The sequence below is a fragment of the Cupressus sempervirens genome, chromosome 11, assembly GCF_028749045.1.
Source record: "Cupressus sempervirens isolate cs-2001-9-10 chromosome 11, ASM2874904v1, whole genome shotgun sequence".
Lineage (NCBI taxonomy): Eukaryota > Viridiplantae > Streptophyta > Pinopsida > Cupressales > Cupressaceae > Cupressus > Cupressus sempervirens.
Genome location: NC_143128.1, coordinates 362591414 through 362663502, shown reverse-complemented (window position 1 = coordinate 362663502; position 72089 = coordinate 362591414). Strand labels below are relative to the sequence as shown.

General features: G+C 36.6%; 1 protein-coding gene across 1 annotated transcript; it reads left to right on the top strand.

The window, feature by feature from the left end:
- The first annotated feature begins 35501 nt into the window (after positions 1–35501).
- LOC149529573 (disease resistance protein Roq1-like) lies at positions 35502–53677 on the top strand. Its single transcript, XM_089808161.1, has 9 exons — positions 35502–35935; positions 37214–37600; positions 39687–39773; positions 39894–40968; positions 41097–41417; positions 41524–42408; positions 42499–42690; positions 42732–42850; positions 53557–53677. The coding sequence occupies exons 1-9, from the start codon at positions 35502–35504 to the stop codon at positions 53675–53677; spliced, it is 3621 nt and encodes a 1206-aa protein (XP_089664287.1).
- The last annotated feature ends 18412 nt before the right edge of the window (positions 53678–72089 follow it).

Sequence of the window (72089 nt, the reverse complement as noted above, 5' to 3'; positions counted from 1 at the left end):
ATCCTTGAATCTTACCAAACTTATCTTTGCATTAATTGCACAAGTATGCAATTCGTCGAAAGTTTTTACCAATTACTAGTGAATTGATTTTCTTCTAAACATATGCATACGATCTCCAAATGACATGCATACTTAACCATAGCTTGGAATCATCATTGACTACCTCATACTAACATCGCAAATGTTAACTTGATCTCTAACTTTAGTTTTATCTCTCTTGTACTCAATCTTCAAATAGAAAGGTGCTTAGTTCAAATAGGATGATTCACATACAATAGCTGACCTCAATCTTTGATCAAGTGCATCAAATTATTGTTCTTCCAATACTATATGTGAAAATGATGGATCTTTTGCTTTGACAAACACCTCCTTGAATTCTTCCACATGTTCTCTCAACTCATCTTTCTGACTATTATTGCTTCTATCATTCTTCCTGACATTTATGTTGTTGTTCCTTTTGAAATTTGGATTCCTATTGATGTTCCTCATGTGCATTTTACAACATCTTTCTATATGACCTAAGTTGTTGCATAACTAACATACTGGTGCACTACTTCTTTGATTAGGTCCAGACTAGTAAACTAGTGCTCTACAATTTCTTGCAATATGTCCAAAGTTGTTACATTTATAACATACAATATTTCTCCTTTCTCTATTAGCTCCTTCATGTTATCTCCTTATTTCATTACTTGTAAGGTTAGTATCTCTAAACATTCTACTATTTCTATTATTACCATCAAATTTAGGTTTCTTACAATTATATTCTTTGTGACCAAAACCATGAGAATTATAAAAATTAAAATTAGTAATAGGTTTGAATGACTTACCTAGACAATATTTTATATGACCAACTTTATTACATATAAAAAATCTACCTCTAAATTCATACCTTACTTCTGTAGGTGATTCATCTTTCTCAGTTTCCTTAGGTTCATCAATTTTATTAGGTTGACTTGCTTGCTCAACTTCTATTGGTACATCTTTAGATTGACTTGATTCAATTTTATTCTAGTCATCCTTCTTATGTTTAGGATGTTCAACTAGATCTGGTTCCTTTCTTGTTTTAGATTTCTTTGTTGACTTTTCTATAATAAAATATCTAGAAACAATCTTATCATAAGAAGGTCTCTAAAAATATAGTTGCTCATCAATTTTCTCACTAATGAAATATAACTTTTCTAACTGTCTCTTAGTCTAGGTTAACTCCCCTTTCACAATAGTATTATACTTCTCAAGTTCTGCATGTTCTAACTTAATGGCTTTAAGTTCAGATGTTAATTTTGTAAAATGGGATCTTAGATCTGCATTCTCAAATTTCAAATCTGACTCAATTTTTATATCATGTTTCTTCAAACTTAACTTTAGTTCAATGATCTTCAACTCATGTTTCATAATTTCATTTTAATTCTTCAATATTGATACTTCATTACTATCTTTTGTCTAATCTTTAGATTCCTTTCTTTATTTGAGATGATCGATCTTATCCTTCAATTTCTTAATGTAGTCCTTTGCATCTTCACATTTATCTTTCAGATACCTCTTTCTTTAGTATTAATATCAATATACTCAAGAGCTTCTTTGAGGTTCTTCTGTAATTATTCCATATCCATAGGGATCTTACTCAAGTTGTTAAGCCTCTTTTGAGTAATTGGTATCTGATACCAATTGAAATAGGGAATACTGAGAGGGGGAGGGCTGAATCAGTATTCTATAAACTTTAGCCCAAAATTAGATATTATTAATTTTCTTATAACTTTCATATGAAAGAAAACTAATTATACTAAAAAATAAATATAACCATACAATAAGAGAACTCTTAATGCCATATTTTGTTAACTAGAGAAACCTTGGCCAAGGGAAAACCCCGATAAGGATGGTACCCACAAAATGATCCACTAATCAAAAGTATCTAGTTAAAGACATTGTCCCTATTAGGATTCTATACATTCATATAGTGTCTAAGCCCTTGTTAGAGGACCTAGGCCTTGTTAGATACAAAAACCTCTTGCTTGTTGCTCATATCTTTAATATCTGATATGCCACTTCTACTCATCACATAATTCACAATCCTGTGATTATACATCATAATTTGCATCAAATAAATTTCTCATAGTATTTACAAGAAACACACTAAAATTTTCATATATCATACAACTTACACATTACTCCAAAAATTGCAATCTTTCCTTTATACCTTTACAATTTACAAATTATTGTTCAGTTGACCTTCAAGCATTCACACACTTGGCTAAATGCAAAATTAATTCTTCCTCTCTTTGGTCTAACATATAGGATGTCACCCCTAATTAGTCAAGTAATTATTTTGTAAAAATAATAATTCCTTAGCATATAATTACCCATTTATTGTTATGTTATGTTCTATTTGTATGCAACCACAATTGGTAAAACTATCATATCTTCTTCCATACTCACACACACACACTTACATATGTCATATTGACACTCTGTATTATCTATATCTAACTATATACATGCCAATAAGGCTTTTGTCATCTATACATATCAAATGTGTCTCTATTCTATCAAATAAACTATCTTGTACTTCAACAAATTTCAAGTCTAATTGTGAAATCTTCAACTATACATAATGCCTTCTTCATACAAGACATATGTTGCCATAAATGACAACTCTAAATCTTGTACAACTTATCCTACTCAGCCAAATTGTCAACATACTCCCACTATTCTAATTGAGACAATGATCTGACTTGAAACACAAAGAATAATCATCCAAGGCTAACACTCACACCAAGAAGAACAAGGGACAAAAACCAAGATCATGAGACAATGTAGTACAATATTCCTTGGTTAGATACTCTATGAGATAACTATTTAGGGACTCAACTAGGGTACAATTCTCTTATTATCTAAAAACCCCAGGTATTTGTGGTATGAAAATCAACTCCCTCGAGAGGTCCTTTGCACCCCATCCTCACACCAGCTCCCTCAAGATGCTCATAAAATGTACATGTGTTCACTTATCTTATAACATCTTATTACCCATTATTTATTTTAGTTATCACTTATTAGAACCTCTTCACACCATCTTGTCAACCCTTATGGTCCAAGGTACATGAGAGGAGCCACTCCACCACATACCCTACATACCCATTCTCATCACACAATGACTGTCCAAAGGAAATGTAAGTTCCCAACATAGCCCCTAAATGAACAATCCCTCAACCAACCTATATTTGGGAGTGTGGGTCTTGCAAGATCCTATCATACACACACTCAAGTACTCATATGTGGGCACAACCATCTACACTAAAACAAAGCTAACTAAGGGTTAGATGAAAAAATAAGAAACACCAAGTGTAAAAACACACTCAACCGAGCATAGTTATAGGAGTACAGATTTGACATGAATCTTAATGAAGACAAAATGAAAACATGCTTAAATTGGAAACCTAGCATATATTTTGAATCTACAACCCAAATTGGTGTCAAGAATTACCTAAGAAAATGGGATGGCATTCAAAACGAGGTGATGCAAAAATTGCACAAAAATGAAGGTTGTAAAAATTTGACAAATTTAAAAACCTATTATCAAAATGGGGGCCAAACTCCAAAAAATTAAATAAAAATTGAGTTCTAATATTGTATGCAAAAATGGCCAACATAACGGCATAAACATTACAAATTCCAAAGATAAAACCCCCAAATGCTCACATCTTCCGAACTAGGCCAAATAAGCATGTGAAAATGGAGAGGAATGTTCACCAGTTCTCAACCATCAACCCTAAATCAATAAAAAAATAGAAGCTTAAATAGGCCAAAACTAATAAAATGGAAAAGCCCTACCTTATAGCCAAAAGGACATAAATGGAAAGAGATGCCAAAAAATAATGGACGTGCTCAGGTTGATGAAAAATCTCAACAAAGGAGGATTTTCTCACTCTAAATCTAATGAGCCTATTCTCACAATGATCCCATGAGCACAACTCACCCAATGAAAAAAAGACTAAAAAGCTCACAGTGATTTTTTGGAGGATTTGCTTCAAAATTCACAATTTCAAAAGTGAGAAGTGAGAATAAACTCACTTTTAGCAAATTTATTACTTTTACAAAGTGACATATAAATTAGATTTTTAAGATTAAATAATCTAACTATCTCCCTTAACCCATATAAATTTGGCAATCCCAATTGCTTGGGATTTAACTATGACAAATTAGTCAATAATAGTAATTAAATTTAAATCAAATATAAAATTCCATTCAAATAATGTAATCACATCATTTAAATAACTTGTGCGATCACTGCAGATTCCTAAATTCATAGAAATATTCGTGGGTCTAATCACAAACTCATAATGAATCTAAATTTTATCAAATAATCGAAGGGTTTATTATTTTAACTAACACAAATACATCACACAGACATGGATGATATTGGCTTAGTATCTATGGTCGAATCACTAACTCCATGTGTTACTATCAGGATATAAGTCCTACATTGTAAACAACCCGAGCAAGTGTAGATATATGATAATAATATAGTTGAAGTAATAGTACATGAATTACATAAAAAATTATTTAATTAATCTTTTTTAAATCATTTATTTAAATCATTCATTTTCACCATAATAAAAGTTTGTTGCAAGAATGATATAAATATCCATAGCTCAAATACATCAACTATATAATCCACTAAAGGCCATTATATATCCATAAACAAGGTTAAAAATTGAATACAAAATAACCAAATATCATCATAAAGTATCATGTCACACCACAAGCATCATCATGTAGATATTATAAAATTGAACATTGCAACGTATAACATCTACCAACTATGATACTAGTAATCAAAATAATGTTGAAATATTAAAGCATCTCAAATGCACATAAAAATAAATATTATAAAGTATCTCTAAATTAAAATAGGCCATGGTACAGTTTGCAAACAAAGGAGACACTAAAAAATGTACCTTCTGATAAAGGGTAGAAGTAATAACATGCATACAATGCAGTCATGATCTTACTAAAAGAATTATATAATTCAATGGGTAGGCATATCATGCATACACATATCCAAGATGGCTTGAAAAACTTCAACAAGTAATGTAATAATGCCCAAAGTGTGTTTAGAAATGTTATCAAATCCATGAATAGAATTGCAATCAAGTTGAATAGTTAAAACATTGACTTGTATAGCTTTTAACATTTCCATCCTACAAACATTCAAGCTCAAACAATTATCAATTAGAGCATGTCATATGATGTTTCTATTAATAGACACAACTACCATAAGAGCATTACACCTATTTTGAACTTCAAGAGGAGGAAGATCATCTTCAATGAAGCTAACAAGAGGAAGGGATGGTACAATATATACACAATCCAAAAAGGAATTAATAGTATTTGTATTAGGTGGAGAAACAAGGAGAGTATATAAAGCCTTTTTCAAATCTTCATGGTAAGTAGTCAAAGTTTGAAGTAATTCCCAAAGAGAAATCTTTGTAGGAGAAGCTCTCAATTTATTCACTAAATCATACTCCTTGAAAGAAGTAATTGGCCGTCAAGGTTCTTGAAAAAGCATAGGTTGAGAAGGTGCTAAAGGGATTAGAACAATATGTTGAGGGTTATTCCAAGTATGATAAGCATGAGTGACAAAATTTGGATCAACAAAGTAGTTCAAAAAGTCTATAAGTTTACCCGTAATAATAAGCTTTGGATAACCCTTAATGGTCATGAATGTTTTTTCATAGAGTACAAAAGGTGCATCAATAGAATAAATAGTTGTGGAAAGAGGAAACTATGCATATTACTTATTGTAAAGATTGATTAAAAAATACATGGAAGAGAATAAAAGTGGATAATGAGAAACCTCATCCAACTCATCCTCCTTACAAGGAAGGTCCCCATCTAGAGTACCATCCTTAATAAATCTATCATCAAAGTATTCATAAAATAAATCAAACATCTTGAACTAAATGAAAGATAATGATCTTTTGTATTTTTATACTAGGGTATGTGAACAAAGATGGGAGACCAAAAAGTTGCCACTTTTTTCCCCCAATCTAAGACATTGTGCATACACAATATTTTCCATATGCACTACAGTGCGTACAAACTATGCTTTGTATTTCCCCATCCATAGGCTCAAACAAGGATAAACATAACACATATGTGCTATTTTGAAATAGAAAAAAAGTCTAGATTTTCATATTTAAATAGTGTGTACACGCTATAGTGCATATACACTATTTCAAAATTGAAACAAAATACCATTTTTTCAAATTTAAATAGTGCGTACACGCTATGGTCTTCATTAAATATTGCCAATCCTAAGGGTTGGATTCGTCTTGGATATCCAATCCAAATGCTTGGACATCTAAAACATGGTGTAGACATGATTTCCAACAAGTTTACACAAAAAATAAATAAATTTGGTTATCTGGCATTTATCAGGATTTCTCGTGGTTATATAAAAAGAGAATCAGGTTACACAAGATTATTTATCTCCTTATTAGATATATAACCATATAATTTTTTTTGAATTTGGATCATTTTAGGCCTTTCATCACTAATTTGCTTTCAATGTATGTCCATTCTTTGTCAAAAAAAAACTTGTAGTATTTTGGGCTAGATTCTCGTTCTTTCATCATTTCTTGCAACAAATTATATTTTAGAAACTAGACTCAATTCTACACGCTATAAAAAAAGTTTTTTCTTATTGGTCTTCAATGATTTCTAGGGGTGCCACAACAATATTTCATGTTTTTGAGATGATTCCATTTAAAAAATAATAATAAATCAAATATTTAGTAAAAAAGAACCCAAAAAATATGGGATAAACTATATAGTGTTAGCTATCTCCTCACTAGAGTGACTAAAAAAATTCAAAAAAAATTAAGATTAAATAGGGGAAGCACACTTGACACTATGTTATAAATTTACTCAAAAAACAATACCACTTTGTTTGATACCCTTTTTGAGGGTCTTAAACTTGACCATTTAACAAAAAAATTGGTAGTTTAGAAACTAGTTTCAAAGTGCTAAATTTTTTTTTTATCATGTCTTTAAATATTGAGTCCAAAGATCTTCAATTTCTTGCCAAAGTTCAGATTTGTCTGATTTCATAAGAAAGTGGCAACTTTTTGGTCCCCCATCTTTGTGTACTTACTCACTATATGATTTCTTTGTATTTTCAAAATAAGAAAGATGAAATAATATGCATGGAATATGTAATTAAAATAGGAAATGCAAGATTAAATCTAACACCATAAAAGAAAGAGTTGCCACATGAGGTGCATTCACCAAAAATGTGTAGGGGGATATGTGATTCGAGGAAATAAACAAAAAGTCAATCACATAGCCACACACCTTGAGAGGATGAGTTCAAGGAAAAGGACACTTTCAAAAAAATCCTCAAAGGTGTCAAACCTACTATCCAAATGATAATGAAGCACTAACTAAATCCAAGAGCTAATGGTTATGAAGATAGGTAAAAGAATGTGCTTTTCCTTTGGGATCCTAAATAATTTCTTTTAGATCCATGCAAAATATATAATGTAAAATAAAAGGCATAAAGTGTTGGATTGAAAAATATAGATAAAGAACTTATCTCATATATTTGAATCTAAATTTCTCCTTGTTTTTTTGCTCATATAGATGAATAGAGCCAAATCTGGGCTTAAAATACCAAATCTACAAAACCTAGAAATCATTCAATAATCTAGACGGGGTGAATTTCTCATGAAGATGACCTCTGTGACCATTTATGTGCATGACTGACCTCTGCAACCCTGCTTAACTATGTCTAGCCCTGATTTTGATTTCACAGTTCCAAAAAATGACAAAAAAGGTATTGAGATCTGTAACTGGTTCTATCTTTAGAGATTTTTTGATATCTGAAATATGGTTTTTTGGGTGGATATGTAGAGGTTTTCTTTAGTCAACCCCTATTTTGGTGATTTCTACCTCCATGGATAGTCTTTATGTCAATTATAATATGTGTGATTCTTGTGTGTGAGTTTTGAATGTGCAATGCCAAGATCTAAATCCCTAGATCCAAACCTTAGCATGAAGTTTTGTGCTTGAATGAGGATGAAATGACAATGTATAGATTTGAGGATAACCTAGAAAGAATAATAATCCCCCAAGGCTAAAGTACACTAATTCATACTCATAATCCATATTTTCTACTCCATGATTGAATTTTGAATGCTTGAATGATAGAATGGAAGGAGAAGAATAAAGAACTCTCTTAGTTCAAAGGATGTTTCAAAGCCTCCTTGCTTTCACCTTGCACATGTACTAAGACAAATTGGGATGTCCACAATGGATTGTCTACATGAAGTATCCTTATGCTTTCTTTCTAGATCTTTCTTGATTTCTTTGGTGTGCTTACACCTTGCATTATCATATGCCAAATGAAGGAATTAAGGGTTCTTATAAAGGATTCCAAATTAACTTTCTCTTGTAGGTTGACTGGGCTCAAAAACCAAGTTCTAGATCAAACCTTGAGGAAGGGACCAATGAACATGACGTAAAATAGGACCCATGTAGGGAAACACTATGTCCCTAATTGATCAAGAAGGGATGCATTGTATAACTGCCAACCATGTGTAGCAGTCCCCGCTTTGGGATCTCAGCATAGGTCTCATAACTAAGAAATTAGGTACATATTATGAGAAAAACCCATTTGATGTGGAAAAAAAGTTAAATTGATTGAAAAAAGGGGAAGGGGAGGACATAAGTAAATAGATCCTGCCTCAAGTTTTTTGTTATAAGATAGGAATGTCAAGGAGGACTTATTAGGTCCTACCTAGATCCCATTTAAGAAGAGGATAAGAGAGACATACAAATGCATCTTAGATGAAATTTTAAAATTAAATTATGTTTTTTATTAACTTTCATTTGATTCATATACCATAGCAACAAAAAATGGGAAGTGGGAGCGGAGGGATCAGAGGGAGCGGAGGGAGTGGGAGCTTTCAAATTTCAAATTCCTGCAAGGGCGAGATCTCCTCGGATGGCCATATTCGGATCCCTGGGCAGGAACATGAACAAGAAGATGGAGGCAAATTGGCTAATTTTGGCACAAGAGATCAGTCAAAAAGTGTGGAGGGGGGCCCAACTATCCATCCTAAGGAAGTAGCTAAGGTTCTATTGGTTCCCATACCAAACAAGCTATGAACTACAAAATGGTCTTCGTTATTCGGGGTAAAACCCTTAGGTAATTCCTCTTTCCCACCTGTTAAAACAATCCAGGACTTTGAGAAAGGTTCTTGTGCGATAGCCATTCTAGATGAGATAGTGGATCACAACATTTGGGCCATGGCTTCAACTTTGGTTGGGAGATTCTTGGGTCCTAGATCGAACATTGACGACGTTAGGTTGTTCATCAAACAAAAATGGGCTCTCAAAGGTTAGGTCACAGTAATAGCAATGGCGAAAGGCTTCATGTCTTTTGACTTTTCATGCTTGGAAGACCTTGAAAGCATCCTATGTGAAGGGCAATGGGCCTTTGGACACTCTACCCTTGTGCTTTAGAAGTGGTCATCTAGAATGAGCTTGAATGATTCTTTCTTTGTCCAAGCCCTTGTGTGGGTCAGACTGCCTGAACTACCGTTAGAATATTGGAATGAGGACATCTTTTTGGGGATTGCGAGGACCTTCAGGGAACTCCTCTCAATAGATCCGATCTCTACCTGTAAACATCGTCTCAATTATGCTCGCATATGCATTGGGGTGAGTGAAGGAACAGACATGCTTGAGTTCGTTGTTCTTCACCCTAAACTTGGGGTGCACAACCAAAAAATCATTTACGAAACTATCCTCTTTGCTTGCTTCCTTTGCCTAAAGGCTAGTCCTAAGGCTGACCAGTGCCCCTATGTAGCAAAGAAGTTTCCCATAGAACCAGTCAACTCTAATCAAGTCAAGAAGTAATCATCCCACCCTTCAAGTAAGGGTAAGATGAAGTTGCTATGGAGATGCAAACTTTTTGCGATGCAGGGGAGGAAGGCCGTCAGCCATAAGGACAAAGTCTTGAAGGATACTCCTAAGAAGGACACCCCTAAGGAGCAGGCTAGTGCTACCCCCCCCCCCCCCCCCCCCCCCCCCCATGAAGGGAGACTTAGCGACGATGGAGGCTCCTAAGAAGTAGGCTAATAAAAAATCCAAAGCCTTGGGATATGCAAAAGAGAAAGCTCCTCCTTTGGATGCCACAGAGTAGCTTATATCTATAGAGGAGCAAGCTCCACTTTTGGAAGCAAAAGAGCAGCTTAGTTTGGGGTAGGAAGCCCCAGCCCGAATTTCTCCAAAAGCTAAGGAGAGCCAAGATAAGCTTCTTTCCCATAACCTCACTGATGCCCAGACCCCTTTAGGGTCGAAGGGGGAAGTACCTTCTACTCCCAAAGGGCTGGAGGCCAAGTTCCATTTTCTCATTAAAAACACGGATCTAGACCAGATTGCCTAGTGGGAAGATCAGTTAGAAAGCAGTGCGAGGGTAAGCCTTGATGACTGGTGCATGGTCAAAAAGAAAAATAAGAACTAGAAGAACCAATACAATGTCCTCCCTCCTTCATCTCCAGCGTCTACCAGAAGCAGGGTCAAAGCTGATGTCGGGATAACCCCAAGGGAGCAGGAAGAAAGAACTCAAATTAGCTTCTTCAAGAAGAAACAAAAAGGAACCTAGCAGATGGGAGCCAAAGAACTATCAAGGATTTCTCAAGAAGTAAGAAATGAAAGTAATCTCATGGAAAATAAGTGGCCTAAATGGGGCTTATAAACAAGATCTAGTCAGCAATATGATTAGAGACCATAAACTCGACATTCTAATGATACAGGAGACTAAAATGAAAAGGGACCTAGTTAAGAGGATATCCTTCAATAAAGATTTTAGTTGTGAAGCCTCAAATTTAGAAGGTGCTTTTGGAGGAGTACTAATCCTATACAATTCCAGGGCCTTCAAGTTATCTACTCTTTTCAGCTCTTACAATGCTCTTCTGTGTGAGGTATCTCACATCCATAGCAATGATTCCTGGCTTATCCTTAACCTGTACGCCCCCAACACCAAGAAGGAAAGGAATTATTTTTGGGTCAAGCTCCTTGAAATCCTCTCTAATTACAATTTTAACAAAGAGATTATCATGGGGGACTTCAACTCGCCTTTCTCTGATGTTGACAAATGGGGGGGTCTTGCCTCGGATTAGGACAGTAAACGTGACCTTGCTTTGTTCATTTAGAATTTACCTTTTTGGATATGGACCTTCAAGGGGGAAGTTTCACTTGGTCTAACAGGAGAGTTGGGGGAGATAGCATTTAGGTTTGCCTCAATAGAGCCCTCATATCTCCAGAATGGCTTCTTTCCCATTCTTGTAGATTATCCCTCCTCCCTAGGGTGGGTTTCAACCACTCCCCGATCTCTCTCTCTGTCACCCCCCTATCTAGTAAAAGGGTCTTCCCTTTTCACTTTGAGAAAATGTGGCTTTCCCATCCAGCACTGGAAGGAAAAATCTCTTCTTGGTGGAACTTTGAGGTTGATGGTACTGCTATGTTTAGAGTAGCCCAGAAGCTGAAAAGCGTGAAAAGGAACATCAAATCTTGGAACAATACTAACTTTGGCCACATTTTCTAGGAGAAAGATGAGAAAAATTATCAGCTCAATTCTATCTAGAAAGAAATCCAGCTCTCCGGATATGATGATCACAATAGGCAGGAGGAAAAGGCTATCCTCTCGGATCTGCATAACATCATATCTAAGGAAGAGCTTTATTGGAAACAAAGATCTAGAGTCAGTTGGTTGAAAGAAGGAGATCGTAACACCAGATTTTTTCACCTAACCACCCTTAAACATCGGGCTAACAATAGGATATCTATTATCAAAAAGGGCTAGGTTTTGGTTTCTAAGGAAGAAGAGATAGTGAAGGAAGTTGTTTGCTTCTTCTCCTCTCTTCTCATAGATTATCCTTCCCTCTCTGTGTCTGATCAAGGGGATATTTTGGTAACTATCCCCCCCCTATTGCAAGATCATCATAACTCCTTTCTGAAAGCTATCCCCTCCTTGGAGGAAATTCACCAGGCCCTCTTTTCCCTCTTGGGGGATAAAGCTCTGGGCCCAAATGGCTTCCCTACTTTCTTCTTTCAGACTTATTGGAATGTGGTTAAGAAGGATGTGGTAAAGATGGTCCAAGAATTCTTTGGGGCTAGGAATCTGCTCAAAGAACTTAATGCTTCTTTTCTTGTCCTCATCCCCAAGATTTCGAGAGCTGACTCTTTGGACAAATTCATGCCCATTAGCCTTTGCAATTCTTACTACAAGATTATTTCCAAGGTTCTCACTTCTAGACTCCTCAGCATTCTCCCCCTGATCATCTCACCCCAGCAAACTGGCTTTGTCCCTGGCAGGTAGATCCTTGATTCCATTGTCTTGGTTCACGAAGTCATCCACTCTCTAGAGGCGGGTAAAAAGGAAGGATTCCTTCTCAAATTGGACTTGTCTAAAGCTTATGATAGGGTCAACTGGAATTTCCTCTTTTTTGTCCTTCGGGCCTTTGGTCTACATGCTCAAGTATGCAAACTCAGCTCTCAGCTCATATCTTCTCCCTCTTTGTTTGTTTTGGTTAATGGTCTCCCCACTCCTTTTTTCTCCCCCTCAAGGGGTTTAAGGCAGGGTGACCCCTTTTTGTTATCTTGGTAGAATGGCTGGGTAGACTCATCCAACTAAAGATCTGGGACAGGAGTTTGAAAGGTCTAAGGCCTTCTTTGGGACCCTCTTCTTTCACCCACCAACAATTTGTGGATGACACTATCTTGGGGGGTGAAGCCTCTATCTGGGAGGCCAAGACTTTCAAAAGCATTTTGAACTCCTACACCAGAGGCTCAGGATAGGCTATCAATTTGGATAAGAGTTTGGTTTTCTTCCTTAACACCCCCTTGCAGAGGCAGAGGAGAATTGCTCGCATCTTGGGTTGTGGCATCGGGTCCCTGCCTGTGACTTATCTTGGGCTACCTCTTGGTATGAAATCTCTAGATTCCTTTTGGATCAGCATTATAGACAACTTCATCAGGAAACTTGTAGGTTGGAAAGGCGCCACCCTCAGTCAAGCAGGCAAATGCTCTCTGGTTAACTCTGTTCTCTAGAATCTCCCAACCTATGCCCTTAGTCTTTTTAGGATTCCAGTTAAGTTTGTGGATAGAATGGAGAGGATTCAAAGGAATTTTCTTTGGATAGGGACTGATGACCATAAGAGATACCACCTGGTTTCCTGGGACCTTGTCTACCAGTGCAAAAGCTAGGGAGGTCTTGGTATTAGAAAATTTTCTCACCTTAATCAATCCCTTTTGGCTAAAAATCCTTGGCGCATCTTCTAAAGCACAGGTGTTTGAAGGGATATTCTAGCTGAGAAATATTTGGATAGACAGTCTCTTATCTCCATATTTCAAGGGGCCGAGCTACTGATGGGATCCCACATTTGGAATGGGATCTTGAAGGTCCTCCCCCTTGCTAAATCCAGGGCTAAATATAAAGTTGGTATGGGAGACAAAATTCTTTTTTAGCAGGATAGCTGGTTGTGTTAGGAACCCCTCATTAATCACCCCATTTTTGGGAGGTGGGTTGATCAGTGTATTGGCAGATACAGTTTGATAGTAAGGAACTACAGAAATGATAATGAATGGCACAATCTAGCTAATATTTTGCAGGACCTCAAGCCTTTAATGTCCTCTCTGAATGCCATCTTCACCAACTAGAATGGCGACTCTTTAGTTTGGGGAGATTATTTAGGGGGTCTTTACTCTGTGGCCTCTGGCTATCTATCTCTAGTGAGCAAAGAGGAGAAACCTATTTGGGCCAAAGCCTGGATCCCTGGGCTTATGCCTAAGATAAACATTTTTTCTGGCTCCTCTTACAAGATAAAATCCTCACCTAGGATAATCTAGCCAAGAGAGGCCAAATATTAACTAATAGATGTTGCCTCTATAAGCAAGATCAGGAAACAGTTAATCATATGTTCATTCACTGCCCCTTCTCCTCCAAGGTGTGGAGCCATTTGACTACTAACCTAGACTTCAATTGGTGCCCTCCAACTTGCATCCAAGATTTCTTTAGTCAGTGGAGAAGCCACCACCAAAGATTGAAATCTTAGCTATTGAGCTCCTGGATCCTCCCACACTTCTGTTTGGGGAATTTGGAAGGAGCACAAAAATGAGATTTTTAGAGATAGGGAAGCTCTTGAGGTTATTATAGCTAAGAAAATCGAAGGCCTAATGATAGAGAACTATGCCATAACCAAAGAAGGAGACATTAAGGTTGGAGGGAACAACAAAGCTAGGAAAGAAGACAACATCAAAAGAAGACAAGATGCTATTTGGTCTTTTCCCCCTGAGAATTGGCATAAAGCCAATTTTGATGGGGTGGCCAAGGGGAATCCAGGGCTAGCTGGATGTGGAGGAATCATAAGAAATAGTTCAAGAGGTGGCATTGCTGCTATCTCTACCCCTATTGGCCACCAAACCAATCATCTAGCTAAAGCCAGTGCTGCTAGGTTCATTGTTAAGTTGGCCCTGGCCTCAGGCATTGAGCAGCTATGGCTTGAAGGTGACTCCTTAAATATAATAAATTTCATTCTAGGAGCCACCAAACCCTCCTGGGCCATCGAAAGCATTATTGAGGACCTAAAATCAAACCTAAGGAAATTTAAAAACTTCCACATTAGCCACATTTATCGTGAAGCAAACACGGTCACTGACTGGTTCGCCAACAAAGCGGTTGTAATAACTCGGTGATGATGTGGGGAAGTAATAATGTTTTTTCGATGGCAATGATTGAGCTAATCCGAAAGGAGCAAATCCATGACACCAACATAACATCTCTTTAATGATGATAGGATTTTCTAAATAGTACTTTAAAAAGGGAATTATTTGGAGTTATGAGGAACCCCCTCCATTTCATAATCATGTGTACAGAAGACACGAGTGTAAGGAAGCCAGAAATAAACCCATTAACCAGTGCAAAATAATTTCCACTCTCAGTGCCTTCTGCTACTCTGAATTTGGTAAAACTGCTAGTAGATTAGGGTTAGTTGAGCCAAAATCAGCAATGGTCGAAGAAAGGATCAGAAGAGAGCCATGGGGCAAAGTGGAGAGGTGGAAAGAGAAGAGGAAGGTCTAGAGAAAGCTCCAGAAGGGTGGTATAACTAAATACATGGAGAAGCTTCATGGTTTTGATGCGAGGGTCACTAAAGCTATGGTTGATTCCTGGCAAAATGGCAAGGTCAAAATTGATGGAGTTTCCCACCAAATCACTGAGGGTCTTATTATGGAGGTCACTGGCCTTTCTCAGGATGGCTTGAATTTCTACAGGAATAAGAAGATGTCTGCCAATGCTGTCAATGACTTTGTCAAGGATGATAAGGAGAAAAGAAAACTGGTCAAGATTGACACCTTCTACGACATTGAGTCCATCAAAAAGTTCTAGAGGTATGTTCTCAGGATTATTATTGAATATATCACTCTTGACGCCAAGTTTGATAGAATAAGGACTCATCATTTTGTTTTGTTAAATCATTTTAGACACAAAGTGAAAATTTCTCTTTCGGTTTATATTTTCACCTCCATGGCCAAGAATATAGAGGGGTTTAAGAAATGCCCTATTAAAAACCCTGCCCTCCATGAGGGTCTTCTACTTCTAGTTTATGAGTTCTTAAAAACCCTCACTATTGGTAAAACCATTGGGGTTTCAGGAAATGCTTCAGAGGACACTACCAATTCTGATTCTGGGGATGAGCTTGAAGTGAAATCAGAGAAAATTGACATCCCATGCAAAGTTACCCCTGCTACCCATGATCCCTGCATCCCTAGCAGGAAGAGCCCTCGATGTCTTCCCCCAATCCCCCCCCCTCCTCATCTCAAGGAGGTGAAAGAGGCTAGTGATGATGAAGTAGAGTCTAATACAGAGTCTGAGGAGGAGGATTCAGAGACGGGGAAGGATAATGAGATGGAAGAAGATAAGGGAGAGAAAATGACAAGGAGGCGGTGACCCCTATGGACCCCAAGGATAACCCCAAGAAAAGAAAAGTAATCCAGGTCCTACCCGAGGATCATCCCAGTGACCTTGTTGACATGTCCCCTAGCCTCACCCAACCCAACTCGCCTCAGGAGGTTCCCATTTCACTTTCAAAGGAGATGATTGAAATCATGGTTGAAAGAATGGGGTAGGTTATCAAAAAGAATAAGAGGAGGGCCTGGAGGAACTTCTATGGGGACAAAGTTAGTTTGGGTATTGTTAGAGAACCTGCCAAAATCCAAGTGCTAGAGGACCTTGAGAAAAGCACCCAGTACAACGAGCTCATTGACCCTACTCTTTTGGTTCTCTCCAAAAATGTGCATGAAATTGGTTTCAACTTTCTAAATAATGCAAAGAATAGTCTGATTGACAACTTTCGATCCATCAAGTGGCTTTTTCAAGAAATTGAGGCTCTGAAGGACAGGAGCAACCAACCCAACAACTAGGGAACTAACAAGGACCAAGATGCCTGAGGAAGAAATGACCAGGTGGGTAGCTAGGAGAAAGACAGAGGTCAGGTCTCCAGAGACCATCACAATGATAGGCTCACCTAGCTTAAGCAGAAGGTCCAAAGGCTGGATTCTGTCCACCAAATAATCACCAAACAGATAGTGGACACCCTTCACACCTTGAATGAGAACATTGTCAATCTGGGGGACTATCTGACTACCACTGGCCTTGAAAGGGATGCAGAGCAGAACACAGAGCAAAGATTCAACCGGGATGTTCTTCAGAAAGAGGCCAGCGACCAGGTGAATCAGGGGAACCAGATGAACACTCCAACTAGGATTCAGGAGGGCAAGGCCAGTCAGAAGGACAATGATGCTGCAAAAATCTTGCAGGCCATGGACACAGATGACCACTAGCCTACTCGCCTATCCCTTCCTCTCTGGCCTTTGGTCACTAGCTTCAAGCCTTATTTTGTCTCTAGCCTTTTGAGGCAATTTTTTGTTTTTTTAGACTATTTTATTTAGCTCTTTTCGTTGTAAAACTTTAGGTTTCAGGATCCCTGTAAAACCTATTTTACCTAATCAAAAACATTAAATTATGTTTAAAAAGTGCTAAAAAAGAATAAATTGATTTTATTCTAATTTAAGATGGTACACACATAGACACATCAATAATAGGAAATGAAGGAGTGCAATATTGTGTAGATCTCTCATGAAGTGACTACAAGTTCCTCCCCTCATCTAATAGATGCACCAAAAAATATATATATAAAAGACACGATGGGTTAATAGGGTTAGCTTAGATGAAAATCATAATCATGAATAAAAAAGAAACCATATCCATAGTCATAACATTCATATAAATAATGTATCAAAACCATGTTCTAAAAGCATCGTTAAAAACCTGATCCAAAGTATGTTTCTAAAGAAAAATTAAAAAATCCTATGAAAAGTATAACCACATAATAGTGTCACAAGGGTGGCCATCACAAGATAAAAATATTCCTATATTGTTAACATGTTAATCCATAAGAGCATGAGGGCATTATTTGTATATACACGTGTATGTGTGTGTGTGTGTACACACGCGCACGCGCGCACACACACACACACACACATATAGATACATACATACATGTATGTATGTATGTATGTATGTATGTATGTTAATCCATAAGAACATGAGAACATATAAACTTATGTTAATCCATAAGAAGATGAGGTTATTATTTGTATATATACATATGTGTGTGTGTGCACACAGATACACACACACACACACACACACACACACACACACACACAAGAATGTATATATGTATACATATATGTGTTTGTAGCTTATATTCATTTCATCAATAATAATCAAATCACAAGATTCCATAAATTACAATAGATAGTATCATTACGATTGATTAAGGAAGGCTACCATGAAGACAATGTATCATTATAGATCATAGGAGATGCTTTGTGCTAGGTAGTATTTAAGATCCTAATATGAGATACATATTATTGAATAAGATATTACACTATCACATCCACTTAGTCCTATAAGGTTTTGTGTGTGTGTGTGTGTGATTGTCAAGTTGAAATATAGAACATAACATTTAGGGAAAAATAATCAAACGAATATCTACCTTAAAATAATCCTAGTATACTAATTCTAACTCCTAGTATCTCATATTATATGTTAGGGTTAGAAGGGCACTACAACATGAGTATTCCCACCTTGACTACATAATGAGATGCATTTCCTTTGATTATTTCTAATGCCTCATCTAGTGTTGCACATGAGATGTCTTTCCTATGAAAGTTCACATCTCATTTGAGTGCATCTAACACCTCTTCGAGTTTTGTGGAAATAAGCATTACCTATATGTGTGCACATGAAATGCATTTCCTCATAAAGTCCATATCTCCTCTGAGTGTATCTAAATCCTCCTCAATTTCTCAAACAACATATTCAAATATTGCCTCCTACCCCAACCATCCCCACTCCTTAAAGGGACAATTGTGACACAAAGTCCTCTCTTGTCTTCAAGGAGACAAATATGTCAAGCCCTCTCTACGTTTTAGGGAGAAATTTTTCAAGCCATGGATTTTCAAGGAGACATATATGATGCTTCTTATGCAATGAATCCTCTAAACAAGAAGTCATCTTGAGATGATAGGTACCCTCCCTCTTCAATTTCCTCCAACCTACTATAGTTTCTTTTCTATTCTCTTAAGTAAAAATATTTATCAACTTTAATACTAAAGGTGGGTTATCACCATTAGCTGAGTCATTTGTAAGTACTAAAAAATGTACAAAAGTGCGCCTCACCTTCAATTGCAATAAAATTTGTATTTTTCATCAACTTTCCATTAATGAGATCTTTGGCCTGCTGAATTCAATCCATCTATACATACATCCATTTTTATGATAATAATAACATTTAAATGCTCTTCTAATGAAACTGGTAGCTATATTTCTAGCAACCAAAGCACATTCCTTAACAATTTTATGACCCTTTTTTTTCTCATTCTTTCATCAATTAGAGAATAAATTAAACAATTTCTAAGCTAGGATTCATTATGTTTAAAATGAAACCAATATGATCAAAGTTGGAAGGCATATTGTTTAATTAAATTTCTTTCGCATCATCATCATAAGATTTATAGTTCACACTTGCAAGTTGGTTAAGAAGTGAATGGAATGTGCTTATATGATGTGAACAATATTATCACCTTCATTCACCTTTAAGCCAAGAAATTTGTACTTTATAGACATTTTTGTAGTGGAAGCTTGCAAACTAGTTAAGGTATTTAATCCAAACCCATACTTCCTTTGATATTTGACAAATCAATGTGATATAGACAGACAAATTCAATAAACAAAGTCCAATCAATGTTGTGATTCTGTGATCTTTAGCCATCCATTTTGTCACTTCATCTGGATCTCATGGTTTTTTGAGAGTCCCACTTATAATCTCCCATAAATATTTCTTAATTTTCAAAATGTGAAATTCAAACCCTTCAAATTTGGAAATTGTAGTTAATTTATCCATTGTGCTTATTATTCAAAACCTAAATATCAAAAACTAAAAGTCAAATTTTGATCCATGTTATCCACCATTTTCTTAAACTTTATACAATCTATTATAAGAAATTATAAGTATCATCCAATGAGAAATTGTTATTTGCCCTCTATAGGATAGGACAAAGAATTATTACTTGGCTGAAGAAACCAACAAGCTATCTATTGAAACCCTTGATCATGATAGATCTAATTATGGATCAATGACCTCTATGGAATTTCTTATGTCTACAAGCCCACAAGTCTCCACCATTAAGTGGACACTTCTTAATATTTGTTAATTAAATTTTGCAAATTGTGTCTCTATGCAATCAACAACACATAGAGTCACCTACAAATTATAATTTGAGCATGAAGACAAGTATTCATAAATATAATATATCATCATAGTGACCAATGGTTGTAGTGATATCCACATAAGAAGGAATGAAAAAATATTTCCCCTCTATGCTTTTAATAATCCTCTTAGGCTCCTAACATGGTGAAAATCTTCGAATGCATGGAATCTTCTCATAAGTCTGGACCAACTCAAACACTCACCATATCATTCTTCTTGATTATTACATTTCACAAGTGAAGGAACTATTATTTCTCTAATACCAAATGAAAGTTTTGGATGCATATGTCAATATTTTATTCATTCTGATTGTGCCTTTATAAAAGGAAAAATACATATAATTGGAACCATTAAATGATTTTATAATTGCTAGAAACTAATGGTGATTTCTATTGAAATTATTAATAAAACAATAATCCTACCAGAAATGTAATACCCTAATAGGTTAAAAATTATCCCCATTAGGACCTTTACAAATGCCCCATTTGGAGCAAGACCATGTTAGGAGTCACCTTGGTAAGGGATTTCCCTCTAGCCTTGTTAGGAGCTGTATCCTATTAGGATTAACTTGAATAAGGAATTTCAAACCCTAATTAAGGATCCACTTAGTTTATGGGATTTCAACTTTAAACTTGTTAAGATCTACCAAATTAAGGGATTTTCTTGGAAAACTTGTTAGGATTCAACAAGTGATGATGATTTGAGAACAACATTTCTCCTTTGCTAATACACATCCAATTAAGTAAAAAAAATGTTTTTCTTGTAGACTATCCACAATTTTCTCTCCATCACACCCAATATCCATGCTCTACAACTTCATAATTCATCAATCTACATATAAATACAATATTTCACTAGCTAGGATAGCCACTTCCTTAAACAAAATGTATTACATTTGAATTTTCACACTTCATTTGAGTCTACCAAAATGTATCACCAAATCCTAACAAATCATTTACAAATCCATGTCAAACTCCAAAAGAAATCGCACATCAATTTGATCAAGAATAGTCAAAAAAATTTAACCCTTCCAACATACTTCTATAACATCAAAAAATTTGATCACCATGATCAATGCAAGGCTACCTTATCATTACACATTAGATCTTCTACATCACCATGACACCTAGAATACACATCAATCAAATCATAATTGGTTGGGGACCTAACACTGATTCCAAATACTTTGTTAAATTGCACAAAGTTTGTTGAAACTATACTTTGTGGTATTCTAAATACCATGAAATTGCAACATAAATCACATAGCTCAATGAAGATAATTAGAATTGGATCCACACATATCTGATAGACCAATCAAATCATTCATCATTTGTTATTATTTATTCTTCTAGTTTCTTCAACAACCTTTTATCAATCATAACTTCTTCATATATGTTGCAACATTTGTAGATCAATGTACAACATCTAGTGACATCTCTAAGTCTCCCATAAGTTTCACACACTCTAATTCCTCTCCAAATTCTTCTACAACACTAGATCCAACTACTCACACACGTATAAGCTCATTTATCATAATGAAAACCATCATAATACTAAGTTATCATGAATGGAAATATAATAACCAGTCTCTTGGCATCAAACCTATACCATAACACTTCTTAGCACAATTTTCATAAGTTATGCCAACAACTTGTCATTATCACCCAACATCAAAGACCTAGAGTCAACTAGGCACTAAGGTCTTGAGCCCAACTGGCTACATGACTAATAACTAAGGATACCATCATGAATGAGTACTCCCAGTGCACACCAAAACAACCTTAGCTTCCACATGCATTACAACCTACCTTGGCACTAGAACTTATAACGCATCTACTCTTTGTGAGGAATTATATTCATGTATAAGAGAATGCTTCAATATAGAACTTTAACTTGGCTTCTAATACATTTTTCAAGGTATTATTTTCTTGGAACTCAATGGTATGTGCATGATCATGGTCAACCAAACTATGTTCTTAAGTGGCAATAAAAAATTAGCAAATCAGGGTTATGTCAACTTGAAGTGCAATTTTCTACTTGTTATAAACTTTATATCAAATTGTTGAGAGAAAAGAATCTCTAGGAAATTGAATTTAGTTTCTAAACTACTAGGCCTTATGTGAAATAAATGAAAAATGATTATTCAAAATTTTAAATTTTAATGCAATAGTACAAAAATAAGAAGTAGACATATGTCTGACCACCATAATCAAAATCAAATGATAATATTTTTAAATAATATTCTAGATAGAAGAAGTAGACTCATGCTTGGATATGACATATATTTTTGTGTATTTTTATTCTAAATAATTAATTAATTATTAATTTTCTACTTTGGTATTTTTGAAATAAAAGCAATCTTGTGTCTAACCACCTTAACTAATTCAAAACTCTACAAAATTTAATTTAATTTTTTTTCCTTATAGTAGAAGAAGCATAGAATGTGATACATCTTTTGGATTTCAAAATGTTGTACCATTTGAAAGTTATATTTATTTTTCAGGTAGTGTGTTAATCAACACTTTATACATAACTCCATTAGAAAATAAGTAATAATTACTTACTAAACTCATAATTTGACAAACCTTACATTTATGGAAAGCTAGGAACATTCTTAAGAAACCCTTTTCATTTCATCAAATTTTGAAGAAAAAAAGTCGTCAGCTACATGTTTGAAGAAAAACCACACAAGAATAGGCCAAAAACACACTTTCAGGACATTTTTAAATTTGACCTTATAGGGTTGGTATCAAAAGAAATAGTAGGCCTTATAAAGGTTTTAATTTTTTTCTTTTAGTAATAGGATGGGTGGGAAAATTTTTGGAATAAAATTTGAAATGCTTTGAGGCATTTTAGGACTACATATTTTTCAAATCGCCACTTTTTGGCACACCACGATCCTGTACATACCCTCAAGAATAAATTTTATTATGTTCTTTTTCCAAAATAAGATTATGTAAGATGATGAGAAAGAAAAATGGATAAACTAACAAAAATAATTGTTGATGGTACATTTCCACCAAAGATTTTATCATAAGTTAAATATTATATCTTTTTAGTAATCTAAGATTCTTCATTTAACCAAAAAAGAAAGAAACTAATGTAGAGGATTCAAAAAAGCGTAGCCCAAATAAAGTTGAACAATCTCTCTCTCTCTCTCTCTCTCTCTCTCTCACACACACACACACACACACACACACACACACACACACACACAATATTTAATCTTTTACTATTGCATATCAAGAGAATGAAAAAGTTTTACACTTAGTGTCACAGAGCACCAACACTAACCAACCATACAACAAAAAATCATAAGTCAAAAATTAGGCTATTACAGAGAGTTTATATAACCATAATACTTGTTAACATTCCAAATCAAAAGGATTATTCCTCCTCCTCTTCACTTGATTTTGAAGTAGTGAATCTCATGGGGAAAGGCATGAATGGCCTAGGAAGATCATCCCTTTCCACTGACTGCTTCTTCCACATACCCTTAGTACAAATCTTATGTATAAGCTGAGCAAGGGGGATATTAAATTCATCCATAAGGTTGCTTCTTTTTTTCTCCTTTATGGTGGTAAATCCATACTTGAGATCTTTCTTGGTCAATAGTCCTTTACCTTCTTGTATGAATTTCTAAAATTGCTCCTCCTTCAATTTGAATATGGTTATTACCTACACAACAATATCAACACATATGAGTCTCCTCAGAGACTCAGTAAGATTCTTTCTTTACCTTGAACAACATTATTATTCCTTAACTTCCATATACACTAGAGAATAAATGAAGAGAGAATAGTCTAGAAAACATTAAGGTTATTGATGCTACAATAGATTTTTCCATAAATAATATTCTCAAAAAAGAAATTAGTATCAAAATCAAATCCAAACATATGCCAAATATCCCGGGAAAAAGGGAATTGAAAGAACACATGGACAACTAATTTAGGATAGGAGAAAAAAACACAACTATTAGGGTCACTTATTGGTTTACTGAAGGGAATTTTATCTAAAAAAATCTCCAAAAAAAGCACACAATTTTAGGTTCAACAAGCCTAGCCCAAAGATGGATAATATTTTTTTCCAGACATTATGCTCGATGGAATGCAAGATTTAAGATGGTCAAGGATGTTTGTGTTGGGGGTAAGGATGGAGTACACATACTTGGTCTTAACAAGGTGCAAGGGAGTGGAGTTGGGCCATCTCAACTGAAAGAGCAAGAATCACTAGAACACCATTCCAATCTAACTCCTACAGCATCAAGAGCAATCTTAATTCATAGAGTAAGTTCTCCTTTGGGATTCTTGTAAGAAGTATTTAGATTTAAGCTCTTTCCAATCTATTAAAAAACCATTATATAGAATATCGTTGAAGTTCTCTATACCAACTTTAGCCCATTGTTTTCATTGAATAGCCTTGCAATAAGGCTAGAGGCTTGAAATTGCTTTTTCAAGTTCCACCATATTGAACTATTTCTACACCAGATGTTACCATATTCCTCTATTTTTTGACTAATACCCAAAAGTGATTGCACCTTAGCCCAACACTTCCAGATAGCTTTAAACACATTAGAGCCCCCACCTGTTATTTTATAGTCCAATGCTAGGAAGTCAAATTCATTAAAATTATTCCAAATATTTTCTCTACACAAATGTTCTCTACTCAAGTTATTTTTGATAAGTATTGTCCCAGGTTCATCCCCTTGTGCACCTTTGGAAATCCATTTCACCACTAAGGCTATGCCTTGATCCCTAAGGTTTTTCGAACCAAGACCTCCTAATTCCTTGCTTTTTCTATACCACTCCCACCTGATGACATGAGTTTTAAAAGTACCCTTCCCATCAAACCAAATAAAATCTTGGATGACTTTTTGTAAAAATTGAAATTGCTTGACATTGAAGAGCCAACCTAAAGAAAAGTATATTGAATAAGAGGAAAGAATCTTTTGACAGACCTAGATTCATCCTTCCATGGATACAAACATAGTATTCCATTTTTTGAGCTTACAAATAATTTTCTCTCTGACCCAATTCCAAATATCATTAATGTTAGGATTTATGGAAAAAGAAATTCTAAGATATTTAATGGAGGATTTGAGTTCCACCCCAAGAGGATAGATTAAGAGAGAAATTTTGCTTCTAGAGGCTGCATAAAAGAGATCCAACTTAATCATCAAGTGCACCATATTAGTCTCATTGAGTTTAAATAATATTGATGTGCCATATGTAAACTAAATATTAGAAATCCCATTCCCATTTGGTAGGAGGGGACCTAAAACCTTTGGAGATAGAAAATTATCTGTAACTAGTGAAGGGCTTCTACAACTATCACAAATTGTACTAGGGAAAGGGAGCACCCCTGCCTAATAGACATTGAGATTTCAAACCATTCTGACCTAACCCTATTCACCTCTATGGAGGAGGCATTAATATCCTTAAGAAGAGTGTCCACCATATGAACATACATTTTTGGAAACACTAGGGCTCTCACCATCATGAAGATGAAGCCCCACTCCACCCTATCATAATACTTCTCATAATATATTAGTAGCATCCCAATATCCTAACCTAAATATTTCACCTAGTGCATAGTTTCCCAGCAAGTGAGGAGGTTCTCTAGTATATATATTTCCTTGACAAAGCATGTCTATGTCTGGTTGATGATCTTAGGGAGAATAAGAACTATCCTAGAGGCAAAAATCTTAGCCAAGATTTTATAAGATACATTCAGGAGTGTGATAGGTCTCTAGTTCTTAATTTATTTTTTGTCACCTCCCTTATAGATTAGTTTGATAAGCCCATCATTGATGTTCTTTCCCATTTAACCTTTCTCAATGGAAACCATGTATAGTTCTTGTAGGATGGAAGAAATCCAATCTTTCTTGACCTTGAAGAATTCCATTATGGTCCCATTCAGTTCTGGGGCTTTCTCTTTGCTCAAAATAGAGATAACATCTTTAATCTCTACAAGAGAGATAGGGACCTCCAGAAATGTTGCATCCAATTATGAAAATTTCTTAGGAAGAGTAGCTTGAATCTTGCTTCTTGCATTTTCCATGTCAACCCCATCATCTTCTAAAGAAAAAAAAGTTTTATAATATCGAGTAAAGGCACCAAGGATGCTCTTTGAATCTGTGAAGTTGGAACCGTTCTCACATACACACGTAATCTAATATTTGGCTTCCTTAACTTTCAAAACTTTTTGAATCTAATACCATCTTAAGCTAGTTAGCCCTGTATGAAATTCAGGCCCCTTGAATCTTTTTGGTTTGAACTCATGCTTAGTCTTTATAACCACCTCTAGAGTTTGAGGGTTTGAAGGTTGATTCTAGAGAGAGGATTCAACTGATTGGAAGGGCTTGATCAAGGAGAGTTCCAAAGCTCTGACATCCTTGGCTTTTTTTTCTACATTCTTGAATAGCTTTTTCCAAGAGTTAATAGATAGGGTTCCAACAAGTGATGGCATTTTCATGTCTACAAATGGTATAGTTATACCACTATATAATTTTGGAATTTGCAAGCACATCTTGGTCATCTAACAATGAAGAATTGAAAGAAAATGATCTAGGGTTCTTGAACTTGGATTGAGGGAATCCAAGTTTTAAAATATCAACTAGAATAGGGTGGTAGTTAGACAATGAATATGGTAGAACCTAGATAGGATTGTTATCAAAGGGTTTGGAGAAACTAAAGAAGTATTTGTTATGAAGTTTAACTAGTTACCCAAGGATTGATGCCTCAAATCAACAAGGGGATCAATGAGATTGAGTTTACTCAACATTCTAGACCAATAGAAATGTTCATTTCCTTTCCATTCAAACTTCAATCCACCCATTTTATCTTGAGGTCTCTCCACCATATTAAAGTCTCTAGCCACTTTTCAAGGGATATTAGGTAATTCAACCAACCATTGCCACAATTTGATTCTGTCAAAATGATCATTAGGACCTATTATCTAAAAGCTTGCACCCTTGTCCAATGTTTTTACCTAAGGAAAATATTGTGAAACATGGAAATAACCTCCAAGCTATGGGATTTGAACTATGAGGTTGAGTCTCCAGAGAAGGCTGACTTCTTTTGCTATTAGGATGCACCTAACTACTCTTGGAAGGGAAAAGGGGAGAAGGCATGCACAATACACTAACCTAATCTACCCTAAGGAGGTAATGCACCAAAATAGAGTGTTCAAACCAATCTTTGCCCATATATGCACACTTGAATAGTTATGACATCAAAGATATATAGATTCAGACTTGTAAACTCAAAATCACATGCAAATTAGGCAACCAAAATGAATAACACAAGGAATAGGAGAATTCACTTATATATCATTCATAGGTCAAAAGAGATACAATCATGCAAATTGTAGATAGCCACAAAATATTGAAGAGAGGAAAATAGATCTTGCATAGTCATCAATGGGTGAAGGAGATAAGGCAGAATGTCATTAGGCCAAAAGGAAAAGGGGATTTATAGTGAACTTGTAGAGAAATATCAAAGAAATAGAGAAGAGTCGACTAGTCCCTAAGAAGGGTTACAAAATTTTCTTTTATAGTGCAAGCATAACTAAGATAACTTCCATTGAAAGTCACCTTACAACTATTGCCATTAAGTCTTACAAAGAACAATCATTGCAAATCTAGAAGATCAAATTTTGGAACAAATCTAGATGCATAAAATCATCAAAATTGAACCTTGAGAAGAAAAAAATAGTGACCATCAATGCATAACTAAGAAAAATGAGTAACCCAAATGGCCACCTAGAAGCTCTTTGTATTTATTGTGCATGGGGGGAGTCATAGAGTGCTTTCAATTGATCAAGATGTTGGATTTTCCATTGAATTTTGCCTCTTTCTAGCCTTTTTGATGTGCCAAAATAACAAAGATCAGCAAGTTGATGACACGAAATGTTAGAAACTGATACATGGCCCAATGGTGTTATGATGTTGTACCACCCTGTAACTTTTCATACATGTTTGACCTATTGATTGCCTATGACCCAACCACCTTATTTTATTAACCTTTCAGTTCTATGAGACCACAACTAGAAACCATTAGACTAACTTTTTACCATTTGTTGCTAGCTCCCTACGAAATGTGGGCCACTTGTGCACATGTCCTCATGTCACTTCCCCACATTGTCTAAAGATCGAGCAAGTTTGTAAGGTGAGAAAGCGACAATTGTTGATCTAAGAAGATCAAACGATCATGAAAGACCTTAGTTATTATTACACCTCTATTTTAAGCTTTTCAGGCCCGTTGAACACTCAACAACCACCTCAACATCCACGTAAACTTCTGACCAATTAGAACCCCCTAACCTGCCATACTACTCTGACATATCCACACTTTTGGGATGTATAAGAGGGATGACATCATAAAATCCATGTGTCAGAATGTCACTTTGTCACATTGTGTAAAGTTTGAGCATCTTCAAAAAGTGACAAAGCAACGATCGTTGATCTGAGAAGATCGGATGACCTAGATGAAACTACAAGTTGTGGACCCCTATCAACATTACAACCAATGAGAAATGACCCAAATGAAACTACAACTTGTGGACCCCTATTAGCACTGTGACCAATGAGAAATGACCCATATGCCAGCTCACGTGACACATTTGTTTGACCATTTTGGTAGCCCACTCAAGAAAATAGACCCACAATGTTAGGTGTCAACTTGTTGCATTCTTGAATTGTCTAAAGTTCATTCTTTTTGGCAAAGCAAGAATGCGACGCCCATAGATCTAGGAAGATCTAATGGTGGAAGAGATGTGGGCTTGTGGAAATAGTAAATTGCACAGATAACCTAGGAAATAAAATATAACCTGAGGTTCTAAAGATATATATTTTGTGTGCCCTATTTTAAATATTTCAAATATATGAATGTTGAAGCGTTTGAATTCAAATCATTTAGTTTTGGTGGGAAGGTATTTTTGGTTAACAGGACCATAAACAAAGTAGATGCCAAATTCAAAATTGTTAGATTTAAAGGAAGCCCATGCTACTCTGTTACAAGGTGAGTTACTCCAGTTGGTGATTTTCTTTCTATAATTTGGGTCGATCAGTAGGGTACTTCCCCCCTTCCCCTTAGGATGTTTAGTTGAGAAGGTAGAAACATCCTTCCAAATGAATTCTAGGGCAATTTCAACTGAAAAACCTACTACCTTAACCACTTGAATCAATAGTATATCAATATTTTTAACCCACTTTAAGAATCTTTTAATAATGTATTTTTGATATGATGTTTCTAGACCTCTAACATTCTAGGAAGCTAGTTTCAACTTGTCCATAGAATGACTTATTTATCAGTATCCATTAGGGTCTAAAACCCCTTGAAGAATTTTGGCATTTTGGTTCTAGCCATCTTGAAGGCCTTAGTATTTTCACTTGCATGAGTGAGCCTTTCCCTTTTTCTCTTTATCAGTTCACCACTTTCCTAAATAACATAGTTATGCTTTCGACTATCTTTCCCTTTTTTGACATAAAATACATATACACCATCGTCTGCCTTACTGGTTATCTTAGATAAATCCTCCACCCCAACCTCTAGAATGACAATAGACTACACCTCCTTTTGTCAAGAAATTGCCTCTTGCAGATGGCTCCACATAATCCACATTGGTTGGGAGATCCCCTTTCCTATCAAAAATTAAATTTCTAGAGTTTGATAGAATAAAAATGAGGGAGTAGTCATGAAGTCTTTCCTCTTCATTCAAGCAATCCAACTTTTGGGTGATTGGGGCTTCTCTAGTCATGTTTCCTGGGTTCTCCGAGCCAGCTTGCCCATAAGAGGTAATTTCTAGAGGAGAGGCAAACTCTACTATGCTTCTGGTCAAGGTGGGGAACAACTTAACAACCGAGGAGGATGTTTTTATGGAATCTTTTTTGGCCTTAAATATTTTAAAGACCTAAAGGCCAATTTTTGGCCATTCAAATGATGATTACTACCAGCAGAAGGCTTTGGTTCTAGCCCAAATTCTAGAGTTTGAGCTTTTGGTACAGTTTCAAGCTCTTCCATTGAAGCTTGAACTATCAAAATTTTGGGATTCGCTAAGGGATCAACAAATTGGTCTCTCAAAGCATCTAAGGAAGCTATAATTTTTTTCGCGTCCTTCAACCATTGAGATGCTAGAGGGTTGAGAGAGATTTGATCAAATTCTTTCTAGACAACGATGATAACAAACTTAATTTTAGGGGGTTGTTTAGAAGGAGGCAAGGGCTCAATCTTATGGGGTTATTTGCCAGCAATAAGGGGGCAATGCTTCCTTTTGTGGCCTTCCTATCTACAAAGATAACATGCATTAAGCCCTCCAATATATTCAATGGGGCACCATACTGGTGGGGTTCCCATATCCAAGAAATTTTTTTGGGGCATTGACATGAGGGAAGATTGAGATAAGAATTCTAATAACAACATTAGGGATTATGGTTTATAAGTGATCAGTTTTAAGAACCTTTCTGAACAAATCGAGCAGTTGTGGAATGAAATTCCAAACATAGGGAGGAAGATTACTAACCTTTATCTACCTTGGGCTACCTAGGGCTAGGACTTATTCATTAATTGAATCAATAGACCATGCTAGAGCCCTAAACTTTGCATTACCTACTTTCTAGAATTATTTGTCCACCATGGTTTTTTGGGAATTAAGGTTGCAAAATATTACTATAAATAAACCTCTCTATAACATATGACAAAAAGAAAAATGGTGCCCTAATTTGTGATCCCAAATCCTTTGAAACCAATCATTCAGATAATTCCTTAACAAAAAATTGAGAGGGTCCATTGCAGCAAAAAAGATTACAGTGTTCCTTAACCTACTCTTCTCTTTATCTAATTCTACTATCATCTAGTCATTAGGTTTAATAATGAGGCAGGCTGAAGAATTTTCCTTACCTCCATCTTCATGCCCATCGGGTTGAGCAGTTGGGGGTGAAATTCCTATGATGAACTTGGTGTTGGCTAGGATTGGGGAGATTCCTTGAAGCACTTGTTTGAACAAGTTTTTGCCTCCTCCATCTACTGGTTTATCTGTGACTTCCCTTTTTTCTCCATTATGAGTAGTAAAAGGATTTTGGAAACCTGAGTGGCTACAAGAGTTGGGTAGGTTGTTCTTCAATTTCATTGAAGAGTTATCATTGTGAGTATTTATTGCAACTATAGTAAATGCTTTGAGTCGGTTAGTCCTATCAACCCCTGGCGAGGCTGAGGCCATTAATGCCAGTATGTAGGGGATTAATGAGGTCTCTATGGAAGCTTGGTTGTAGATTACTCTCCCTTCGATTCTCTCCTCCTTTCTATTTTCCCCATAATTCTTAATCTTTTAGTTTTTTTAAATTTTTTTTTTAGTCTGTTCTTATACATAGTTAGAGAACTAATGTTTTCAGTAAAAGCATTGAATTAATTTGTATTACAAATAATTTTCAAATTCTAAGGTTTCTATAAGGATTATTTTTAAAATCTATTTTTGTAGTATAATTTCTTATTTATGATTGGTTGGACACAATTTTGCTAGGGGTTATTTTATTTTCTAACACAAAAAATTATAAAAAAGTAAGTAGATAACTACACATTTATTATTGCATTGTCAAAGTATTCTTAAGCTCCAATACCTGACATATGTTGATTTTATAGTGGTTCATACTTTGAATCTCTATAACAAATCATTTAGCATGCATTATTTCACTATTGAAAATGATTTATCACACAATTTTGTTTTTTTCACATCTAAACTCATTATTATACAAAATTTAAGATCTATAAAAGCAAAAAGTAACTTTCATAAATTGTGACAATTATAAAACCATAAAAGTCTTTGATATGGATGAGTGTTACTTAGAGGGAAATATTTATCAACTAATAATTAAATTTAGCCAGTCTATTGACAATGCATTTTTCAATGATTAGGGATAGAACAAAAGGTAATAATTTTTAAAATTTTATTTATTAAGAAGTTATCTTTTTAAATAAAGGAATATTAATTTTATTTGTTTTTTATTTTAATTATTATAAAATCAATAAAATAAAATTCAACATTCATAAAGTAAGACACTGATTTTTTTCTCATTCTAGATGTTTGGAGAATAATTATAGCATTTTAGAAATAAAATTGTTGAATCTTATTTTTCAATTGATTTTCATTTATATAATATGAATATACATTAATATTTTTATAATTTAATACAATAAATTTATTACTAATCTTACTGGGTGAAATGTAGTCTCATGATACTTTTTCCTTTTTTGTTCAAGAAGATCAATAATTTAATTTTCCAAATGAAAATTTCTATCCATTTTAGCTATTTTCTAACCCTTGGAGGCAGGGATTGTAGCTCAACCAAAGCTCTTGTTATAAATAATGTTACATTAAAGATTATATTTTTAAATAATCTAAGAATCTTCATTTAATGACAAGTAAGGAATCCTTCTTAGTGTAGAAGATAAGAAAAATAACAACCAAAGGGATAAGGAATTATTTATATGTTTTTATCCAATGTTAACTATATTAAATATTAAAACATTTAGAGAGTACAAATAATTATCTATAAACTTGTGTATTATGATAATGGAATATTTATTATTTTAAATAAATAAATATTTGTATTCATTGTATATTGATTTAATATAATAAGTATTATGGTGACTCTCAAAGTAGAATAATCAAGAAGAGAATTGGCTAAATCATAAAATAAAACCTTGGTAAGATTTACATTTTAGTTGAAGATTTAAATGATTCCCATCAAGAAGTTCTCAAATACACCAGTTTTAGAGATTGTGAATACTTCCTACTAATTCAAAACTAATGGGAACATGTATCAATTATAAATAGAGATTTGATGCAATGTAGGGGAAACGATCGAGTAGCCGCCTAGGCTAACTTTGTGCAGCTATAGTTCCTAATTTGCATTTTGAAATTTTTTGATTTTTTAGTGAACCTCCATGGGCGAGTGAAGTGCTTAAAGCTTATCTTTAGACTTTCCCACATTTACATCTCTGTAGAACTTATAGAGTGTGAGGTGGTCTAAAAGTGCCATTTTAAAACATTTGCCCAAAATTCGTCACATGAATCCCCCAATAGTCGTTCACACAAAAATAGTACTTTTTGCACAAATGGACCAATCAACAATTAAGAAAATTAAAAAATGAACAAAAGTGAACGACTATTAGTATTCATTGTGATTTGTTTTGGCATGTTTGTGTAGATATAAATAAATTCTCGTCCTAGAAATGCACTTGTGATCTGATAGGATGGCTCATATTTTGTTGTTAAGTTCTCGTGTTATATTATTATATCTTTGGGCATTTAAGCCCAAGAATAAGAGGCCAAACTCCCCAATATGGCACTAAGTACTTAATATCATACTACAATCAATACATATGCTTTAGACAAATTTGCACCTTCTAAGTTGACAAGTTAAATTATGTGCAATGAGGAAAGATATCCATACCAATATTTGAATTATAGAACTTGAAGAGTGATGAAGCATTTGAAGTATCACATTATATGTTTAAACATACCATGCATGCTACTAGACAACCATAAGTAGTTGGAATAACTCCCCAACTATGTATTATTCTCATCTTGATTATCAAATGGAACTCACACTATTTTTAATCATTAGCACTGAACAAAAACTAGGATAGAGATATAGATAGAGATAAATAATAGTATACAACAATAACAACATAAACATATAAGCAAAGGAAAAAAAGATAGATAATATAGAGGATGAAGAGGAAGAGAGAAAATAGTAAGATAGAGTGATACCAATATAAGTTGTGTGTGTGAGAGACCGAATTAAATATATATATATATATATATATATATATAACAAATATTTAAAATAAAATTATGGTCATAATAAAGAATTAAAATATATTATATTTTAATTAATGAAACTAAGAATTTAATTTTTATATTAAAACTCACATTTCTATAAGAAAAAATGAAATGTATTGAAATATAAAAATATTTTATATGTCAAACTAATTGTTTAATTTTACACAATTAGAGAAGGTTTACTATTTAATGTTTTGTATTTCCAATTTTTTCATAAAATTAAGTAATTTTTAATTATGAAATAATATCTATATAATTTAATATGTACATTTATAAATAATAAATAGATGTAATACATATAAATTTGATGTAATAAATAAGAAATAAAATATAACTATTTCATTTTAATACATAGTTTATAAAAACCTAATAATAATTTATATATCTTTAAGAATTGAATTATTTCTATTTTGTGGTTATTTCTTTAGTATGTTTTTTGATATAAAATATAATTATTAATTTAATATTAAAATATATATTTAAGTTTTAAATATATTTAAACTAAGTGATAAATTGTTTTTAAAAAAATATTATTAATAAAAAAAATATAATTTAAAAATTGTAACAGTTATCAATTATACATATTACAAACACTATTATAAAATATAATTAAAAAATAATTTCATTTAATTTATTTTTATAAAAGTAAAATAATAGTAATAATTTAACCACTTTTATTAAAAAAAAAAGTTTTAAAAAAATTAGAAATTCAAATAGAAAGATATAACATATTGAAATTATATTAAAAAGACATATATATATATATATATATATATATATAATTTGAACTTATGCATTACATAAAGTTTTAGGAACAAGTTAAATATCAAATAGTCAAAAATAAACATCAATGTAAAATTGATAATAAATATATTTAAAATAAGAAATTAAAAATATTTAATACATTGTGATAATTAATATTAATTAGACATGTTATGTGAGGTGGAAGATAAAATGATTTGAAAAAATAAAATCTTATCAACTTGTTACAAATGTGGAAAAGATAAAAATTAATACATTCATTAATGCAAGATGAAGTTGTTAAAAAATATTTGTATTTTTTGTTGAAGAAAATTAATTTTCTCCCCCATCAAAAATAGTATGGACCAAATAGAATAGATGAAAAATGTGATTTATAAAATAATTAAAAAAAATTAAAAAATAAGCATTTGAAATCTCATATAATCTTTTAAATTCTTGAATTTGATTGGTTAGTTTTAATGTCATATTTGAATTGACATGGATGGATGCATAAGTATTCCTGCCTTGGCAGGAACTGATAACAAATGACTTTTTTCCCTATCTATTATGATTTTATGTTATATCTTTTGATTGTAACCACAAATTCTTCTTTCGGATTTCCAAACTTTATAAAGTGGATATTATGAACTAAAAAATATTCGACCATACTTTTTGACTTGGGAACATTATTCATCCATGTGTGAAACTTACGAATATGTTTTCCACTTCCCCAACGAATAATACATGTGGAAGGCAAGCATGTCGTCCATTTTCGCCCCACTGCGGGGAACGTCGGTGAAAGTTTCTTATTACTTTTAGACTCTCAATATGTCAATGACACATTTCACTTTATCTTTGTCCTTGGCAATTATCAATTTCATTTCACAGTAGCCGATGCATTGCTTTCCTCCGCCCATTCGCTTGTTCCCCGCACTCCTTGCCTCTCTTCATTTCTAATTCAAGGCCATGGGAAATTGTGTCAGTTCGGTGTTTAGCATTTTTTTTAGTTCTTTCCCTTCGATGGAAAATCCACCCACTTCCGCGCCTCGAGGACACCTAGAAAATGCTTTTAGTGGAATTGCAGCGGAAGCATCTTCAGCATCGACAAAGAAGGGGCATTGGGACGTGTTCATTAATCATCGAGGTTGTGATGTTAAGCACAAATTAGCCAGTACCATCTACCACACCTTAGATCTGCTTGGCTTGCGTGCTTTTCTAGATGAAAATGAGCTTGATTTGGGAGATTCCATACCAGATGAGATTCAGGATGCGATGCACTCTGCCGGACTTCACATTGCTATTTTTTCAGAGAGGTATGCAGAATCTCCCTGGTGTCTGGCTGAGCTTGCATTTATGGTACAATCTGGAACTAAAATACTTCTCGTCTTCTATCATGTCAAACCCGACGATCTCCGATGTGTTAGAAACAGTCAAATCCACGCTTCCAAAACCACGTCACTATGCTATTATAACTAAACTACAGGTGTGTTGCATATTTTGTTGGTAATAGATAAGAACATCCCCCTTAAACTAGGTCATACAGCATTGCAGTTATCCACATCATCCTCTAGAAACATCTTTTGTAAATGCACTCATAGTGTAGGCACTCTATATATAGAGGCAATTGGATACATTTGTGATCAATCAGTTTTATGAATAAAATATGTTCTTAGTTTAGTGTTTATTTCTGATTTTCATTGCCTACTATATTAGATCTCTTATTTTTTCTCATGGTATCAAAGCCTAGCTTAGCCAGGTTCAGCTGGAGATTCATTTAGAGGTTCAGCTAGAAATATTGCTAGAGGGTTTTGTTGAAGGAAAATATATTGCTGGAAATGGTTTGTTTGCAGGGCTATTTTTTTTGGAGTGATATTTGGTTGTAGGGCTGTTATGCTGCTAGAATATTGCTAGATTTGTTTGAAGGCTAATTTTTTTGCTAACATGGGTTCTTCAAATGAAGTTTTGTCTATCTTTGATGGAAGTGGTTTTGCAGATTGGAAGATTGCAGTCAAGAATGCTCTAAGAGAGAAGGCTTTATGGAGGTTAGTAAATAAAGAAATTGGGGAACCTCAACAAACTGATAGAGAAAAGGAGTTATGAAAATGCAAGTTGGAGCAAGCTAGAGGTATTATTGGTAAAGCTTTGAGCCCCAATCTAAATAGAAGATTTGTTGATATTGATAACCCAATAGAGCTATGGGAGACTTTAGAAAAAGATTGTAAAGATGCAGACATGGCTAGCACGTTTAGTATAGAAGAAAAATTGATGAATTTAGATCTATCTTATTTTGAAAAAATGTCTGATTACTTCAATGAAGTTACTTTTTTAAATACTCAGCTAAAAAAAATAGGTGTTGAATATGCAAAAAAAGATTTTCAGTTGATTGCAATGGTAAAATATGCAAAAAAAGATTTTGAATGTGAAAGTAAGCTTCCCCAGCCATATAAAGTATTTAAGGAATCAAGGAAAAGGGTTCTTCAACTAAATCCTAACACCCCCCAGCAAACTTTTGATCAATTTTGCAAATCTGTTTTAGATGAAGAAGTTCAGCTTATTAAAGAAGGGCATATTAAGAAGAATCATGCATATACAACCAAAAGTAAATTTTTTAGAAATGATGAAAAAAAGAATTGGAAAGGAAATAATAAATTTTGAAATCATGAAGGTTCTAATCATTTTTCTAGAAATGATGGTGCAGAAAAGCAAGCTGGAAGAAAGCTTTTTATTTGCAGGTATTGTGGAGGTGAGAATCACATGGAGAAGTTTTGTTTGAAGAAGAGGGACAATGAAAGGCAACAATATAAGCCCAAGCAAGAAAGGTTTAAGGATGGAAAGAAGGATAATCATAGTTTCGTAGCTATCTCTTTAAAAAGGCAAGAGAAATCAAATGAGGAGGTAATTGCTACACCCAAAAGTAAATCTAGTGTTAAAGGGGGATACTTTGCTTCAGATTCTAATAAAGAATGGATTTTAGATTCAGGGGCATCATCTCACATGACTAGGGATAGATCTTTGTTTATTGATTTTTATGAAAGGAAGAATTCAGATCAAGAAATTTCTATTGGCAATAAAATGAAACTTCCAGTTTTAGGAACAGGAACTGTTAATGTAACACATGGGTCTTTGAAAAATATTTTATTGGTTAAAGGATTGGGGGTGAATCTTATTTCAATATACAAAATAGTTCAAGCTGGATATGAGTTTGTTGTCAATGCTGATCAAGTTATTGTTAGAGATAGAAAAGACGCAAACAATATAATTGCTATTGGTAGAGTTGATCATGAAGAGAATCTATTTAAATTTGTGGGGTTTCTTGATGATAAATATACACTCTCTCATGCTTTTATTGCTCAGATTGATTATATGTCACAACTTTGGCATGCTAGACTTGGACATTTAAATTATAGAAAATTACAAGATATGATTAGAATGGATATGGTTAGAGGATTAACAAAAATTTCAGCTTGTGAAGGTGTGTGTGAAGGTTGTGTGTTAGGGAAACATCATCGAGATCCTTTTGATTCAGGTAAAGTATGGAGAGCTAATCATCCATTGCAACTTATTCATAGTGATTTATGTGAACTAGGATATCCTTCACTTTCAGGTGCTAGGTACCTTCTCACTTTTATTGATGATTATAGCAAGAGATCATGGGTTTATTTTCTTGAAAGGAAAAAAGAAGTGTTTGAAGTATTTCAAAAGTTTAAGGCATTAGTTGAAAATCAAAGTGGCAAAACAATTAAATGTTTAAGGACAGATAATGGGGGTGAATATTGCAATTATGCTTTTGAGTCATTTTGTGAAAATTATGGTATTAAGGTGCAAAGAACAGTTCCTTATACTCCTCAACAAAATGGGGTGGCTGAACGAATGAATAGAACTCTTTTAGAAATGGCTCGTTCTATGTTGCATTTTAAAAGTTTGCATAATAAATTTTGGGGTTTGGCTATTTCTTGTGCTGCACATATTATAAATAGAATCCCCACCAAAGCTCTCACAAATATCACCCCTGAAGAAGCATGGAGTGGTAAGAAACCTCACATTGGATATTTTAAAGTATTTGGGTGTATTGCTTGGACACACATTTCTGATGCACAAAGGGAAAAGTTAGAACCAAAGAGTCATAAGTGTTTGTTTATGGGTTATAGTGAAGAATCAAAGACTTATAGGTTATATGATTTGACAACAAACAAGGTCTTTGTTAGTAGAGATGTGAAGTTTGATAAGCATTCACAACTTATAGCCACTCCTTCTCACTCTACAACAACAAATGCTTCTCATTTTTCAGATATTTTAGGAAGAAATGGAGACTACATTGATGAGGATGAGTTGTGCACTTCTACAAATGATGAAAATACTAGTGAAAACAACACAACTAATGCTTGTAATCAGACATTTTCTGCAGGTAGTAATGATGAAAAAGATAACTTTTCAGCTAGCCAAAAGACAAGGAGTGTTGAAGAAATATATAGGCAAGGCTCAAAGATCCACGGGAGGAATGGTAGTGCTCTCATGGCCAAAGTATTACAAGTAAATGACCCAAGATCATATGAGGAAGCTAGAGGGAAGAAAGAATGGGAGTAAGCTATGGAAGAAGAATATGATGCTTTGGTGAAAAATAAAACTTGGGAACTTGTGCAACTTCCCAAAGGTAAGAATGTCATTGGTTGCAAATGGATTTATAAAACAAAATTTAAATCAGATAGTGCTATAGAAAAATTTAAAGCTAGATTGGTTGCTAAGGGATTTAATCAAAAAGAGGGTGTTGATTATGAAGAAACTTTTGCTCCTGTCATTAAAATGAATACAATTAGAATTATTCTTTCTTTGGCTGCAAGTCTTGGGTGGCATATTCATCAAATGGATGTAAAAAATGCTTTCTTAAATGGAGATTTATATGAAGAAATATATATGGATCAGCCACCAGGTTTTGTAGATCAGCAACATCCTAATCTTGTTTGTAGATTAAAGAAGTCACTTTATGGGCTTAAACAAGCACCAAGAGCATGGAATGAGAAGATTGATAGGTATTTTCAGCTTCATGGGTTTCAAAAATGTAAATCAGATCCAAATCTTTATGTGAAGAGAGTGCAAAATGAAATTATTCTGGTTGCAGTTTATGTGGATGATTTACTCATAGCTGAACCAAATATTGGGTTAATTAGTGATTTCAAATCAGATCTTAAAGGGGCATTTCATGCGCAGATACTCCTTAGCCATGTTGGATGACTGGAAAAGCGCCCTGCAGAAGGTCTCATATCTCTCTGGTTACATGCTCCACAGCCATAATGAGTAAATTATGCAATTTCCCGCCTTAATTCCCAAATTTCATCGAATCATTTGCATGGTACATATATTTTTCTGCCGTAGAAGTTTGTTTCATCGTATTTCCTTTCGTTTGTAAATGGATAGTGACGAAGGAAAGGTTCTGAAGAGCATTGTGAATTCGGTTCTGGGAAAAATGAAAAAGGCGCCTCTGGAGGTAGCCAAACACCCAGTTGCAATGGATGAGATCGTAAAAAGGTTTGAAAGAAGTATTAAGAGTCAGGGTGAGCAGCATGCACAGATTGTGGGAATATTAGGGTTTGGCGGCTTCGGAAAAACTACTCTGGCAACAGAGCTTTATAACAGGAAATGCTCTTCCTTCAATCGCTCCTGTTTTCTGCATGATGTGCGAGATGCAGCATCCAAGAACGCTCTGCATGCCAAACAGAAGAGACTGCTGGAGGATCTCCGTATACAAAATGTTAAATCCTTTGACAATTATAAGGAAGGCAAGGCAATTATAGCAGATCGTTTGAAAAGTGTTTGGTTTCTCGTAGTTTTGGATGATGTGGACCACGAGGATCAAGTGGATGCTCTGTTGCCCCCATTGGAGAGCCTCGGATCGGGTAGTCTGATCATTGTCACAACCCAGGAAGGCAGAGTACTTACAAGGTGCGGCATCACATCCATCTACACAATGGAACCACTGCAACATCTTCACGCCAAACAACTCTTCTGTTGGCACGCGTTCTTGCAGCCTTCCCCACAAGAAGACTTTGATGAATTAGTTGAACTTTTCTTGGGAGCTTGTAGCGGATTGCCCTTGTCTCTCAAGGTCATTGGGGGACAGCTTTATGGAAGAAAATACTCGGAATACTGGTATTCTCAGCTAAATAAGATTCGGAAAGCGTTGCCGGAGGATATCAAGGCCATTTTAAAAGTAAGCTTCGATGCCCTCGATCCAGATGAGCAAGATGTATTCTTGGATATTGCTTGTTTTTTCATAGGCGAGGAAACAAGATCGGCCATTCATGTGTGGGATGGATCGGGGTGGAGTGGTGTTTGTAGTTTGGAAACGCTTGTGAACAAGTGCCTCGTGGAAGTGGACAAGGAAGGGCGTATGAGGATGCACGATCACCTCAGGGATCTGGGAAGGGGCATCGCAACTACATCATCACCATCACGATTCTGGTTCCACAGACAGAGTGTTGTTCATATTAAGGTAAAATTATATCTTATCTGTCATTGATCAATATGGCAGGGAAACCATGTCTGCCCATAAAGTCTTTCTTTTGTTATTTTTCCCCAAACTATTTTGAAGTTACTTTGCTGCTGTTTTTACCCACTCAGCGAGGAATGCCGATTCGGGGGATGATGGCCGCTACAGCGGCTGATTATTGGGTAAAATTCAACCGTCTTGACTTCACACCGCCTTTCAAGGAGTACATGGAGATGATGAGAAACTCGAATCTTAGGGATGGATTGCAAATTCCCGCTGTTGCACAAAATGATTTTACCCAGGAATGTGGGGAGCTATCGAGACGTCTTTTGTGGCTTCGATGGTTTAAGTTTCAGCACAAAAATATTCCGTCGTGGCTCTCTATGGAGAACATCAGAGTTCTAGAGTTTGTCGATCCTCAGAATTTGGAAGCATTGTGGGATGACGCGCATGTAAGAAATTTGCTCAAGCTTTTTTCAATTAGAGAGAATGATGACGTTCTTCTTTCGAATGTTTTTGGGGTTTAACTGAATATAATTGAAAATTGGTTGTGTGCAGCCTCCTCTGCAATTGAGGAAGTTGCTAATTTGTACTAGCCAAAATCGTTTACAAAGTCTTCCCAGGTCACTAGAACATCTCAAGCATTTGAAAAGACTATCCTTGGTTTCTTCGGCTACCTCTTATGGACAAGGACTAGTTAGCTTGCCAGAAGAGTTTTGTCGACTTCAATCGCTGGAGCATTTAGTCTTAATTATGTGCTCCAATCTGTCAAGTCTACCAAACCGTTTTGGGGATTTGCTAAATCTGCGACATTTAGATTTGAGTTGGTGTAAGCGTTTAAAGATGTTGCCTGAGTCTTTTAAGCAGCTGATATGCCTCGAATATCTCAATTTATCACATTGTGAGGAGTTCGCGTTAGAGTCAGATATTCTAGAAAACATGACAGATATCAAGGTTTTTGATGTCAGTAGGTGCAGAAAGCTAGAAACATTGCCCCACAAGATCACAAATCAGGCTTCTCTGGTAAAGCTCAATTTACATGGCACTGTAGGGTTAAGGGAATTACCAGCTAGCATCGCTCGACTACGAAAGTTGGAAGAAGTCGAAATTGTTGGGTGGCCATTGTTGACAAAGTTGCCAATTTCTTTTGGAAACTTGTCCAGCTTGGTCACTCTTAGAGTTGAACACTGTGAACAGCTATATGAGATGCCGAGTTTGGGAGGATTAGTTTCCTTACAAACTCTGTATGTCGGGGATTGTAATAAATTAAAGAAGATAGAAGGTTTAGAGCATTTGACGTCACTGGAGGATTTGAGATTATGGACAAACTGGATCTCACCTGGCATGCACAGTTTGCGGGGCCTGGAGGGACTACGGAGGCTGAATCTGAGAGCAGAGAACATATCAGCTTTTGAGGCTTGTATTCAAAGCATACAGATGGAGGTAATAAAAATTCCTAGAGATATGAAATAGTTATTCTAAAAGTTTAATAATTGATTTGCTTAACTGAAGAGTTCTGTAATTGTTTTGCAGAAGTACTCGCCATGGGAAATGACATTATGTGGAAGGATCTTTCCTCGTGTTCACTCCATTCTGGACTCCTTCATTTTTCCTGGTCTTGTCATCGTGGAAGCAGTCAATGATGAATATTTGAAAGAATTAAATATTCCCTCTTTGAGATGGAGTTTAACATGGCGGGAGTTAAAACTGCACCATGCGGCTATCGTATGTTATCTTGTACGTAATGGAAGTTATGCGGGTATCAGCGGAAGAGGAAGTACTGTGATAGACTTGAGCCGGGGAGAATGGATAGTGATAAGTGTGTTGACGGAAGTTTCCTCCCTTATCAACGACGCAGGCAGCTGTCTTCAAGCATATTCCGCAGGTAGGGCCTCATCTGAATTGTACCATGGATGGCTAATAGTTGGATAGATGCGGAGTGTTATTGAAGGTTTTAAGCAACTCTTCCAAACTCTTTGTAAGGCAGCATCTATAAGTTGACATTATTGTTACAAGTAAAAATGTTAGGATTAATGTTAGTACTCTTTTCCATTAACAAATATAAAAATTAGGGAGAATTGTATACTGTATAACGGATGTAGATGATATTAGGTATGGAATAAATTAGGGAGAATTGTTTACTGTATGATGGATGTAGATAATATTAAATATGGTATAGCTGAGAATTGTGTAGTGTATAATGAGTGTAGATAGTATTAGGTATGGTATAGTTTTTATAATTAATTTTATAATTGTTAAATTTTTATTGGATGTAAAATAAGATTTGGTTTATTTAGGTGTGGAATTATTAGTCTGTCTTATATCAGGGAACTAATGTTTCTATTAGACTCCTATGATTAGATTTTTGTATGCAAAAAATTTAAGATTTGTAAAGTTTGGGATGTTTTGATTTTGAAAATAATTTGTTTGTGAGAAATTTTGTTTTTTTGATTGGTCAATGATATTTTTGCCAGGGTTTGGGCAGTTAAATTAAAAAAAAAAAAAAAAAAAACAGAAATAGCAATTGTGGAAGGATAAACATGGATTAAATGTTGTTTGTACTATAGTTGGTGCTTATTAACAATAGTGTTATAGATAGTTTTTTTTTTTTTGATGGAGGTCATCCACAAACAAGTTTTAGGTACTCGATACGGGCCCACACATGCCTGAAACTTCTTTGGCTAAGAGCCAATGACTAAGGAGCATCCACGCTGCCAAATTCGCCTGGGGCACGATCCCAGCCTCATTTGTTAGACTTTTATATTAAACCAAAAAACACATAAAGCACTTGGACTTCTTTGAGGTGTTGGACCCCTCAAAAAAAGGGATATGCCTTCATAGCTCGTCCCAACCACCCTCACCTTCATGCACTCTACAGATCCTTTCCCACTTTTGAAAAAAGATCAGTTGGATGTTTATAAGGCAGAAGGAAGTTTCTCCATTTATGAGACACTTTCCTCTCAATTTTAAATAACTTCTTCATGCAAATCGGGCTTTCATTTCATATAATCTTTTATGTCTTTGGTCATGTGCTATTTTTTAATTACAGTTTCCATTTGCTTGCTATAATTATCTAAATATATAAACAACTTTAAATAAGAGATGCAAAGCAAACTGTTTAAAAATTTCTTAATAGTTAGAAACAAACAATTTTTTCCCTCTCACTAAATCTTTTCCTATCTTCATATTTAAAACATTACATAGATTTATTGATGAATGATTTAAATAACAAATTATAAATTAGACATTTTCTAATTTTTAAAATTTTATCAACTAATTAATCATAAATACATCACTCCTCTTTTCATATTTCAAACATTACATAGTTTTATTGATGAATGATTTTTTATTTTTTATTTTTGAAAAAGGAGGGGTAAAATTTTATTCCATCAAATCCAAGTTACAAAGCAAAGGCCAAAGGCCCAAATTAACACTACATACTCATGTCTTCTAGTAACAACTGCTTAATGATCTCACAATACTCAGAAGGTAACTCATCCCTACCACTAATATCCCATCTACCCACAATTCTCTGAAGCCCACTTTGCCAAACACTCTGCCACCCTATTCCATTCGCGAGGGATATGACGAAAGGAGACAGAGTCTAAGGAACTACTTGCTTAGAATTTGTTTGGCCAAAGAGGCAAGTTGCCAACTAACATCCTCCAAACTCTAGTTATTCAACATATTCACAACAATCTGAGAATCAGACTCACACATGATCTTCTTCCACCCTAAAGAGCATATGCGCTCAACAATAATCTTAGTAGCAAGGGCCTTCATCAGATTATTAGAATGTTGACCCTTGTAAATAGAGAAGAGAAAAACTGCACCACCATCCTTATCTCTACCTATAGCATCAATACCAGCATGACCAGGGTTCCCTTGAGAAGAATCGTCTGTATTAATCTTCAAGATCCCAACTGGGGGAGGAGTCCACCTCCCATCTTGACAGACCCATTGCTTCACATGGTGAGGTTATTTTCCAAGAGTGCATCCCTGAGTGTTATCCCCCAGGTTTAGATTCCTCACAATAACTTGACCACTAGGATCTATAGTAACAGACATATCACACTTTGCAAAAATAGTCTCCTAGAGCCTATTAAGAATCATCTTCCACAATTGAAAGCTTCCTAATTTGGAGTCACAAAAGATTTTGTGATTCCTTTCCAACCAAAGGTTCTAGAGAATGGAAATCGGTCCAAGTTGCAAGAAAGAAGTCTTCGCTAGAGATCTGCCCAAGCTTTCCCAAAAATCAATTAGAGAGGTAGCTGCTCATGAATACAGCCATGACACCAAGCCTCCCACCATCTATGCCATATCTCTCTTGAAAAAGTGAAAAGAAAAAATAAGTGGGAGGCACAGTCCTCATTGTGCAAACAAAGGAAGCAAACAGAAGGTCCTTGAAAACCTTGTTTGCGAAGATTCTCCCAAGTGAGGCATTTCTTCTGAGCCAGCAACCATAAGAAAAAATTGCATTTGGGCCAAGAAAAGTTGCTCCAAACCTTCTTCCACTAGTGCACTTCAGTCGAACCATGTAAGTTCTTATCAAGTATAGCATAACCTTGAGCCACAGTAAATTTACCTTTAGGGCTAGGACTCCAAGCCAAACTATCCTCCCCATTAAGGGAGCTACAAAACCTATTCTCTAAAGCTTTAGAAAGAAGGGCACAATCATCATTAGAACCACCAACAAGCCACTTCTGAGGATCCTTCCAGCAAGTCACCTCAACTTGACCCAAATGCTTGACAGTCTTAAATTGCTCCACCTTAAACCATCCAACATTAGTACAAGTATGACAAAAGGGTTGCAACTTGGGGAATCTAGAGAGAATGGGAGGGTGGCTATCCCAAGAGTCCTACCAAAATAGAGCATCCGAGCCTCTGTTACAAATCCAGAAGAGACCCTCCTTAACAAGTTGGGCTCCCTTCTTAAGAGTATCCCAAATACACGAGCCTTTACCCACTAAAGGAAGTCATGACACATCAGAGCAATTAGCACCAGGAAAGTACTTATGGGTAAGAATCTTGGCCCAATCTTGATCTAATTGTTGCACCATTGCCAATACAACTTGGCAGCCAAAGTCATGACAACAAGAGCCATCAATCTAAGACCAAGGCCACCAGCATGCTTCGGCCTACACATAGACTCCCACTTGACTAGGCTCCACTTCAAGGAAAGAAGGCTACCAGACCAAAGGAATTGTCGAGATAAAGCATCAAATTCCTCACAAAATTAGAGGGGGGGACCTGAACATAACACCTATAAATGGGGAGAGATTGTACCACAATCTTTAGTAGAACCACTCTCCCAGAAAGAGATAACCACCTGTAAGTCTAGTGACTAACCTTACTCCAGAATTTATCCAAAATCCCCTGCCAATAGTCCCTCTATTGAGCACCCAAGGAAAAAGGGACCCCAAGGTACATCAAAGGAAGGGAACCGATTTGAAATCTAAGAATTCTAGTAATCCTACTCTAAATAAGCTGAGGAGTATTAAAGAAATAAATAGAAGACTTATCATCATTAATTCTTTGACCTAAGGCTTTCAAATAGGTATCCAAAGCTTTCCTAATATTCATTGCCTCACTAAGTCTAGCCATGCCCATCAACCTGGTATCATCTACAAACAAAAGATGAGAATAGGTAGGACGATCATTTTTCTAGCTCCAACCTTTGATAAGACCCTGCCACACCTGAGATTTTAGAAATCTGACAAGACTCACTACCATGATAATGAATAAGTAGGGAGATAGAGGGTTCCCTTGCCAAAGTCCCTGAGAGGCACCAAACAAATTTAAAGGTTCTCCATTAATAAGAACTAAGAAGGAGGATGAGGTCACACAGCTAAGAACCCAATTCAACCACTCCTCATCAAACCCAAAAGTCAAAACAATTTTCTGTAAGAACTCCCAACTCACCCGATCATAAGCTTTGGCCATGTCCAGTTTAACGAACATAGCTTTCTCCTTAGAAGTAGCCATAAAGTGGACTGCCTCCATTCTTATCACAACCCCATCCAAAAAATTTCTACCTTCAACAAAGCCACCCTGTTCAACAGAGATCAAAGAGCCTAGGAGTGGCTTGAGTCTCTTAACAATCAATTTGGTGATGATCTTGAGACAACATTACATAATGCTATAGGCCTGAATTGATCCAACCGATTAGCCCCTTCCTTCTTAGGTATGAGAGCCAAGAAGGTAGAATTCAAAGACTTCAGTATCTATTTATTCCTATGTGATTCCTAGATCACATCTAGGAGATCATACTTTATTATCTCCTAGAATTCTTGGAAAAACTCAATCGAAAAACCATCTGGGCTAGGGGCCTTGCCTTTCTTCATATTAAACACAACTTTTTTCAATTTAGGTAACAAGAAAGGACTTAAGAGGGCCCCATTCATCTCAACAGAGACAAGGTGAGGGATACAATCCAAGATGGCCCACTCCCCAGTCCCAGTAGAAAGATCCTCTTGAGTAAAAAGATTAGGAAAGTAATTGACAACTTCCCTAGAAATATCTTCACAAGAAAAGATCTAAGCTCCATCAGTTGAGACAATAGAGGAGAAAGAATTCCCTTGCCTCTAGGCCTTAACAGAGTTGTGAAAGAAAGTAGTGTTCCTATCCCCCTCTTGAAGCCAATCAACACGAGATTTCTGCTTCCATAAAATCTTCTCCTGAAGCTCCCATTCTTCCAGTCCCTTAAGAGCCAAGGACTCAGCTTTACTTAGATCAGAGGTCAACCCTTGGTCACAAATCTAAAGGGTAATATTAACCAGTTTGGTCTGAGCAGCAATCTTTTGAGCATGTAGATTCCCAAAACACTGTTTATTCCATCTCTTAAGCCTAAACTTCACATGTTGAAGCCTCTTACTGGAAGTAAACATGGCAATACCATGGGCAAGCTTCCCCTCATACCACCAATCCAACATAAGGTCTAGTAGAGACAAGTCTCTTAACCACATCAGCTGAAATTTGAAAGAGGGATTTTTGGTGACTCTATAAGAGGTGATGGAGAGCTTAATAGAATAGTGGTCAGAGCCTCTCTAGTCAAGAATTTGAGAACTAGTGATCCACCTGTTGTTCATCTAAAAGCAGGAAACCAGAAATCTATTGAGCCTTTCTGAGATAGCCTTACCACCACTTCTCTGATTATTCCATGTAAAGACACCATTGGCTGGCTTCACATCAATGAGATTCAAGGAGCCAATCATATCCCTAAGAAGATTTGAAGATGGGTCCACCCTAGCTAATCCTCCTCGTTTTCCCCCCAAGCTAGAAATAGCATTAAAATCTCCAGCCATAATCCATGGGAGATATGGGTTCAGGGACCAGATGAATTTGATATGAGCCCATAAATGGGACTTTCTTGAAAAATTAGTAGGAGCATAAATATTGGATAAAAGACACCTTTCTCCAGTCTCAAAACTCGAGGCAACCAAAGAAATGGAGGACCGACTGGAAATCCACCATAAGGGGGAAACTTTCCTTGGGTTCCTGAAGTAGGCCACTCCCCCCGAACTATTCAAAGCACCCACCCCTTGCCAAGAGCCCTAGGGCCATACCCGCGAAGCACAATTAGCCAAACCATCCATTGTAAGCTTAGTTTCTTGAATAAAGACCACATCAGGAGACTGAGACTCAATTAATCTATGAACAACCTTTTGTCTGGGGATGCTATTTAGCCCCCTTACATTCCATGACAAAACAATCATTTATGGGGTTGGGAGGAATGAGAATCAATGGGTTTCACAGACCTAGACTTGACCAAATTTTCACCTTCTCTTGATCAGTCTTCCTACCACTCTTTGATGGTTTATCTAAAGGTCCCCTTTTAAAGGATTTCTACTGTATGCCTAAGACAGGAGGAGCCTTAATACACTTTACAAAATCTAAGGTCCCCTTAGGCGCAAGGGAATCATGAGCCACCAAGACTAAGCCCTTTGAACCCTGTGACCCTTGAAGGTCTCCAATATCCTGAATAAGAGGAGGCAAATCAATATCCAATTTTCTAGCCTATTAATCCCCTAGAGATAGAATTTGATTCCCCCTTCTGGATATCTACAACTAGAATCTCAACTAGATTACCTTCCTCTTGGACCAAGTCCCCAAGAGCATCAAACCTGTTAAAGGTTCCATTAGTGCTTCTATCCATCTAGGTTCTCTTCTTACCCTTTCCATTGTTACGAGACTTAACTTGAATAAATCCCTTGCTATCAACAGGTCCATTAGATACAAGGGCCTTCCCTTTGTCCACCCTAGGGGGACTAGGGGTAGCCAAGGAGGGGGACTTATTCCTGGGACATCTGCGATGTAAATGACCATATTCATGACAAATTCTGCATCTAAATGGAAGGGTCTTGTAATCCAGCTGCTGGATCCAGGAAGATGATCCCATGCAAATCTCCATAGAATTTGGCAATGGATTATTTAAATCAACTTTTACACAGATATAGGAAAAAGAAATTACCTTATGATCTTGAGTCTGAGTAGTCAAACCCACAGGTTTTCCAAGAAGCAAAGAGATTGAGTGAAGAATATCTTCCCTCTAGAATTCCAAAGGAAGCCTCGGCAAGCGAACCCACATCAAAACTCGCGAGGGGATCTCATCAGCTGAGTTGAAACCCATGTGCCAAGGTTTGATAAAGAGTCCCTCTTGGTTAAAGAAATAAGGGCCACCTTCAAATGCCTTATTCTTGTCTGTCATGCTTGAAAAGATAACTGGAAAGTAATTACTAGCTGCTAACAGAATCTCCATATCTCCTTCTGGGTTCCACACCCAGCATGCCCAGGATTCTAACACTGGCAAAGAAAGGTGAAGGCCCAAAAATTTTCAAATAAGAGCATGATTGTACTAGTATTCGACATCTTCTAAAACTTGCATTGGCTGAATAACCAAGACTGGCTGGTCCTCGGATCTCTACAAACACATGTTAACTTTTCTTAATCGAACCACCCCTTTTGGAGAGGAATCACCTTCCCCAGAAATGGATTTTCTAGTTGGATCCTTATCATTGGCATGCATCAGAGAAGACGACTCACCCATCTCCATATCTCCAAATGGAATCTAAGAAGAGGCTATGCCTCGATCCCCCATACAAAAGAACCAAGACACAACAAAAAAGAGAGAAAATGATGGGGTAGGAGCCCCACAATTGCAAACCCCACAACCTCCCCATCGAGAACACACCTAGGGCGGGTCTCAGGATGAAGGTGTCCACCCATAGGCAACAAAAATGACCACCCCACTTCTCAAATTGCCACCCTCCCCTGCCAGCAACTAGATATCCCCCCGCCATGAAAAAGAGGACATGCCAGGGCTTAACCACATACATCAGTCACCGGGTTGGCTAGGGCATGTAGGCCCTAGCATGAACTAGACCCCCATGCATCGCCATCAGTTCCCTATCAGAATCATCCCTAAGAATTGATGAATGATTTAAATAACAAATTATAAATTAGATATTTTTAAATTTTTATAAATTAATTAATCATAAATACATCACTAATTGTATCCATCAAGTTGGACGTTCCAGTAACCATTTCAATTTTTTCCATTTTAAGTTAATTTATAGATGAATTTATAATAATGACAATAAATTTACCTTTTTAAAATAGATATGTTTGTTTAAAGATAAATCTATAATATAATTATGTAAACTAATTTATAATATTGACTATGTATTACTTTTTTAGATAGATTTTTTTTAAAAAAAATTTAAATTTTTACATTTAAATGTATTAATTTTTTTAAAACATTTTTTACTTTCTATTTTAACAATAATATATCCACTAATTTGACATTAAATTATTCAATCATAAATTCAAAATATGACATTGATTTTTTTTGCATTTTTATATAACTAATTGACTTTTGAATATTTTTATACTTGTACAATTATAGTTTTTCCCTATTTCAACTTTCACACACGCTTAAGCTTAATTACAATTTAAAATATAGAAGCTATTTTAACTATTCTTCTATATGTTTTCACTGTATATTTCAAAATTCAAAATGAGATTACTATCTTCATCATTTAAACAAAATATATTTACAACCAATATCTTGTACTTACTCTCTTCTACTTTGTTTTATGTTCTCAATCCTCCATTCCATTCTAGTTTCAATTTAGTTGTTTTTAGTTTTGAATGTTATCTTTAATTATTGACAAAACTTAGCAAGGAGGAGTATAATGCATGTCAGCAGTTGTTTGAAGAGTAGATTGAAAGAGAAAAGAGTATATCAAAGAAATTTGTCTATATAGTAAAAACAAAGGTAATACTTATATATTCTACATTGAACATCGTATCCAATAAATATGACATTATCAAATCTTAATTCTTTCGTTATGTGTGTGTGTGTGTGTGTGTGTGTGTGTGTGTGTGTGTGTGTGTGTGTGTGTGTGTATGTATGTATATATACATATATGTATGTATATGTGTATGTATATATATATATATGTATATATATACATACATATATGTATGTATATATATATGTATATATATTTATATACATACATATGTATGTATACATAGATACATATATGCATACATATATATAGATGTATACATACACATATATGTATATGTGTGTGTGTGTGTGTGTGTGTACACATACATACATACATACATACATACATACATACATACATACATACATACATACATACATACATACATACATACATACATACATACATACATACATATATATATATATATATATATATATATATATATATATATATATATATAAATGTGACCTGCAAGAAGCATGGGTTAACAAATAAACACTAGTTTAAAACTTTCAAAATGCATCAAACATTCATCAAAATGCAAGGAATAAATGTCAACTAATGCTTGCTTGGGTTTTGCAACCCTAAGCAACCAACAAATCCAACCTTCCAGCCACCTCTATAGCTCAACAAAGGCACCCATGAGAGGCCTTGTTGGTGTGTTAAGATGGGGGTGTGTTTGGTGTGCTCTCCCAAACACAACAATAAACGAATCTCTTGAGTGTGTGGGTGCAAGTGTGAATGCAAATGTAAATGAAAATGTACTAAGATCCTAAATTATGTGGAATGAAGAACACTTCAAGAAATGGCTATGGAGAAAGCCATTCTTAAAAGCATTCAAGAATGAAGATGATATGCAATAAAGAAAACTAACTAAGAATATAAGCTATTGAATGAAAATGCAAATGCATGAAGAAAACTAAATGAACAATGTAAGGTGCAAACTAAATCAGCTACCAATGATTAGCATGAACCTACAAAATCACTATGAGAACTCTACCAATGCAAGCTCAAACTACTGTAAAAGCTCAAACTATGAATGCAAACTCAAATCTCAAACCAACATGATAACAATGTAATAAAAAATAAGATGCAAATGCTTGAGACAAACCCTCTATTTATAGGCTTGAGAGGGGGCTTGGTGAGGTGGCATCCAAGTAGGTGCCACATAAGTTGCATGCAAGCCATGTAAATGGTCAAGAAATCAAAGTTTGCTCACACATGTGTGAGCAAACTTGAGAAGAAGAGTGGGAGACAAGAGTGTGTAGGCATGCCATCTTACACATGTGTGAGCACACTCTTAGGCTAATGAGGGGGATTAGGGAGATGATTAGGAATGGTTAAGTGGAATTAGAGAAGAAATAGGCTTAAGAGGATGAAAATGATGGGTGTAGACTAGGCTCTAGGTTAGGGTTAAGACTAAATTAAATAAAATTTAATTTAATCATGAGTTTAAAGGAATTAATGGGATGTGGGGAATTTAAATAAATAAAATTTATTTAAAAAAGGGGGAAAGATGGAGGATCATATGTTAAATTAATTTTACACATTAGAGCTAGGAGTATTTAAATTAAATTTAAATATTTAGGGGAATGAACTTATTTATTTAATTAATATAATTAAATAAGTAGAAGAATGTGAGCAATGTAATTAATTAATCAATAATTAATTACAATGTCATGAGCAATATTAATAAATTAATATAGTCTTTAAGGACAATTTTAAGCATCTATATTTTGCCCCTCTTTGATGTGATGTTGGAACAACATCATATCAAAGAAGAAGAAAATATAGGTTGCCCCAGAGAAGGAGGGAGTCCTATGGTGACGATAGAGGAGGAGGGTGCCCCCTCGCAAAAATTGCGCAATTTTTTTTTTTTTGGCAATTTTTGTGAAAAAGGTTTTAAGAAAGAAAGAAAAGAAGAAAAACGGGAATAAATGACAACATTTGCATGACTTGCGGATAATCACGAGACAGATACGACTCAGGGAAGAGCGGGGCTCAAACACGGTCTGCAGGGGGCCTATATAAGCCTCCGAGGGGCCCAAAGAAGGTCATTGTCACACTGCAAGTAGAGCATCCAGAGCAAACATGGAACCCATTGATCAATTACAGCTTGGTAAGCGTGTACGAGAGTACTAGCGAGCAACCGAGATGGGCCCACCGGTATGTCATCTGATCCTCTTCGTGTTTTGGTAGGCTAGGCTAGACTAGGCGCATTTATTAGGCCATAAATGTGCTAAAAAATGAGGTTCGAGTGGAGACGACAATCTCTACCTTGTTGTCTGCACAGACGAAAAAGTGGCGACCTCGGTGTCCGCAGAGACAATAGGATACATCCTGTCGTCTTCGCAAATGCAAAAAGGGGGAAAAGGTTCACGAAGATGACAGGTTTCAACCTGTTGTCTGCGTGAATGACAAAGGGCAGCGGAGACGACGAAGAATACATCGTTGTCTTCACAGATGACAGAATGTTGTCATTTGGGGAAAACTGGTGTCTGCGCAGATTAGTGGCTCCGCAGATTGACATCAATGCAAATTAGTGTTTCCACTGATCGGCGTTTGCGCCGAAGAATGGCCATGCCAATTAGGGTAGAATAGTGGGAGGCAAGGGAAGATGCCCCACTGTAGGGACATCATAGGCTAGCAAAACTGATGCTCTACATGTCTATGTTGCAGGAGGACACGGTGGTGTTTAAGTTAAGGGAGCACTATCCTCTGACCATGATGATACAAGAGAGGCTGACAGACACAGATTGGGGGCACGTGCGGCTATGTGGGCTAGAGCACGTTCATGAGTGGTCGGATCTGAGGGGCCATTCAATGCAGCTATTGACTCTCATAGAGTGATGGCACACGCCTACTGGGAGTTTCCATCTACCGACGGGGGAGACTATAGTCACACTCCTGGATGTGTGGCAGATCCTACGAGTACCGATCAAAGGTGCCTACCCAGAGTATGTACTAGAGGGTTCAGATCCATTCCTGAGGGAGTGCTTTAGCAAATGGTGACATGGATTACCCATCCAGCGATCATGGTTTTCGTAGAGGGGTGCACTAGAGTAGAGGCTACCGAGGCTAGCAGTATACCTAGCCTCATTGATATGGCGGATGCTGCCAGATCACGCAGGACACAGGTGGCCAATCGGGTGGGCGCGAGTGTTGAGCACTTTGCTTCAGGAGGAGGGAGCAGTCTACTGCTGGGGACAAACTATCCTGGTTGAGCTATATCAAAATTTGCACATGTGTGCATATTAGACCTAGCACACAGTAGGACCAGGGTTGATGTTACTGATGGTCTGGTCATGGGAGCACATTGGAGTTACACGACCGATCACTCAGCAAGAGACCAGGCAACTAGGGGAGCCATATGCCTATAGATACTAGGCTCCTATCCAATATACATTGATGGAGTCTGTGGGTTTCTGGCGTCGATGTATAAATGAGATCATTATGTTCGAGTGGACTCCCTATGACGGGGTAGAGCGGTGGGGGCAGACACTGGTAGTAGGTGGTGAGGATGACACGAAGGATCAAATGTACCTCCCGTACACACAAACTAATTGCTAGGTCATTGGCCAATCTATGTGTGTGATTATACGCTATATGCCTTCTTGGGTGCGACGGTAGTTTGGTAGGGTACAGGATACAGTACTAGATAGATTCTTATATCTTATGGTATTGCGAGAGTATGGCTGGCTATGGGGACATAGGACCACTGTATGATTGGCCCAAGCGTCTTGGATGGGGATGGTAGCAGTGCCATGGGTGCATGGACAGGACATGAGAGATGCAGGTACGACACTGGCGTACACACAGTGGTGGGAAGCCCACCAACAGGTCAGGCTTATAGTGCCAAGCGCACCTCCACCAGCAGAGCAAGCACAGGGGGAGGGAGATAGAGCGGGGGATGGTGGACAGGCAACTATGATGCCACCACCAGCACAGGGGGCACAAGAGGGACCGCACGGGCGCAGAGTCTGAGCGAGGAGAGGGCCAGGATTGGCACCAGCATAGGGGCCACCACAGAGAACACCCTAGGCATATGCACAGGCACAGCCCTAGGCACCATCGCAGGCACCTCGACAGGCACCACCATAGGCACTGCCATAGGGACAAGTATAGGGAGAGGACCCAGACATGGTTAGGGCCGAGAGGGACAGCTTGCGGACAGAGGTAGCTTGACTACAGGGGGTAGCACAGGTGCAACAAGTATGAGCAGACAACTTAGAGTAGGCCATGGGAGCCATACAGGCAGAGCTGCAAGTGCAGAGGGCCAGAGGGGACAATGCACAAGAGGCCTTAGCGGCCCTATAGGCACGGGTGGATGTAGGGGAGTTTACAAGGGTGGGCACCTATACAGGGGTGGGGGATCAAGTAGAGGCAGAGAGGCTCTGAGCAGAGGTAGCCACCTTACAGGCCGAGCGGGCCACCCATCAAGCGCAACTGGATGGATACCATAGGCAATAGGTCATAGCCATACAGATGGTACAGCCTAGGGTAGCCATCTCAGTGATTCAGGAGGCCCTCACAACTAGCCGAGCAGAGACACAGGCCATACAAGAGGCAACCTATTATAGGGCACTTTATAGGGAGGTCGTGCTTGCTGACCGACAACAGCTAGATTTTGAGAGGGGAGCCAGCTCATGGATCTCAGGTGGCAGAGCCAGATCAGAGCAGTTCGTAGGACAACAGAGACCTCCTCGAGGGGGGGATACAGGGGGGCAGGGCCCTCACAACCAGCGACGTGATTTCATATAGTGATTAATTTTTTGACAGATATGTGCAAATGCAGCGATTTTTGATGATGCATTTGTACTACATGATTCTACATGATGTGTATATGGACTATACAAACATTATTTTTTGAGATATATACATGACATGATTTGATGATTCTATATGTGTATGGATGTATGTGATGCATATGTATGAATTTATGATGTGAATATTAACATTTGTGATGCAGGATGTGATGATGTTTCCTATGATGTATTCATATATATATGATGTCTAACATGTGTGTGATGCAGATTTATGAGATGTATGCATGGAGGCACTATATATATGTGAGATGATGTATATGCCCCTAGATGTGATGACTAAAATGAATGCAACTAATGAACTAAAAATGTCTAATGAACACTAAATGAGATGAATCAAATGAACACTAATGCAATGGAAAATGGATGAATGTAATAATGAGAAGTTAATGCAAGTTAATGGAAACTGAACTAATAAATGAATATCTGTCAAAACTGTCACTCATAGAAACCCAGTAGTGTAGCATAGGAGGGGGGAAATAAATAGAACCTTGTCTCAAGCACGACTCGAATGAAACCCTATACTACATGCATCCTAACTACATGATATCAAGAGATTCTGTCATGTTCATATGGAGAGCACACCTTAAGTTGATTTTGCAAAATGAGTTTATGCATTATATGCTATAGAAGCATAAATGACATGACTCTTTTGCGTGGACTAGACATACAAAACCATATAGACTTTAGGACAATAGGTGTAGTTTGCATAGTCATGATGGATCAAATGTCATATACGCAATAGAGAGGTCTGGGCACACCCAAAGTCTTTTAGGGATCTTTGGTGGGATGTGTGCTAACCCATTGCCCCCATTACACAACACATTAACATAACCTAAAACTAACACACATGAAATAAAGCTTCAAAAATAGAGCATACCACAAAAACATGTGTAGTTAATGACAGCCATTTTGGTACGACCAAAATATGGAAGATCAAGGTGCACCATAAAAGGCTATCACTAACACACAAATAAAATCAATCAAAAAGAGACCTTATGACCAAGTAGTCATTTTGACCACAGTTCCTGCCAAGAACCTTAGGTCTAGAAGTGAATGTCACAATGTCGCCTATAGGAAGGATTCATCCTACGAAAGTGTGTCAAGTTGAAATGTCAAATGATCATAAAATTGTACGTTTTCGACAAGGGCTATGAAGTGAACAAGTTTCTTGAAGCATTAAGTCTCAAATGGTGATTTTGTGTAAGTCCAAGTGTGGTCACTGTTGTGAAAAAGCTCAGCGTAATGGGAATGACAATCACTCGACAAAAAATGCCTCGCGAACTAGAGGTCTTTTAAAAGATGGAAGTGAAATGAAGCCTCATGGACAAGAGGTTTTTTATGGGATGCATGAAACACAAAAGGCTAGATAAGACTTTGCACAAGGGAAGTGGAATGGTGGAATGGAGTGAAGCGAAACGAGCCTTATAGACAATGGATCAAACCATACTTTTTTCAAGAACATTTTTCTACTTTTTAGGGCTTTTTTTAGGAACATTTTATGAATTGTTTTGGATTTTTTGATTTTCTAATTTTTTTGGATTTTTGCGGGACTATAAACACTGTACAGGAACTACAAAGGCTCAAGCATAGAACCACTTGAGATGCTAGATATTTACAGGCTCAGGGAGCGGATCTCCCTCTAGAGTAGCAATCTGATATGTCCTAGAACCATATTTGGTTGTAATGATAAATAGACCTAGCCAATTTGCCTCAAATTTTCCTTTCTTTTTACGGTTCTGGAGGTTCTTCATATTATGCTGCAAAACTAAGTCACTCACTTCAAATTCTCGTCGCTTGACTTTCTTATGATATTGAAGCTGAAGGTGATTTTGATACATGCGGAGGTGATTTAGGGCATTCAATCGTCTCTCATCAAGGAGTGCTAGCTCTTGCAAGCAAGCAACTCGGTAGTCTTCTTCGGATATCAAATTCTTGAGAGAGATTCTGAGGGAAGGGAGCTCAATTTTGATGGGCAAGACGGCTTCAAAACCATAAACAAGGGAAAATGGGGTGGCTCCTATGGGGGTGCGGATGGAGGTACGGTAGGCCCAAAGGGCAGGAGCAATTTGGATGTGCCAATCATGGCTAGCTGCATCAATGATTTTCTTTAGAATTTTCAAGATGGTTTTATTGGTAGCTTCAGCTTGGCCATTGCCTTGGGGGTAGTATCTGGTGGAAAAATGCTAGGTGATTTTGAATTTCCTACATAGTGTGGCAACCTCTTGATTTTTGAAAGGGGTTCCATTATCAGTCATGATATCTTGAGGTATACCGAAATGACAAATAATGTAGTTCAGGATGAAGTTCGAAATCTATTTTTTGGTGATGTAGGTTAATGGAATAGCCTCAACCCACTTTGTGAAGTACTCAGTGTAGATACCTAAATCTTTTAGAAAATAAAGTATTTTTATTTTTTGAAATTTTTTTTGATGACATCATCATTAATTAATTAATTTATTTATTTTTATGCCATTAAATCCTTTTATCTTAATTAAAAATATTTAATTAAGGAATTCCTCCCAAAAATGTTTAAATCTTATTTAAACATTATTTCCTTATTTATTAATTATTTAATTAATAAATTGACCAAAAAACTCAAAATAAATAAATAAATTATTTTTTGTCCAAAACCTGGCCAATTTCCTTAAGACCACTAACCTCTTCCAAAATATTCTAATCCTTCTTTAATTTTGATTAAAGGCTAATCCCATCATTTCCTACCCCTAATCCCAACTCAAAATATTTAATTAAGATTAAATATTAATCCTCATGTTTATTAAAAAAGTTTTAATAAATATCTCCTCAACCCAAACCCTTGAAATAAATAAAACTTTATTTATTTCCTAAAAATCTAATTCATCCTCATCCTAAAAAGTTATAGACTCTTCTAGAAAGTCTTCATTCTCATCCTAAGAAGTTCTAGACTATTCTAGAAAGTCTTTATCCTCATCCAAAGTCTAGACTCTTCTAGAAGATGCATTTAAACCTAATCCTAATCCTCTCCTAACCTTGTGACATTCCCTAAACATGGGTTAAGACTTACTAACCCAAGCCAAAGTTAACAAATATCTCCTCCTTCACCCACCCTCATTAAATGCCATCCACTTGCCTATCCCTAAGCTAATCCTAAACCATCCTAATCCATCCTCTAATCATTTGCACAATCTTAAGCAAGCTTAAAACTTTCCTAATCAAGCTCAATTCAAAATTCCTCTCATCTCCCTCAAAATATCCCAACCATAAAACTTTGTGAAGCCCACTAGGCCATAAATGACTCTTCCAAGCCCTTTCATTGCTCTTACAAGCCATTATGATGGTCTTTATGAAGATTTTATCCCTTGAGCCTCCTTTGTTCACTCATCCTTCCCCTTTCTTTCATCCTCTCACCCTGTGACATGTGTCACTCCCTGATTGGCTGTAAGGAAGCACAATCCATGTGCTCTCCTCTCATGCAATCTGAGCCCTCCATGAGCTTTTCCCCATCCTTGCATCTTAGCCCTCAATCCCTCAAGCCTCTTGCCTATAAATTGGATCCTTCCCTTTTGAAAAACAACAAATTCCATGAAGTAAAGTCATAATGCCATTTTAAGAAGCCATTTTACATCAAAACCATACACTCACACCCAAATTCCAACTCCATTTGAAGCCCTTTCTGAAGCATAAGCTTGAGCATACATCCTATCTATTTAGACAAAGCCACTCAACAAGAGAGCTTCTCATTGAGAGAGCCCATTAATGGATCATATTTTCAATTGAGAGTTCATCTTAGTCTATCTTGAAGTTTATGCATTTTGTTTAGTTTGTAGAAGCTTTATTTAAATTTGGTTTCTATTAGCATACTAACATTGCTCATATACATTTTGGCTTGCCTGGTGGGACCCCGCATGGGTCATCTTCATTAGCTTTTTTAGTCAAGTTCGGTATGTCATTTGCTAATTTTGGCTAATTTTTCTTATTTTTGTGATTGGTAGGATTGTATAAATTGGTTTTGCAGGTCCACATGAGTATGAAGAAGACAAAAGAACTCATAGTCTATCCAATAGTGTTTGCAGATTTTTCAAGCTTATAGGTGGACAAAGCACTTGGAATTCTTCTTCCTCTTCTTGTCTATATTCTTCTTATTCCATTTACTTCTTCTTCTTCTTCTTGTGGGAGATCTTGGCCATTTTTTTTTAAGGAAGCAAAATCATACACACTTCTTTTTTGTGCTTAAAATGAACCCCCAAATCATACTTAAATCCATTAAAAAATTAAAAATTTGCAAAAAAAAAAAAAAAAACTTTTAACAAGTGAAACTAAACCAATCCAATCATTTGCATCCTTGCAACATCAAGGTTTTAGATGCATTCATGCAAAGTTAGGAACACTTCATTTTTGGAAATTTAAAAAGAACTTCAAGTTTCCATTTCAAAAGGTTCAAAATCAACACTAAGTGCACACTAAAATCTAAATCTAACTCAAAGCATAAATCAAGGATAAAATGAACCTCATTTGCAAATATTTTAAAGTTGTTTTAAAAATCTCATGAAAACTAAGAATCCTAAATGGTTGCCAAAATTGTCCCAAAAGCTTTGTTATTTGTTCCAAACAAATGTCTTGTTGCAAAATCTTGAATGTTTCTTAAGTTTTTCATGCATCAAAACAATCTAGGAATATCATTTTTTGGCTTAAAACATGCAAACTAGAACAAAAAATCTTGAATGAAAACCAAAGTCCAAAGAGTCATTTTCACTTTTGAGTCCAAAACAATCTTGAATGATCTAAGGTTAAAACAAAGCACTTCAAAGTTCTTAAAACAACACACAAAATCTCAATCTTGAATGCTCAAAGGAAAAAACTTGAATGTTTAAACACTTGTCTTTGAACACATGTTGCTAAAATGAACTTGAATGTTTAAACATTTTTCCTTTGAATGAATGTTGTTCAAACATAATTTTGAATGCCATGGATTAAAATCAATCTTTCTTGGAATGCATGCTTAAAACAAACAAACTCAATCTTGAATGCAAAAGATCAACTAACCATTGCAATATCTCACACTTCAATTTTTTGGGCATAAAAAGAATCTACATTCTAGGAACTTCCTAAATTATAAAATCGAAATAAAGACGCTTTAAGTGAGTTTGTAGTTGGACTCACCCTCTTTAATCACCCATCAATTTAACCATTGGTTGCAATATCAGTGCCATCTATGGGGATGGGTCCACCTAAGAGGGTGTTAAGTGCTCCACAAAGATCAAACTTCACTTGTATTTTTATTAGTTTTTCTAACTTAGAAAATTCCTTGAATGCACATTAGGCTCGCTAACACTTCATTTGGACATTAAAATTGAACAACTCTTGACGTGGATGGCCTCTGGGTGCACGCTTGAAACCAAGTTTTACACATCTTTTTTTTTGGGCTGAAAATAAACTCACACTCAATCTTGAATGCCTTAAAGGAAATTAATCGATACTTGACGTGGAGGGCCTCTGGGCGCGCAGGTTTACTTTCTTGTTGACCCTAACTCTTCTTCTTGTTTGCATTCTTCGATTGATTTTACTTTTGTTAACGCTTCAAGTTGGAATTGAACATTTGCATCCTAAACATGTGTGTTTGCAAGGTCTAGATCAAAAAACTTAAGCATCAGTTGGAAAAGAACTTTGTCTTTTAGCCCAAGGTCATCCAAATCTTCTCTCCCCTTGTCATCTTTCGAGGCTATCTTGGGTGCATAAGACTAGGATCCAAAACCTTGTTTCTCTTTTTAGGAGGCCTGCTTGAGGATTTTATCACCAATTGGATGACCTCAACTCCAGCAATCCGACGAAGTATAAAGATTGGGAGGTGAATCCAAAGAAACCTCTCTTGGAATCAAGATTTTGTCACTCAGGCTAAGCCTTAAAGAACTTTATACCCTTGAGAAGTGAAAGAGGAGAAGTGGGTTACCGCTCCTCTCGACTATGTGACATCTTTTTTTTTTCATCTACAGATTTGGACCTCACGTACCTTGGGTATATCAAAGACTCCCTAGCTAAACCAACTGTCAGCCTTGTAGACAACCATCTAGGATGTTAATGTGTTTGAAGTGACTGATCGAAACATTTGTAAAACATACGCACTCCTTGGCGCAAGTATCACATTCTGAGAATCAAAAAAACTTCTATCTAGTTGTTTCTATCTATTGCTTGATTTGTTATTTGTTGAATGAATGTTTGCCAAACTTGGTCAATCCTAGCTTAGGGCATACTTAGCGTAGTCACTGCCTATTCCAGAAGTTGAAAAAGTTGAAGCAAAACAATCAAGATCTCTCAATGCCAAGCAGATTCAGGAATTCATGTCAGAACAACCCAAACCCAAATAAAAGTTTCACAAAGCCAAACTCAAGCCATCTCAAGCATACCAAGAACTTTCAGCCAAGAGAAAGGAACTAACACCAAGCCCTCGAATTGCCAAACTCTACAAAGCAGAGGACAAAGCTGCTGACGAAGCCCTTCAAGATGCCTGGTTAGATTGCACTATCCAACTTAACCAACATCTAGGAGTTAACCCTGCTTATGCATTACCAACTAGGCATGATTTCTATGATTAGACCCCCTTTTTTCTCTACATCTTCTTTCATAAGCTCCACTTTAGAGTCATCTTTGTAGGAAAGCCAACCATCTTTAGTCATCCCCTTAAGCATTTTAGCTCATCCATCTCATTTAGTTCTAAACCATCTAGCCAACAATCCAAAAACTTCACATCCAAGCCTTCTAAATTGTTGTCACCTTGCCAAAAGTTTTCCATTCCTAACATCTTCCAAATCCACCAGCCTCACAAGGGTTATCCCTTTGACAGAGCTTTGTCTAGGGTAATCTAGCTTTGTCACTTGTTATCCCTCATTACCTTGAGCTAAAGGTTGGGACCCACAAGTGGTCAATCTTGTGTTCTTCCTAAAGGATGATCAATCTATCTTTAAGTTGACACAATCACCACCAAGCTTGCACATAGGAAAGTAGACCTTTCATGCTTTGGAAACATATTTTTGAAGTTAGAATTCCCAACCCAATCTTCCTTAGGTTTTGTCATATAGCTTTGCCTCAACTTAGGAAATCACTTGCATAGAAAAGCCTTCCCTTTTTCATCCATCAGCATTGTTGCATCTCATCCCTAGGAACATTTTGCATTTTCATGCCACCCGTCACTCGCTTAGCCAAGAAGAAGAAGGAAACAATGGAGCCCTATCATTTGGATCAAACAGCTTCGCTCTCCTTGAGTACCCAACCATCCTTCAGCCCAGAGAAAGCTATACCATCACCTACTAACATTGAAGCTTTCATGAACCAACCAAGAAATGCAGTATTGATGAATGCCATTATAGACAAGAACAAAGAATCAATCATGGCTAACTTTCGAAGGGACAACATTGGAGCCTTCAACTTTGGAAGACCTCCTCCCTTATCAAATCCATCTCATCCCTTGTTTGAGAAACTCCCACCACCCATAGGCTCTTATTATTTGAATTATCCTCAATATGTGTCAAAAGAAGAGCCTCAAGCCAATCTATATGATCCAATATACCCAAAAATACCATCCTCCACCCAAGTTGAAATCTCCATTTTGCAAGCTAATCCAGCCACCACCACTCCACCATTGGTCCATACCACTCCATCCCAAACCCCCTTTGCCCAAAACACCTCATCATTCACTCTCTTCACTATTGCTATTGCTGCTCTCTAACCTAGCCTTCCAAATCCACCCATCTCCCAAATCAGTGCTAGCATCTTTGGCCAACCTCAGAAATATACAACTAGGATGCCACCCATGGGGCCAAGTAATCAACCCTTCATCACCCCTAGCTTGTTTACCTTAGCTCAGACACAATTTCATCATTTCCACTAGGTCCTTGGAGCGCAGTGCCATCAGCCACAAATCCACAAGCTACTGCCCTCACTCCATAAAGCTATCAAACCCCACAAGCTACTACCAATATTCTGCCAAGCTCTCAAGTGACCCAAGCTCCTGCCACCCCTCTACCAAGCTTTCAAATCCAACCACCAAGCTATCAAACCCCATTAGTTCCATTTCCAAGCTTTCAATTCCCACCACCTCCACCACCAACTAATCCATTACCTCCTATTACCAACTATTTTTCTATGCCACTTCTAGGAGGAAATCTACCACCACCAACTACCAATTACTTGGCCTCTTTTGCCATGCAGATACCTTCCCAAATCGGGGCACAACCCACATACATTGGTCAAACTCCTCAAATCCAAAGTTAAGTTCCACAAGCTCCCCAATCTTTTCCCCAAGTTTCACAACTATCTTATACCTTACCTCCACAAAGCAATCCATTTATCCCACAACCAGCTTATGTTCCTCAATCCCAACCTCAAATCCAATATCAATAGCAAGCCTCACAACACATGCATCAATATGTGCCACCTCCACCATAGAAACCCATCATCTACCATTTAGTTGCCCAAGCCATGTACCATCCCTACCAGCCCATACCTCAAAGCCATCCATATTCCATTGCCCCATCTAGCACATACCTACCTTAGGGCACTCCTACATTGGGGGCACCCCAGCCATCACCCATTAATTTAGAATGGGAAGCCATGAAGATAGCTTTGAAGAACATCCAAGAGGGAAATGATCCAAAAACCTTTAAATTTGACAATGTGTGTCCTTACCCATTTGACAGAGCCATTACTATGACTCCATTCCCCAAGCATTTTGAGACACCCAAGTTTGACAAATTCAGAAGAAAAGGAGACCCTGTCACACATATCAAAGAATTTTACATGCACTGCCAAGAAGTGGCATATGATGACGTCTTCCTCTTGCGTCTCTTTCCCAAAAGCTTGGTCGGAACAACTCTTGAATGGTTTTATAGAATACCATATGGCATAATTAAAAACTTTGCTGAATTGTCTGAGGCATTTGTAGCCCAATATGCCCATCTTGTTGAAATAGAGCTATCAGTAGTGGATCTTGTCCACACTAAACAAAAAGGTGGAGAAAGCCTTCCCGAATATTTGCAAAGATGGAAAACCCTTACCACCCACATATGTTGCACCTTGCCAGAGCGCCATTTGGTGAAAATGTTTATTGATAATGCCCATCCCAACTTGGCTCACCACATGACCATGAACTGTTTGCAGACCTACAAAGATATCAAAGAGAAATTAATGATCCTTGAGCAAGGACTCATTAAAGATGGTGTGGTCAATATTTACAAGGAATCCAACCAAAACCAAACACATTCAAATGACAAGTCTAGGTATTGGAACAAAAACAAGCATGTTGCAACAGATGGCATCACTGACACCAGACATGTGAATATTGTTGGTCCTTCCCAAAATCAGTCCAACCCACCATATCATCCAAACAATCAGCAAGCTATCAACTACCAATAGTAGAATAACCAAAGCTATCAAAACCACAATCCAAGACCCAACTTCCAAGGATCTAGTAATCAAGCTAATGCCATCAATGTAGTTGCAAGGAAAAAGCCCAGATTCCAACCTGCACCTAGAAACTATACACCCCTTGGTGAGCCATTGGATGTCATTTTTGAAAAATTAGTCAAGGAAAACCTCATCAAATTTTCTCCTACCCAGCAAATTGACCCAAGCCAATCCAAAGCTGCATGGTTCAAAGACAATGAGTACTGCAAATTTCATAGGGTAAAAGGTCACACTACCCTCAGATGCATGAAACTGAAAGATTATGTGTAGGACCTCATTGATTGGAAAGAAATCACCATTGGTGCCCAAACCTCTCCCAATGCAGGCTTACAGATCTATCAAAATGCTTTTCCTCCTCACAACAACCAAAATCTTGGAAAAGCACCTATCCAAACCAACACCAACAACACCAACAACCGCCAGCCAAACCAACGGCGTGGGAAGAATAATGACCACACTTTATCCTACATAGACTATGGTAGCCTCATCGGTTGTATATCTAAAAAAGAGCCTTTTGTCAAGGTTATCAATATCCAAGGACCAAACAATGAGTGTGCAGTCACCACTCAAAGAACACGATTTAACATCACAGGCCCACCAGTTCCACTAGCACCATCAGCTCCATCAAAAAGCCAATACAATATCTTGGAACACCTTGGGAACGTGCCATCCCAAATCTCCATTTTAGACCTTCTCCGCACCAGTCCTATGTACAAAAGCATCCTTGACAATGCTCTCATAGAATCTCGTGTCCCTTTAGATATCAACGCTACTAATTTTCATAATCTTGTTGGACACCTTTCATCCTCATGTGCCTTATCTTTCAAACCCACCGAGATACCCATGGTCGAGCCAGATCACACCCTTCCACTTCGCATAGCCATCATGGTATCCAATTTTTTTGTGAAAAGAGTAATGATAGATAATGGATCAGCCTTGAATATTTGCACCCTAAAATTCATAAAACAAGTTGGGTATACTGAGGCAGATATCATCAGTGAGGTTATCACCATCAAAGCTTATGACAACTTGGAAAGAACCACATAAGGAACTATTTTGCTGCCAATCAAGGTTCGGCCAGTCATCCAAGAAACACTTTGCCATGTTATTGACCTAAACCTACCATTTAACATCCTCCTAAGGCAACTGAAGTAGCTGAAATGTATAGAATCAATGGTCATCCTACAACTAGAGGTACTAAAACTAGACGATTAGCCAAATATGTCTTAATTTGTTCAAATTCTTTTTGGCATAGGCAATCCCATTGAAACTTGTTTCTCTTGCGAAGCAAATGTTGAAGTGGATGGACTTTATCTGCTAGTTGTGACACAAATCTCCTAATAGATTGTAACTTTCCTTGAAAATTGTGGAGTTGTTTCAATGTGGTAGGTGGAGGCATATCTATGATGGCCTTCACTTTTGCTAGATCTACCTCAATACCTCTTCTTGACACAATGTAGCCTAACAATTTGCATGATTTGACCCCAAATACACATTTCTTAAGATTAAGGCGCACTTTATATTTCTCCAACCTATCAAAAATAATGGTAAGGACATCAATGTGGGATTCTCTTGTCTTGGATTTTCCTAGAATATCATCAACATAGTCCTCCATTATGACATGTAGAAGATCATGGAATATGGTAGTCATTGTGTGTTGATAAGTGGCGCCAGCATTTTTCAAGCCAAAAGGCATGACTTGATAACAAAAGGTTCCCCATGGGGTGGTGAATGCCATTTTATGTTGATCCTCTTTTGCAATTCTAACTTGGTTATAACCAGAAAACCCATCTATCAAAGACAACATCTCATGTCTAGCAGTCAAATCCACTATGATGTCTATGTTAGGAAGTGGAAAATCATCCTTAGGACATGCGAGATTTAAATCTCAAAAATTTGAACAAACACGGATGCCCCCAGATGCTTTCCCCACAAGAACAATGTTGGAGACCCACTCAAGATAGTCAATAGGATGGATGAACTTTGCCTCTAACACTTTCTGCAACTCTGCTTTGACTAGGAGTGCTACCTTAAGGTGAATTTTGCGCAATTTTTGCTTCACTAGTTTAATATTGGGATCAACTGTCAAATGATGCACAACCAAATCTATATCTAAGCCAGGCATGTCTTTGTATGTCTATGCAAAATTGATTTTTTCCTTTTTTAAGAATTCAGTCATGGCTTTTTGTTCCTCAAGACTTAAGGTAGCAACAATGTAGGTGATTTGTGGATTATCCTCTGTTCCCAAATTGATTGGAATTGTGTCCTCATTCAAAATAGGTGATTTTTCTAGTGGCAAGGATCTAAATGGCAAGTCAAGCTCTCCCTCTTCTGGCACCTCTAAGAGGTTTTCACTAGAAGATGCATCCTTTATTTTATCTTTTTCTTCATCCAAAAGCACCCCATGGGAGTTTTCACTAGAGGATGTTTCTTTTGTTTTTCCATTTTTATTTTCTTTTTCACTTTTGCGACTAAGAGAGTTGACTTGGCTACCAAAGTAGGCTTCCTCATTGTATTGGATCTCATGTTCGTAATCTCAGAGACTCTTAAGGCCAAAGAGTGCCATCACTGCTTCATTAGACTTACAAATATCGAGAGCTGGTGGTGTATCTTGAAGATCCCAGTCTATCATGTCAAGATTGGTGAGAGATAGGTTAATGGATGAAAGGTCATCTATGGTAATGGCATGGACATAGTTATCTAGGTCATCTTCAATGTATTGGAAAGGTACTTCAAATAATTCCTCCTCTTCAGTCTCAGAATCAGGTTCAACCATACAATAGTTGTCAACAAAGGATACCTTAGGTTTAATGGAGCCCAATCCATGTCCTTTAGGATAGCTATTAGCTTATAAGGGTTGTCTAATTCCATCTTCTTTTGGTCCAAGGTCGGTACCATGATATCCCATGTTTTCAATAATGGGAGGTGCCTTAACATATATATCCTTAGGAAACTCCACAAGTTCATCTTTTCCATCATAATATAGCCAATCTAGGATGTTATCTTCCATGTGCTCATCACTAAGTGAACCCCAATGCTCAAATGTTGTCTTGCTAACTTGCATGGTTTCCTTATTAGTAGAAGGTGATAATTGAGAAGGTTTTCCAAAGGAACGAGGGGAGAGTGGTAGTTGTCCAACACACAAGGCATTTTCAAACTTATACTCTCCCATTCCTAAATCAGCAAAAGTAACCTTCTTTCCTGTGGTGTTAATTTTAGTATCTTCAACCTTCTCTTTTCCCTTGTGGGAGCTTGAATCCTCATTAGCTAATCCTAGTATTGTTGTGGAAGGTGGTTCTGTTATGGTGAGAGATTTAGGTACAAGTTTGGCAAACTCACTTATTGGACAAAAATTCATTGGTGCACCTTCCAATCTTTTACAAAATTCAAAAGGAGTGGGATCCCTTGGGATTGTGATCTCTCTTCGTTGGTGGGGGAATTTCAAGCATTCATGATAGGTGGATGGGACCACCTTTAGTGTATGTATCCACGGTCTACCAAGCAAGATGTTATATAAAAAATCCAAATCTAAGACATGGCATTCAGTATTTATGATGGCTGGTCCAACCTTTAGAGGCAACATGATGACTCCTTTTGATTCTCTTTCTCTTTCATCATATTCTTTTATTGTGATCCTTTTATTAATATCTAGGAGATTCTCTAGTAGTCCCAAGAAACAAATCATTTTCAATGTACAAAGGTTCAAACCGGATCCATTGTCTATAAGGACTCTTTTAATCTTATGTCACTGTATAAGGACTTCAATGTGGAGTGACAAATTATGGTGGGGATCAGGACCTTGGAAATCTTTATCTGTGAAGACAAGGTGTTGTTGAGCAGCAAGGTTTCCAATCATAGCAGTGAATTGGGAAGCAATAATATTTTTAGGAACACGAGACTCTAAAAGAGCCTTCTCCAAGATCTCTTTATGGATGGGTGATGTGGTAAGAAGCTCAAGAATGGAGATTTGTGCAGGAGTCTTACCTAGCTAGGACAACACATCGTAGCGAGAAGCGGGCCTTTGTGAGGTGGATGGCATAGCAGGCGCATGTGGCATTGGTGGATTAGTGTAATTGGGAGTGGTGGCTTGCAAAGTGAGTCTTCCTCGTCGAGTGGTGGCATCACAATCTATCGCTTGTAAGACAAGGGTATTCACATGAGCATCTACTTCTTCAATGTGACCACACAAGGAGTCAAACCTTGATATGTGGTTAGTAGAATAATCATAAGGTAATGCATTTGATGTGAATGCTTGATTCGCATTGGTTGTATTGTTATTATCATTGTTGTGATCGAGAAATGGTTTTTGAAATATCTTCAATTTAGCATTTTTAGAGGTTGGAACTCCCTCTACTTCAATTTCCCCATCATCAACAAGATTTTGGATAAAAACTTTGAGCTTGATACATTTTTTGGTGTCATGTCCTTTGATACAGTGGTATTTACAATATTCATTTTCCCTATACCACTTTGACTTTGGTTGATTTTCATCAAAAGGATGAGTGTTAGGGAATACCATCAAGTTGTGATCTACTAATTTTTGAAAGATGGCCTCCAAAGGTTCATGAAAGTTAGTGAACTTTCTATTTCGACCATAGTCATGATTGTAGTTGTTGTTGCATGGAAAGAATTGTGTTTGATTTCTAGATTATTGATTGCCTTGGTTGTCATGATTTGAATTGTTGTTGTTTCGATTGCGGTAGTTGTTGTTGTTCCCTCCTTGAAGGTTTTTGACATCAGTAACACCATCATGTGTAACACCCTTATTCTTGGACCAGAATTTGGGTTTGCTATTGTTGTTTGACTCATTGTTGGAAGATGATGAATTATAATGTTTGATGGTACCTTTTTCCAAAAGTCCATTTTCAATATTCTTTCCCTTTTTGACTTAAGTGGAAAAGTCTTTGGGGCTAGCCATTTTCATGTGGAAGGACATTTCGGGTATCAAGTTCTTGATAAATATATCCACAAGATGGGAATCCTCAATTTTATATGGCATACAATTAGCAAGATGTCTCCACCTTTATAGGAAGTTGGCAAAAGTTTCTCCATTTTGTTGTTTTGTGTTGCACAAGTCACTCAATGAGGCATAATGTTCAATGTTGTAAGAGTATCGTGCTATAAACTTGCTTGTCAAATCATTGAAAGAAGTAAAGGAGCCCTTAGGTAAATTCATTAACCACTCAAGTGCGGGGCCTCCAAGACTTCATGCAAAGAGCCTCTTAAGATAGTCATCACTGTAGGCTACTTCTTGGCACAAAATGGAAAATTCCTTGAGATGGGTGACAGGGCATGTCTCTGCCGTATACTTGTCAAATTTAGGTATTTCAAAACCGGTTGGAAATAGCACCATATTAATGGATTTATCAAATGGAAAAGGACAAATTTCCTCAAAAGAGACATCCTTCACCCCTTTGTTGTTCATGTTAATGACCAAATTTCGCAATTCTTGGAATTGTTGAGCCAAATCTTGATTAGGTTGCACTTGTGATTGTTGGGTGTTCACAAATCCACCTCCTAAATTATGGGGAGTCCCAAATGTAGTGTGAGGTGGTGGAGGCACTCCACTTTGGCCAATGTATTGATATGCAGTTGTTGGAATTAGCACAGATGTCTTTACCATAATGGTTGGCACTTGTAAATAAGAAGAGTGCATTGGTTGTGTCGAAATTGCCATTGGTTGAGTAGGCACTTGTCCAATGCCTAAGCATCCCATAGTTGAAGTTGTCAAGGCAGATTGTGGAATACTAGCATGTGTGGTAACATTGGGAATGGCACTAATGATTTTTTGAATATGTTCTGCACTCAATTGAAATGTAGGTTGTGTTGAAGTGCTAGATGTAGGCATGGCACTAGTTACTACCATGGTTTCTTTCCCTTTGCTAGAAGTCGGAGCTGCATTTGAAGTGGGCAACACAGGTGCACCACCTTTTGTAATTTGTCTAAACAAAGTGTTCTCATCAAAGCTTGGGGGAACATTAACACCATCCTTGACCAAGTTTAGGAACATCTCAGTTTTGTTTTCCCTAATGGATTTTTCTATCATTTCCACATTGTAGGGGTCTGCAAGGAATGTCCTGACATCACTAGGTACATCGTTAGGGTCAATAGGATCTTCATCTTGGTATATCTCTTCGTCATTATCCCCCAAAGTTGTGTTATGGAAGGGATCTTCTGGTTCTCGTGTGGATGTTGAGTTAGGCATACCAAGGTTCGAACTAGAGGGAATTGTGTTCCCTAATCAAGTTGTGAGTGGAGGAAAAGGATTCTCCATCTCTAATTGCCTCAATGATTCCTACAAATGTGACATGGGATTAAATGTGAACCTTCCTGATCGTGTGTGTACCATACAAAAGTGACCAAGCCAATGGGTGCAAGATTATGGAAGAAAAAGAAAATGAGGATAAGAGCTATTAACTTTATGTGATTAAAGGGTCAACTACCCAAGTTTGAACAAAAGACCTTGGTTTAGCAAACAAAGATTGATTAGAGGATAGTAGTATCTTTCTCCTACCAAAGATAGCCAAGTGATCTTGTAGGCAAGATAGAACACCAAATTGATTGC

What these genes read in the sequence shown, in the direction of transcription:
- LOC149529573 (XM_089808161.1), top strand. Translation starts at nt 35,502, where the DNA reads ATGGAAAATCCACCCACTTCCGCGCCTCGAGGACACCTAGAAAATGCT. An exon ending in AGAGTGTTGTTCATATTAAG is followed by an intron (nt 40,969 to 41,096) that starts GTAAAATTATAT and finishes TTACCCACTCAG; the next exon opens with CGAGGAATGCCGATTCGGGG. An exon ending in TCTTCAAGCATATTCCGCAG is followed by an intron (nt 42,851 to 53,556) that starts GTAGGGCCTCAT and finishes TTGTCTGCACAG; the next exon opens with ACGAAAAAGTGGCGACCTCG.